This window comes from Battus philenor, unplaced genomic scaffold (genome assembly GCF_028537555.1).
Source record: "Battus philenor isolate CCGP_79_NKW_IND1 unplaced genomic scaffold, ilBatPhil1.0.hap1 SCAF_14, whole genome shotgun sequence".
NCBI lineage: Eukaryota > Metazoa > Arthropoda > Insecta > Lepidoptera > Papilionidae > Battus > Battus philenor.
In genome coordinates, this window is record NW_027181676.1 from 4,891,470 (window position 1) to 4,963,558 (window position 72,089).

Sequence of the window (72,089 nt, forward strand, 5' to 3'; positions counted from 1 at the left end):
GTAAAAACCGAAGTTTTGGAACGGGTATGTTACTTATCATTGGGATTGATTCCTACTCGAGTCATAACTTTCTTGTATATAATAAATGGAGTTAAATTTTGTAACCTCATCTACAAATCTTTATATTCTCTATTTCAATATGTGCGAACAAAATTTCTTTTCAAATCCATTAAATAATATCAGAGCACGTGTTTACATCTGTTAAAGATCACCGCAATATGCCCGCAAAATATAATCTGCAGTCAAAACACGTGCTGCTACAAACAATTCTCAAAAGATTTCTGATAGGTAACTTAACAAAAACATTTTCTACTTTAGAAGTAACTTTATCGGCTTTCGATCTGGAATCTGTTCGGTACACATTTGTTCGTCTTTGTGCCGCTTATCGTTAGGATTAATCAATGTAAGAAAAGCTTTGGGACCCGACCGCGACTTTTTTTGACTACACTCCTAAATAAACTTTTTTATACTCTTATAGGACAAACTATTTTTTTTAATTTCATATATAAATATTGTCATATCATATACCTTGATATATATTTTTTTAATGTTTTTTGATCTTAACGTGTATTAAAAATAATTTTGAAAATATTCTAATCGGCATCGTCATTCTCGACGTATCTACAGCTTTTTTTATCTAAAGCTCTTTCCTAGATATCCAATAGAACTGACAGAAAATGGCCAGCGTCTAACGTCTTTCTTCCTTTACGAGGTCATCTGTCCTTGATTTCTACTTCAAAACCTAGAGTCTCTAACTAAAGTCAATCACTTTTGAGCGTTTACGCGTCTTCTCATTCCGGATTCAATCTAATATTCTAATTAATTTTTGTAACATGACGTAGTGTCACGCACTATAAAATAAAGTTTACAGAATTTTTATTCTAATTTTTTTATTAACATTAGTCATCAGGTAATACGAATATCTTATTAAAGCATTGGATTTATATACTTCTTTTTGTATAACATTACATTTGTCAGGTAACCCAAAATGTTTGTCGTTTTTATTATTGTAGATTTCAACGGTCCACGATAAATGACTACAACAGATTATAACAATGGAATTTTAAAGCAGGCGAATTTTATTTATGGCCTGTTGTGATTATTGGACAATTGAAAGAGTACAGGATGATTTAAGAACATGATTAATTTTGGACTTACCTGAATCATAATATTAACATACAATTATGTTAATAAGAATAGCCTCGAGTTATAAAATTAAATTTCTTTTTAATTATAATTACCTCATCATCGTTCCGAAATAAAAAATGAAAAATATAATACTTACATTATTAAAAGCATACATATTTAATGTCATATGAATATAAAACTTGAATATCAAAATGATGAAAACAAAATGTCCGTGTGATTTCCTGATTGTCCTTGATCATTGTTTTTTCTTAGCTTCCTTTAGCGTCTTTTATTTTTTTAAATCACTTTTCGACGTATTCACTGTGATTTACAAAGACCTTTAAAAGCATTTTCAATTTATTTATCGCTACTTTAAATTAACTTATTACTACTTGTCTGTCGGACCGTTGCAGCTCTCCTGGTGTACATTCTAGCAAATAAGTAATACTGTGACGTTGACTTCTATTTTGCTCATGTGATCACCTGTGGTTTGGAGATCGTCTACTGGTTGCCATTCCATTACTTTTCTGTTTCACTTGCTAATTTTAATCTGCTCTTTCTCTGCGTGTTTCTAGTAACGATGTTAGGTCAATGTTTTTAATCTCATTTCTCGGTTATAACCCGTCATACTCCACTCAGTTACAATGACATGTGAAGAACATTTTAACTGTTTTGCGACACGACACCTGGGGTCTTAAATCCAGGATTTATACATAAGCCAGAAAGTAGGCAGGTACTTGTTCTTCTCCATTCTGTTGATATATCAATCATTTTATTCCTGATAAGGTCCAAAAATTTGATTAACTGAATAATTTCCGAAGGTGCAAAGTCAATTTCATAGGTATTCATTCAAAATAAACGAGTTTAGTTTTTTTGTCACTCGCTCAGAATTTTTAAATTTTCAGAATTAACTTTATAATGAATAACATAATATCTATGCACAAAATAATATTATTGCAGAAAAATTACTTATTGCAAAGTTTAACATCAATAATCGCCTGCCTCTGCTCTGCCCTATCGTATTAATAGAAATAGCTCGCGGCAACGGTAATAATGGCTATTTGCCATGCTTTTGTCAATGTGGGCCTGAATGGCGGGCTGAGGTGGGCACGTCATTATTCTGTCTGTTGAATCGATGCGTTAAGTTTGGGACGGATCGTAGTGATGTGCATCGACATAAGATGAAAAATATCGGCCAATAATAAAGCTATGTAAACAAGTAAAAAAAAACAAACAAGTTTTTAATATAGCTGATAATTTCGAATTCTGTGGTGTTATTGGATTTACATAAAGGTTTAATTTGTTAGGTATGCATGTGAATACTTCTACTTTTTGCGTATAATAAGTTTTTTTACTGTCTTGATGTATAAATAAGATTTAAATAAATAATATTTCTGGGAAAACTCGTCCTATTTGGTACCAAACAATATTGAGTAGCCAACATACAAAATTAGTAAAATTGTATTAGTGTTGTTTGTAGATTGTTGTCACCAATTATATTTGTAATTATATCTAATATATAAAATTCTCGTGTCATGGTGTTCGTACTTGAACTCCTCCGAAACGGCTTGACCGATTTTTACCAAATTTCATTCGCGTATTCAGTAGGTCTGAGAATCGGCCACTATCTATTTTCCATACTCCTAAGTGATAAGAGTTGTTCACCCTTAAAATTTTTTTTTTAATTTTTTGACGAAATTTTTTTATGACACAGCATACAAAAATACATACAACCCTAAATTTTCGCCCCTCTACGATCAACCCTTATTTTTTATTTGTTAATTAAAAACATTATTTTTTTATGCAAAACAACGTTTGCTGGATCAGCTAATTGCTTATAAAACCAGCGTTTATGACCACTGCGAGAATTATTGTACATCTTCGCACCCACTCAAAGGGAAGAGGCTATACTATATTAAATTAAATTACTAGCATTAAAAAATCTAGTTAGTATTCTACATATCATAATCAAAGTTAGCAATATGTGAAATTTGTACATGAATATCTTAAATAACTTTGTTTAAAATTTTCCGTCAAAAATAAAGTATATAAATTTTATATTAAAATTTAAATGTATTACACTGATTTAAGAATAATTATTTGTATGTAGATAAAAATAATAACGATACATTTTAAAGCAGAAGTAAATACCGGTTCAGTTATCGAGTATCGTTACCTTATTTTATGTTCAAGCACATCACTATTCCCCTGCACTATAGTTCCCACATTTTTTTCCCGTCGCAACCGACATGGATTACCAAACAATGACGTAGACGCAGGCCACACATCATCTTGCAACGAGCAAAAATCATTTTTTGTCGACATGTTTAATGCGATTCCGCAATTTATTACCAAACGCTTTCAGAAATAAAACGATTTCGTTTTAACACACAAACAGACGACTGGCTAGAGTGGATATTGAAAGATATGATACTAAGAATAGATTTCATGATCTCTAGGTTACTATATACAAACATACACATAGCACAGATTATTTTTATCTACATATATACTGGATAGTTCGTTATAGATGTACAAGTTTCAAAAGCATGAATGTAAAAATGTAAAATGTTTTCTTTTATCAGCAAAAAAGTTTAGAGCTTTTTGATCTTTTTATAATCGCCCTATGACTCTCTAATTTTTTATAGGAATCCGATAGGCCAATTACTTCTGGAAAAACAAATTCTGCAAGAACAAATAGTAAAAAATAATTTCTTTTAATGTGTAGTAATCCAAAATTTTGAATGCTTTTAAATCCGTTTCGTATTATTTCTGAAACAATCGATTTTCGATAGGATGTAATATAATTTAATTGACAGCTAATGCGCTTTGCAATTTACTCCTTTAACACTTTGGGGCAAAGTGGTAATAATAACGTCCCACCTTTTTGACGCGTTATAACACATGGCAGGACATTTTTTGACCCATCTCAAAATAATGGAATAACCGCGCGCTTGTACATTTTTTTCTGATCTTTTTTATTTAAAGTAGTTGGGAACACAATTACCATTTGTTATAAATATGTTCGATTTCGTTGGCAAGGCTTCATTTTACAGATTCATCAAGTGTTGAAACAGAAAAATTTTAAGGGTGCAGCTCTTTTTTCTTGGTTTTATGTTTAAAATATTATTACTTTATTTTTTATTTTAAATTAGTTCTATGTAAGTAAGTAGTGTGGTGGGAAAGTAATAACGCTTTTTCTTATTATTTTTTATGTTTTATTATGGACTGTGATAATAATTTTAATATTATATGTAATTTTATATCCTTCTGATTTAAGATGAACAAAAATATCTTTGAAGAAATTGTACAATATTGAATTAAATAATATTTATGTGCAACGTAGGTATTTTTATTTTCTAAAATTCTGTGCGTCAAAGGGTAAAAGCTTTCACATCTATAACCAATGACCTCATATACGTATATGAGTGATCTCCTGCTACGCACTACTGACTTATCAAAAGGAGGCGAGACTTTTGTTTTGGTAGTAATATTCCTTTTGCTAAGTAGAGGTCAGCTAAGTACGAAATTTACAACCCTGGGTAAGTTTAAGTTTAATTTCAAGGCGATTTAAGGTGTACTCTTAAGTTAGTGAAGAGGGCGGGGGACTACTGGCAACTTACATAAAAACAATGTTGTTGATAGTCTGTTTTGTATAAAGCCGTCCCAGCAAATTTCACCGTCTTTTTCTTAGTGAACGGCTATATGCCATCAAAAGAAAATTCTGTGCTAATACATCATATTGTCGAGGTTTTCAAAAAATTCCTAGAGCTAAGTTACGTAAACAAGGTTTATAGTAAGCCCTTTGCGCACTCTACCCCCTCTACCACCGAAATCTTTAAATGTTAATAAAGCAACAGTTTAGTTCCAAACCGAAAAAATCTCTAATATTATGAGACACAAAAAATTTATATCATCATTTTAAATAATTACTAGAACAGTAGGAAAAATCCTATTAACAGAATATACCCCGCTATAGCCTTGCATTTATCATTGCGTTCAGACAAAAAATAATTAAAACACTGTAATGAAATAAAAGAATATTTTTTAAAAACTTGATTAAATCAAGTGTGTTTATAAGTATGTTGAAACTAATTGAATCCATAAAAATATGCTATACCAACAAAAAGTATTGATTCACGTAAAACCGCACACGTATCCTGACAACTGAGAAGGTTGTATTAACTTAGTAGTTCCACCGCTTGCTCACAGATGGCGTTAAACACAAATAATACATTTTATTTCCGTGTTAACAAAATCAAATCATTTGCTTTTTGTAAAAAAAATAACGAAAAAATCGTAAATTTATTCAGATTACACAGGTGATTATTTTAGTAACTGTATTTTTGTTAAATAATGTATTCTTGAACGCAGGTTTTAATTATTAATAAAAAAATAGGTATAAAAAATATTTACATAATTATTATTTATTATGATTTTTACATTCCTTTGTATGAATTATACTGAAAAAGAATTTCAGATTGTATTAATTTGCAAAATTAATTCCATCAAACGCAGACAAAGGATTAATTAAAAACCTGTTCGGAGTATTTTTATTACGCCTTTAAGAAATTTTTTCACTGTAAGATGTTCGTTCCAGCTTTGTATTAAAACTTAATCAAATAATGCACTTATCTTGAATACATTACGTATTATTGTTCTTTTTGTTATTTAAACTAGATACTATAGCAAAAATTATATTAAAATCATCGGACATTTAAAATAAAAAATTAACATTAAACTTGCCATCAATATCTATTTATTTATTCATTCAATATCTATTTAAACATTTAACAATAGCAATAGATCATCTAAGTAAAAAAAGTTAAGCTAAGTAAAAAAAGATTTCCAAGGGGACACCCGGGTTTGAACCGGGGACCTCTCGATCTGCAGTCGAATGCTCTACCACTGAGCTATATCCCCTTGGACCGATAAGTTTAATATCAACTATATATTTGATAAACGTGCATAATAGATATTTATTTTTTATTTTACAAAATTATTTAAACCACAATAATAGTAGCGTCATTAACAATTTCCTCTATAGTTTAGTACAATTGAGTAATATCTTGTTATTGTACTTGAATAAACTGCTATAATAAAACCTTTTAAAACACTAATCTACTCATATTTCAAATATGTACATATTTCAAATTAAAATACTAAAATCATACAATTAATAGCTTGTATCTAGGTAAACATTTTCGTTATCGGTTTACGAGTCAAATATATGTATATTGCTAACTACAATTTTAGCATCTGGATCTTATTTATCAGAACACCATGTTTTATAGAGGCAAAAGATGTGTGTGGACAAATTTAAATTATTTAAACTAAAAGTTTGTAAATGATTAGATATCAAAGCTGCTATCGGCTCATTGTATCAAAAATATAATGCCAATAGATCCTTTTTAACATACACCGCAACACAAAATCCAAACACAAAATTCGACCTTAAATTGGGATGGAAACCTCATCTGTTCACAAATTTGTAGTTAGTAGATAAATAACGAGTTTAAGACAAAGACAATCTCAAGGAAGTTTCTAGTCACGGTAATTTTTTTTTTAAATCCAAGTAAAATCTTATTTAACCTTAGCATATATTTGACGTTGCTGAACAGCAACTACCGCCTACAGTCAGAGGAGAAACTGGCAATATACGATTTGTTTCCACCGTTTTTCTTTTTAATGATTAAAAAAAATTTTTGCTTCTATTTTCGAATGTCTTGCATCTCATGTAGTTAGACAGAAAGCATCTATAACAATTTCTCTTTTGAATCTGTGGCGATAGATTGTCTTGGGACTGATGTTTGTTTTTCAATCTATGCCGAACTTTGTTTTTTTTTTATTTATCCTAAATGTAAAACAATAAAGAAACTGATATGACATGGATTAAAAAGCAAGGAATGACAATAAAAATAGGTTAAATAATTTACATAATAAAAATATACATGTGTAAATAAACAAGTGTACAAATGAAATAATTAAATATACACATCATGGTCGTACCTGACAAAATAAGAGAAATCAGGTCAAAGGTCAAGTCATTCCATTTGGGTTAAAAAATGCTCCTTTTAGAATCCGTGGTCGCTAGTTCGAGTAAGAATTATATTAATAATTATTTTTTTACAAACCTGGTTAATTTTTTTTATTTACTTGGTTTCCACAAATGATGTATAAGAAATGAAACGCCAGTTATTAAAAACGATGGAAAAAGGGTAAATTCACTAAGATCAAGAAGTTATTTATGTAAACAACATACAGATCCATAAAACAAATGATTTTCGGAACATATAATGCGAACTTCTAAGTTTTTTATACCATTTTTAAAAGATATTATAACGAGGAATAATTTGTGTTGTTTTTACACTTCTTACTACTATTTTTTTTATTATAACCAACTTAATAATTGAATAAAATGTTTATATGTTTTTTCATTTCTTTTAAAATCACGTAAGTATAAGTTATATTAAATTTAAGAGGTTTTAAATAATATACATATTATAGATTTGGCAATTATAGCAAAATAAGGCGAATATTCCTAAGAAAGTATTTTTTCCCCATTAAAAAGGTTTTTTACAAAAAATAACTACCTAACTAGCGTTTAAACTTTTACACGTATTTCAATCACCGTGTATAGATATGGAACAAATAAAACTAATATTTTATTACTAAAACCATAATTGAGTAAGCCACATGTAATGCAGAAAGTTTAAAACAATTAATAATAAAAACTTAATATTTAAAAGAAATGATTTCAATTAGATAACTTTAGTAAAATAACATTAATTTTCTTATAAGTTTTTTTCCAGTATATACATAAAATATCGTACCAATACGAATGAAACGTATTTGTAAAAGAAAACGTGTTACGCTCTTATCAAGCGGCTTCAGTGACTGTTGAAAGATTGAATATAAATAGAATTTGGCGAAGTTTTCAGTCAACGATAAACGTATACAAATTTAGGCTCTGCGTCCGAACCCCGCGCGGTGGCGAGATAAAAGGAAAGTTTGTGCAAAATGGATCGGGACAGGGTTTTATCAGATTTTAGCAGAATTTGTTCGCGGGTATACACATTTAGAAGTCTTATCTGAAAAACTTTATATTTTACGCACCGTTTTTAATTAAACCTTCTTGTTTATAACATCATCCGTACTCTAACATAATTGAAAATGTTCACTGAAATGTTTTTGAAGATATTATCTTGGTGTTTTGTCAACATTTATTAATAGGATCTTAAAAAAGTTAAAACTTTTAGACGTTCAAGGAATATTCATTAATACAGAAGATTTTATATAATACTGAGATTTTTCTTAATCGTTTACAGTTGGTCTTAATGAATGCGTAAATTTTTTTTTCCGTGTATAGTGACCGTTAGTAGTGACTTTCATCGATTTAATTATTATTTAATGTAAAATAAAAATTTAATATTGATTTAAAATATAATTTGTCATCGAAAACACAACGTTTCCATTTTATGGAAGTAAAGCAAAATTGTTTGTTGATCGTTACAATATTTTAACTATTTAGTAATTAATTTTAAATTAATTTTCTTTTATATTCTGACTGTATTAATTCAGTATCTTAGACAATCAAAATATGAAAGAATAAAAAGTATTTTTTATAATATTTATTATAAATAAACCGGAAGTAAAATATATTTTTTCAATGTGTGGAATTAATAAAGCGAAACAATTGCCATTGCGAATACTGTTAAGCGGTCGCTGTCAAAGCTCACATCTAAGGAGTATTAGTGGCAAATCTTAGGTCTTTTTAGGGTCTTCAATACAAAATTCCAATTACGCTCGTGACCTTCAGGTACTTTATGGCTTGACCCTCATTACTTCCATTACAACTCTAGCTACGGCGTCTTGACACTGGAATAGTACCCGGAATTTGATTTAACACATCAGGTAGAAAAGTAGGACTTACGGCACAAGTGGGAAGAGTTCATTTTGTAGAGCGTTGTCTCTATCGCACATACTCCGACAAATTAGTATGTATATTATCATCATTGTAATAATTTCAGCTGTAGCATATGCACTACGGGACGTAGGCCTTGCCATAGATTTCCTATGTAATCAGTTGTAAGCATCTTGCTTCTAGCGTTTTACGAAAAACTAGGCCACCTTTCTATCTTTTGCGTGAACGTCCAACAGTACGATTACCAGTATGTATATAGAATAGTTAAAACAGATTGTGTTCATAAAAGATTCATATTTCTGATGAAAGATATTTCCAACCTATCAAACCAAATGACCGGCAATGCAATTATTCGTGGTTGAATTTGCTGACAAAACTGTGCTCCGATGTGATATCCACATTACAATTTCAAAATGACCAGTTACCGATTTAACCAGAGAATCGAAAATTTTTATTGGAGCTACATAAGTGTTCTGTAATAAACGCAATATTTCAAAACTAGAACATATAAATTTTACCTTAAGGATAACCGCGATAAAATTAGTAAGACTATAGACTTTAGTTGATAGTAAATCAAACAAAACAAATATCAACAAGAGTGAAAAAAATGTGTTTATTTACAATTTTATTTTTATTTTTTGAGGTAAATTAATAAAACCTGGAAATGATTAATTATCGCTGAACTAAAAATTTAACGATATTCCTACTACTATTTAAAGCAATCAACATGGGTAATTTTTTAGTTATATCTATGAGACATAAATTAATTATATTTTTAAAACATTACCAAACATGATGTTGGTTATTAAAAATCTCATGATTCTGCACTACTATGAAGTATTTGTTTACTTATTTATTATCCTCTTGAAATCAATGAGTTTTTTTATAATCACTAGTAAATGCATTTGTGTATATTATAAATTAAAACTTAGGAAATGGTTATATAATAATTGTCCATTTTAACAATTAAAATTACTTTAGTTTTTCCCTGAAAAATTCTCATAAAAAGCACAGATTGTTTTTAATATTAAAATTATAATGAATTGTGCAGATGTCTAACTTACCATGCCATTCTAACTTATATTTTAATATACGATGGCAGCAAAAAACGGATCACAGAACAATAGATTTCATTTTGAAGTAAATGGATTTTCATCATTTTAGTCATATATAGATTACATCATTTCAACCGCAGGACGTCTATAGCCGGATATAAGTCTCTCCCATAGATTTCCTATAGGACCGTTTGGAAGAGACGAGCATCCAGTGTCATCCACAACCTTAACAAGGTCTGTCCAACTTATGGGTGTACGTAATACTCTGGGTTTACCGATTGGTGGTCTCCATTTCAGACACTTAAAGCCCCCGTAGTTGATTTTGTTTTAAACGTGGCCCGTCATTGTTTTTGTCAAATATATTATATTATTATAAAGTAGCGAAGTTAGAACTTTAAACTTTAATTAGATTATACAATGTTTACCAATTTTTACACATATTTTTATCTTGACTTACATAAACGTTTTATTAAATAATTATAATTAATTAACCGCGCACATTTTCATACTTAAACAAAATTAAATATTATTGTAAACTGTACTGTAGGCTAACATTTATTATATTCTTATATGTTTTATCACTAATGTTTTATTTGTGAAAACGAACCGTTGGCTGTTGCATAGTACAACACGTCCTGATATATGACATATCCAAAAGAGAGATATTCAGATATATTGTAATAGTAATTAGAAAAAACCAGGGTATAATTCCATTGTTACATATCACTTACATCGTTGAAGCGTGATCACTCACTCTGGGCTTCATTGGGAAGTTCACATTCATTCAGCCATGGGGAGATAGCTCAGTATTCTTCAACAAGATCAAATCAGGAATGTGGAGAATTGAAGATGAATGAAAGTAATCGGTGAATTAACAAGTTGAAATGGCAGTAGGCGACATATAGCAGACACGAACCGGCAAGCGTAGCAGAGAGCGTCCGCCTATAAGGAGAACAGACGACTGTATTAACGTCGTCAAAAGACGCTAGATGCTAGCTTCTGCTAACTATATAGGATTCCTATTGGAAACCTTTGAATGGGACCTATCTGTAGCGGTAGACACCTTGCTGCTGTTATGATGATTTCCTTTTTGATAAATGATGACTAAAATTATGATAATGAGGAATTGCTCATGCTCCAAAAGTACTAGTATTTTATGTTAATAACTAACGCTTAAAGATAATTTGAGGTTAAGTTATAAACTTTGTGTTTTACCAGAACTTAAATTCAAACTAAATGATCCGCCAAATCGCGTTAACAAAATAAAACCGATCAAAATAAACGATTGATCAGATTGAAGTTTATATATAAAGCATTTAAACTTTTCTATATTTGTTTCTTGTAAGACGAGGCAGGTAAAAGACATGTGTAAAATGTTTAGTTTAAATTTAACATTATTATTTATGTTATTTGCTGTGTTTCAAGGTTTACCTAATCCAGGTGAGTGTTTTATTAAAATGGAGAAATTGTCTGATTATATAAATGTAATAATTTGTCAGTATATTTATTTATTTACATACATTTAAAAATAAAGTAAACAATATTAATATCTGTAATTGAATTAATTTTTATTTTGATCATACCATAAAGTTTGTGGTCTTATTTAAATTAAAAATCAAATACTTATTGAATCTGCTTTATCAATAATATAAAGTGGCCTTCGGAGGAATCTTTATTCAAACGGTGGCGGCTTTGAACATTATGTGCTTAACCGTCCACAAAGTAGCCTGAAAATCCGGAAGCGGTGTCGATACTTACAGAGGGGAAAGGTTAAACATTCCGCTACTTTTATTATCACATACAAAAATTAAATAAAGTCTAATTAAAGTCGTACAATTTTTGTTATCGTCTGAAGATTTTTGAATTACTTGGGCTCTATTTTCAGCAACACGGGATTTATTTCAAAAGAAATAAAAAAATATGTTTTTGGAAAAATATCATAAGTAATACTAAAAATAAACTGGACAATCCCTCAATCTATTTAGCTTCGGATCAGGAACGTGGACCTGAGGAAGACCGATAGAAATCGTATAAATGCTTTGACATTACATAGTGTAAGCATTGAGTGTGAAAATAAATAAATTTAAACATAAATAACAATTGAACATTACTTCTTGGCAGCTAATATTGGCGCATGAGATAAATACCATAATGGCCTCTTCCAAACCAGATATATTACCTGTTAATTCTAGCATTAAATAGAATAAAAGATAATTTCATTTTTTGAAATTACTTACTATTTCCGAAAAGGACCTTGCGATACATAAATGAATAAAGGTTATTCTCGAATTTAAAATAACAACTTTTTAAATTATTTATACATTGTATGCATATGAGTGTGTGCATGCACATGCAGATAAGTATATATGTATGTGTATATGTTTACATTAATCTGGTAAGACTTTGTTGCATGTCCTGTATGTGCTATAGAGTTTATTGAGTAACTTTCTTCTGAAAAGGATTATGTTCTTTTTGCACGTCCTCACAATGTTAATAATGTTAAAGACGGAAACTTGTAATGACCCTTTGATGTATAAGTCGCCTGTTAAAGTGTAACTACAAACACATTATTTTAACGGGCTAATTATTTAATCATATGGGCTATAAAGAAACAAACAGTTAAATAAAATTTTGTTAGTAGCTCAATCAAATATCTTAAAATAATTGTATTTTAATAACGAAATGAGCTTAATAAAAAAAATTGAGTAAAAAATACGAGAAGAAAGTAAAGACTTGGCAACGAATTTTAATTTATGTAAAGTATGTAAATTATCTTACTAAAAAAAAAGTTCATTATTATATCCTGTTCTCTCTACATAATAACCCAATTAATACAATAACCTAATCCTTGAAAAAACTCGGAGAATTATTATAAAGACTTCTCTATTCCTTTGATCAATTTACATATTTCGTCACGAAATGAGTTTATATTTAATTAGCTATGTTTACTGACAAAGTAATTGCTATGTTGCAGAATTACTACATCGTATTGTCATTTTAATTACGAAGAAGTAGCGGAACTAATGTCAACACCTGTCTTTAACGACAATATAAAGAAGATTATGTATAACGTGAACAAACATTTAAAAACAATACCTTTAGACAAGTTATTTCTCGTGTAAAATACTATTAAATAATTTCAGTATGTGATAGGCCTACGCCGCTTTACTAATAAATAAATACTTAATAATTTTATTATCTTTTTGTATTATCGACCTTTAAAAGGGCTTTAATATAAGGAAATAGTGAATTTCCTAAAGCTTACCTTACTTGCTGACTGTATTACGTATCTTTAATGAACATGTGCAGCGGTAAATTGCAGTAAATTAAAATATACATATATACGAGTATAATACATCTATTCATTCGTCCGCTATGACAAACGGATTATAAGATAAAGTCAGAATCGTAATTATAAATACTACTTTCAGTCCATAGACGCCCACTGCAAAGAATAAGGTTTCTCCAAATATATCTAAGGAGGAAAACTATCACCTCCTGGCAGAAGTTAGCGATCGCAGTGTGGTATTATGGTACATACAGCTGCTGTCCATACTCTGGATGGATATCTGTTTGTGAAGAGTGGCAACCCTATATAATTAATGCACAAAGTGTGAATTATTTAAGATTGTGTTGAATCGAACCCGCGATATATGATCGCAAGTCCAAGACCTCTACCACTGCACTACCATTTCTCGTTTACGATATTAAAGGCTCAATATTTTATTAATTTACGTAAGGATAAGAAAATGATATATATGACTCTAAATTTATTTTAATTTTGTTAAATTATTGAGGATCACGAACCAAATTATTCAGACAATACGTCAGTGAAACCGTACAAATTTTGACATTACAACACTCAAAGCACCAGGAATTCCAACTTACACTGCACCAAACACGCTAAAATGTAGTGATGTTACGAATTTATTAAATTTGTTTAGTCGCCATTGTCCAACAGAAGGCATTGCTATTTAATTTTTGCAGTAAAATTTTTCAAATAACTTTTCAACGTTTTTTTAACACGTTAGCTGCCACTCCGGTCACCGGTGACCGGACCCCTACCTACATCTACGCGCCATTACGGTCACCGGTGACCTCAAGGCAAACCTGTTTTTGGAACGAATTTGTACGCCGGAGGATGCGTTTTTGATACATTTTCTGTACTGAAGTGACCGGAGTGGCGTTGTAGAATACTTCTTTGGCGTGGTTCCTGCCTACCTACGTTTTTCGATTTTTTTTCTTCATTTATAAAACATGACAGTTTGTCATAAGTGAAGAGCAAGTTGTTTGTGCTCTTTGTTTGTATTTTTAATCAAACTTAGCATAGGAATAGCCTTAGATCCTTCGATTAAGAATAACATAATAGAAATATGCTATTTCAATCTCAAATGTTCTACACCTACATATATGAGAATCATAAGGGTTCAAAAAGTTTGTTGAAGGAAAAATAAAACAACTTTAGTATAAAAATCACAGCGCAATAATTATTCAAAAGTATCAATCAAAAATAACATTAACATGTCTAATTAAATACTTAAAAATAACGATGAGATTGATTGAAACACGCCAAACAAAAATATGGTTCGTTTGGGCATTCTTTGCAGTATGTTTGTAGCATACTGAACAGAAACGTCTTGTGTTTCTAACATTGCCCTCTCGCTTTTTCAACTGGTGCTTCAGTCGTTTTGGTCTTTCAGTATTTTCGGGTTTTTCACTATCCATTCCTGAATCTACCAGGTACTCTATTAACTGCATTCTATACTCTACTATACTTTCTCTAACTTTTTTATTTTCAGTGTACATAATCCATCCACTTACAACAGCTGTATTTAAAATAACTTCGATTCCTAATTTTTTATAATTTAACAGTTTTTCTTAATGGCGACGAATATGCAGCCAGGAGAGGGTGACCGGAGTTGCGGTCACTCCGGCGCCTTCGTAACGTTTTTACATATTTTCGCTTCACAGCGCCACGTAGGTCACCGGTGACCTCGTCAGGTTTTTTGAAAATATTTTGAAAACTATCGAACCGATTTCACTTTAAGTTAGATATATTTTCATATCTTAACATTCCACACCAAATGTCATTAAAAAGTTTTTCTAAAAAAAAATATATTTCTTCTATGGCAGCTAACGTGTTAACTGGAATATAGTTTAAACAAAATAAAACAATTTTTAGGGTGGTTTATGCAAAAGTGACAGAATCATTTTATTCACTGAGTAGAAACTTTTTACTACAGAGCATCGTTTTTTGTAATTTATAGAGGCGTGTTAGCTATTATATTAGTCCTGATCTCTATCCTGGGATTATGATTTTAAAAAGTAAAAAAATTTTAGAAAGTATTGCATGCACAAAGTATACTCATACCTGAAACCATCTATAATATTGATAATGAATAATTTTCCCAGAAAGAGAATGGGTGATTCTATCGATGGCTGACCTCAACATTTATTGCATTATACATGTTTTAATATTAAATTATAACTAACACACGTAGTAAAATTGTTTTATATTATTGAAAAAAATAAAGGATTTTTCCATGCAGCAATATTTATAACATACAATTTATATTCTAATAGCACGAAAATATGCACATGTTTTATAAATGTTGTTAACAAATATTAATTCTATATATGCGTTGATTAGTTTTATGTGGACTATATGTATTATAATGTTTCTGCGTCTTTTGAGCGTTAATCACAAAGCTTAAGTTATACTGTTTGTTACTTTTAAGGTAAAATCGCGTCACTTTAACCTCGACTAAAAAAGCAAGCTTTTAACTCTTGTATTTTTCTAACTTAAATATATATAAATAATCCCTATTTATGTATGAAAGTAGCTTGTGCTTTTTGCTATTTTAATACAATTTTTACAACCCAAATAGGTATACGTAAGGTTAAACTGGAATAATTATTTTACACGATTACTAGTTCAGTTTATTTACATCACATACCACACAGTTACAGATTAGCAAAGATCACTCAGGGTTTATTGCTAATATGGTATTTACGAGTAGAATGATTATAATAGTTGTTAGATTGCAGAATACAAAACCGCAGGTTCTTCGTATAATTTTCTTACTTGTAAGATATTCTTTCGTTTCTTCTTTTCTTTTCAAAAGGTATCGAACGTTTTGGTAAAGAAGTTAAAAAATGAAACTAAAATGGTTTGATCGAAGTACATATTACTGATAAAATTTTAACAGAAGAAAAACTCAAGAGTCTTATGTTTTTGGTCAGACTTGTATTATCATTGGTAAAATGAACACAAAATTAACATGATTATTACGCAATTCATTATATATGTATATGTGTATATATATATATATATATATATATATATATATATATATATATACATATATATGTATATATTAACACAAATGTTATATCTTCTTTAAAGGCATGATGAAAATTCTTACAGATAAAAATATAATAAATAAATGGCACTGATCGAAGTCAAAAACTTTACTTTTTCCTTTTTCAAACCGCAGAGTAAAATAAAACACTTGTCTCCGCTGTAATGCAGTCAAACAATTGACCGTAAATGAAAACCTGCGGTCTTGTCTTAGCTCCAGGTCATTCCAAAGCGCGTCTCAGTGATAAACATAATGCATAGTGGACCGAGTCGTGGTTTCCGGAGTAATCCACGAGATTTACTACCATAAAAGAAAGGGAAGCTAAACACCTTCTGTGCTCTGCTACGGGCTTGACAAGACTCGCTGATCTGCAATTGAGAATAAGCGAACAGTTTTCTTCCATGAAACACAAAATTAACAGTAAGGCAGGAATACTGGGAGGTAATAAAATAATATAAATGTCATGTACCATAAAACACTTACATATTCATATTATTAGTAAAATCTCGCCGAATACGAAGTAAAAAATTGTTATTAGAAATAATTGCTCTTCAATAAAATATTAAATTAATAAATAGATTTGAAAACACATTTTTTTATTTTTGTAAAAAACTATTTCATGTTAGTATGTCGTTATCATCACAAAGATGTCATCGCATTATAACTAAAACCATTACAGTGTAACAAAAACCGTAAATACCGAATAATCACGGTGAAATTAATAGTAAAAGCAGTAAATTTTACGTGAATAAAAAATTAGCTGAGGTATCCCATTCGTAGAGGACTGAGACTTGCGATCGTAGGTCACAAGTTCGATTCCAGGAATACAGTATCATTATATAGGATTGCCACTGTTCACAACCAAGTTTACAGAGGATAAGCGGCAGCGTCGTCTGCGTACCATAATACCACACTGCGATCGCCAGCTAATCGCCCGCCTGCCAAGCATGGCAATTATTATGTATCCCATAAATCCTAATATATCCTTAAGGAGAGATCTCGTCGATCGTCGTCTATTGGCGGGAACGAAGAAATAAAAAAATAATTATTTTTGCATATACGTTAATGCATAGACACAGATAAACCTTTGGTTTAACTTAGCACAGCGATGTCCTGGAGGAGAAATCTCTCACATAATGGATATTTAGTACATGAATCACTCTCTTTTACTTAGCAAGTCAATACAATAAATTAATAGCAAATGGTATCAATGTTAAGTTAAAAGGTTTGCATACTTTATACTTAATAAAAAATTACATGTACTGTTTGCCAGATGATATTTATTTACCTTCACCGAGCTTCAGTTGGAGAGTATGCCCAAAGGGATGTTCCGTCGGCTTGTACCGTTACATTACATATTCCATAGAGTTGAGAGACACAGGCTCTTAGGTCGTCTAGGTGGACGCTTATAAAGTGACTGGGCAACAAGGGTATGCGACATTATGAAGTTAGATTTACCTTTGTTTATAGCACATAGTACTCTAGCTGTCTTATGCTCGCTTGGAGTTGTTCGCACTGCCTTTTGTAGGTGAAATAATATATAATATATATTTGGTCATTTTAACCACAGCAAAAAAATGTTTCGCCAAGATTTCTAGCTATAAAAGAAAAGAAAGACAATCTCTCCGACCCCCTTAAAGGTGGTATTTCGAGAAGCCCTTTTTGGCCGAACTCAATGAATGAAATATTCCTTACGGTTTCGGGAGATAAAGAAATATCGTGATAAGTCGTATAGAAAGAAATCTCTTTATGTATATCTTTCTTTTTGCTGTTTTCTTTTCATTTTTCTGATTAGCTATCCTCTTTTATTTTGTAACTGACACTTGTTGTCTGTAATTATTTATACTTGGTATAATTAATATTGTTTTATTAAATAATATAAGTAATAATACTTGTACCTTATTAACAATACGTGTTGCAGTATTTGTTACAAATTTTTTTATCAACTAGTAGTAATAAAGGAATAGCTAAGACAGTGACAATGAGACTTACTCCTATGCACTCCTAATCTTCGCAGCATTGCCGTGTCTTTGGTTTAGGATTAAAAAAGGAAGAAAGAAAGTAATTATTTATTGATATACGTTTCACAGGCATTTTGGAACAGCCGATTTAATGTATTGTAGAGATTTTTTTTTTTGAAAGTACTGCTATCTCGAGACAAAGGTGATGAAAATGACTGATGTGTGTTGCCAAGATACGGATCCGAGAGCTACCTAGCTAGGCTTATGCTGAGAGTTTTGCTACGGGACCGAATCAGAAACGAGGAGATCCGCAGAAGAATCAAGATCACCGAAGCAGCTCAAAGAATTACTCGTCTGAAGTGCGAATTAGACGAGGACATAGTTTTTGCATCCGACGGCAGTTAGGGCCGCTGGTTTTCGAAAGGCAACCACGAGCCGGTAGACCGCGGCATAGGTAGGCCTTAGGCCTCTGGGTAGACCGACTACATAGTAATTGTCGCGGGAAATAGCTGGAGCGGTCATCGTGGCGATATTTGAGAGAGGCCTATGCTTTGCAGAGGGCGATTATCGGCAGAAATGAAAACAAAGACATACTTTATCTGTGCACTTATAGTAAGACAAATATATAGTAAAAAGTTGTGTAGATATCAAAACGGGCGAGATAAGCGTAAAGTATCTGTACTATACGTATTATCTAATTATTTATTAACACATCCTTAAATGAGAGGACATAAAAAATGAAAGTTTGATAGGTATGTATTTATCAATTGCCACAAAAATTTATTTAAACTTTTTGTACCTTCTTTTTGAATTTGCTTTGTGTGATATTTAAAAACACAACTACGAATAATTTATTGACGTTATTAATAGAATTAATCATTGATTTTATCAAGATTATAAGTATAAACATATATTTTAGAGATATTTATAAACAAAGCACAAGTTGAATTTTTTATTCATTATTAACTATGGAAAGAAGCGCCGGGGACATTATTTTTTACTGTATAAGACATATCGATTGATTCCTTCACAGTTTAAATAATCTTCACTATTTGTGACCACCGACGATTACAAGGCCGACTATCCACTAGATGTACGCCTTTCAATTGAGATCTAGACCTTAACTTGAGATTCCACCAATAGGCTACCCGTAATTCCGTAAAATTTACGTGTAAATATTTTTTTTCATTTTTAGTAGTGTCAAAGTTTTAGATACTGCTTTGTGAAATTGAGAAATCATTATGTTTCAAGTACTATTTAAAACTTACGGGGTCGGGGCAGGGTGTCAACGTCTAACCTAAACAAGGTTTTGGGTAGCGAAAGTTGTGGGATCCTTTAGGACCTTCGGCTCCGGCAACTACATACGCTCCATGATGTAACTTAGCAGAAGGAACCCTCACTCAGAACGCGTTTAGCATTCTGACTCAAAGGCAGTTCTAAGTTAGATAATATATATGAGTATCAGAAAAACTCCAATTCACAGTATAGTAAATAGCATAGTTTCCACTGGACAACTTATCACTTCGTTAGTTATCGCACGAGTGACTGAGCTCTCGACTTAATAATCAAAACGCTGTTTCAACCCCACTACTCTCAATCCTTTTACCGGAAGCTGTCACATAAGAGTGACGGGGTCGAGTAGTTTTGCCATTTAAGAAAAATAAAACTACCTTTTATAAAATTATTACATAAGTATATTTATGTTTTCTTACGGAACGCTGTACGATTTTATATTTTTCTTTAAATTTTTAATTTATGTTTAGTTTATGTTAGATTTTGTTTTTTTATGGTTGAAAATAAATTACTTCGAACATTCCATAAAATGGAATATTCATAGATACATCTCGTAGATATTAACATCTCTGTTCTTAATCGCTAGTATGTCGTTCACATCTCAATATTATTATTAATTTTCTTTGCAATATTCACTTTTTTTTCAAATTCTGGACAAGTATTTATCAAAATACATTATATTTCTAATTTGCTTTCGAAACGCTATAATAAAGTTTTGTAAATTTAATTTAGATAAAACACTCGTTTATAGTTAAACTTTTAATGAGGTTATTATGTAGTAAAACATTTTCAATATTTAGTGCGATAACCTCATATACGTTCTAGATTTATTTGGTCATTAATATCTTTGACTGTAAATGGCATATTATAAAAAGTAGAATTGTCATCAAATTTTTTTTTATAACCCGTGCTAAGAAAGTTAAGACAATAAAAAACAGACATATATTGTTAAACGCAAAAGTTGTCAAAGAGCGCAAATTTAACGGTATTTGTATCGAATGAATAACAAAATGGCGGACAGGCTTATTGATTAACATTTAGAGAAATGTAGTGCTAGCAAAACTAAGCAATAACTATAAAAAGCTGAAGAAAAGGTTTTTTATTGTAGAATAATGGGTTAAATTTGAAATTACAGCTTATAAATTTCGTTTTTCGAAGAAATAACGACTGTGTGTGTATGACACACTTGGCGAATGTCGTAAAGTCGTTTTCTTTGGGCGAGTATACCAGCACTGAACAATAAACCAGTGAAGTTAAAGAATCATGGTTACACAAATAACGTCATACCTGGCTATCAAAATGCAGGATCTAAGTTGAAATAAGCTTATCAATAGCTATTAAAACAAAAGTCAAAGCTAATAATCACATAAGCCGTATTAATCAATTATCTTTATTAAATTAAATTTGAAACTTAAATTTAATTTGTATTATAGTTAAGACCTAACCGTCTCTTTTCTTTACGAAAGCGATTACTCATGAAATTAACTAATACCTCTTGCAAACATTAGTTTACCAAACTATCTTTTGTGAACGACCATGAGAAATAAGAATCCAAGTTTTTTACGAGTTTTTTTTTAAGAAAGATGCTTTAGCAGTTCCGCTTTCGTTAGTCGTGTTAAAATTTGTGCAGACTGACACGTCTTCTTTTTTCTGTTTTATAGGAGAACACCGATCTAAAATTCTATTGTAAAAAACAACGACGGTATATTTCGTATCATCGACATTGAAATTAGGTTCAAATCTTGCGAATTTTTAGAAGATAACAAAAAGTACAGGACCCGGCGATAAATATTGCACATCGACCTTTGAAAAGAGACAATCGAAAACGTTATCTCTGTCGCACACAATGCTACGATTAACAAAACGTCACATAGGTAGTGTGGGATAGAGGTAGTGCTCTACGAAGCCAAAATTACCCGATTGTCTCTTTCCAAAGATCGATGTGCAATATTTATCGCCGCGTACTGTACCCAAAAACTTGTTAATCTTAAGTATTCGGACTTTAAAATTGTTAATGTTAATATAATGAAATAGCCAACATGTAATTGTGGCTATTATATGAAATATAATAATGTAATGATAGTAGTGTTTGTTAAAAAAAAACGATAATCTAAAAGAATCGTGTTTAACTCTAAGCGCTAGATTGCAAAAAGTTCACCTTGTACATCTTGTTAACTTACACAAAAACAAATAGACAAAATAATAACTTTTTTAATGTGTGTTTAAAGGGTACATGGTTAACGTTCTGAGACATAAACATAATTCAGATTAATCTGGATGCTATATAAAATCGCAAAGTTAAATGAAGCTTTTTAAAACCTTTACAACCATATTATTAAGTTAAAAAGCCGAAGCTCCGGTCTTTTGGGCTTCACGACTTATAAAAGAGGTTTAGGCTAACAGCTTACATTTTTTTTTATTATTATACAACAGTTATAACATAAAGATAAAAAGAGTAATCTAACTACTTAGAACAACTTTATAATCGTATGAGTTAGTAACCGGTCTTACAGGGTGACCGATCGCAACTAAGCAATACGTTGTTATATCAGGCGTTGTTATTTTATTTTTTTATTAACTTTTATAAACATTTATTCATTTTTTTAATTCGCATTGATATCCAATTACGATACTTTACAGTAAACACTTTTAAAAACCACGAGAAGAACGCGAAAAAAGCCTCATTTGATGGCCTCTGAGATCACATTGAGCTCCCCTACAAAGGCATTCTAGAACTTATAGCTGGGAGGGTCCCAAACCCGGGAGGGGCCCTAATGAGAAAAGAACCGGCAATAAACTCGACTCTTTATTCTTGTAATCACTTTAATACAGTAGTAGGGCAATACTTTTCCAAGCTATATTATTATTAAAAATGTGTACAATTTATATGTGCATATTTTGTATTGTATCATACCACTTGCCCACAAAAAAGTTACTAATTTTATGAATTCCAGACAAAGATATGACAAGAACAATTTACACCTCTTGTGCGTCTTATCGAATTAATTATTTTAAGTTTTTAATTATAAAATACTCGTGATTTATTCAAAATATCATAAAAATACTTTCCATGTATTCTAATATAGGTATAATATTTCATACGTGATCATTTTTCTGGCTATATGATAGAATTGATGCGTTAAATATACTTCTGCTTAAAATTTTATTATATCGAGGATTTTGAAATACAAAATTTGATCTCATAAGCGTCTTAGTAATTTTAATGCGACGTCATACTAAAGAATGCACTTTTACCTTTCTCAATGCAAACATTTAACATTAGATATTAAACCATAGAAATTATTAAATAGCATAGAACTTGTAGCAGTAGGCATATGATTTTTTACATAGATTTTTATATGATTTTTTTCTACGATCAAGTATTTTACCAGCGAGTAAATTAATATTGAAAAAAGTCAAAATGACAACGGCAAAAATCTTACGGAGGCAAGATTGATCTTTGTTTATTATTTGGCGTCCCAGTCTTTATATCTATAGATAGGACTGTTGAGACTTTTGTAAAATAGACAACACTTCATTCTACAACAGTCCTATAGATATACATCCAAGAGTAATCACTATCTGTTGATTTAATACCATAATAATTCATTTATTCATAAGGCAATATATGCCCACTACGAGGCAAAGGCCTGACCCATTGCGACGACGCGAACTTGATTATGTCCACGGTTTTATTTACAGAAATATTAAAGTAATAAAAATTCAACAATAACTAATAATAAACCGAAACTGACATGAATACACAGGAACTTGTTTAAAAAGTGACAGCAAAAAAAAACTCATTTCCATACAATAATAATTCATGGATAATTACAAACAATCATACACAATTATTTCAGACTAGTCCTTACTAACTGTTTGATCAATTACCTTTAATTGTTACTTTTAATAGTGAACAATATTTTAATTATGATTGGTATTATGTGTTACATAACTGATTAATTGAAGCACCAAGAACCTGCTTTATATATATTCTATTTTTCAAGGAAAATATTTATAGAAGTCGTTATTAATAATGAACGTCTTATATAAACATATGGTTAGGACGAATCTTACATCCTAAACCTAGTTTTCTGGAGTAGCGATCACGAGTCGATTCATAGAATTAGTTACTCTTTTACGGAAAATAATGTTTTTAATCTCTTTTATATTTTCACATATGTATAACGCAATAAAAATAAAAGTTTATTGAACAAAAACTATTAATTTTTACACTGTAAAAAATTTGAAGAGTTAATACTGCTTGGCAATTAATTGTTATTTTTATTCTATTGGGTAAATTGATGTGTGATCACTCAAAAATAAACTAAGTATGTTGCGGGTTTCCTTCAGACCAGTTTGATTTTAGCTTTCATAATATTGGTCTCTTGCGACCTTCTTCTCTTGACATCCTCAGGCTATAACTATGAATTAGATTTTTTTTATATAAACAAATTATTAATGTCATATAAATATTGCTTATGTCTCTTTGTCTTGCAAAATACTGAATAATATACAGATTGATAAACTTTAAAAACCTTTCAGAACATTAGTTCAAAGACACAGCAAATTAGTCACAATTCCCTGCACTATGTCGCTCTATAGAACTGTTAATTTTTGAATCATACAAAGTATTCGCCGACTTTAATCAACCTTACGACCTACGATTATAAAATATGTAGTTACCACAGCTAATGTATAATATTGCACATAAAATAATTAGAACGGAAAGTGGACTTCTAAATAGCAGTTTTTATTTGAACAGTGGCAACGTTATAAGTAATATTTTATTTTTTTAATAACATTTTTTGTCTACGAATCGACCTGTTAGAAATCAATTTGTCTGGAATCTCCACAACAAAATTGAAAGAAAGTAATCACGCTAACAATATTTTACACTCATTAGAAATGACAGTGACAAACTCTTGATTCCAATGTGAGGATTGTCGATAACAAAGGCATGGACAGCCGACGTCAATTTCTATACCCGGTGATAAAAGGGAACACTGAAACAGTGAAAAAAATGCATCCAATAAACATTGTGAGACTGGTCTATTTAGAATCAACTATATTTAACAACGAAGCAATATATAATAACACCAGCGTAATTTATTTGTTATTACAGACTCAATACATACATGTTAACCAATTATTATTTAATTCATAAAGCAATTATAGAGCCATTATATAAATATATATAAATAGATTTTACATTAATTTAATATAACAATGATGTTGTTGCAGTTATATAAGTATGGTAACTATTTATTGAAAATTAATAGAAAATGTGAAAACGGCATAAGTGTTGTAAGATTTTTAATAAACATTGACCAAACCAGATAAGGCAAATTATTTTGATAATGTGTAAATTGAAATGTTTATTACATTTTATTTACACTACAATATAAAATACAATAAAAAGAACACAAAGGTGCTCAACAGGACGATATAATATTACTTTAAAAAGTGTTAATTAAATATATTAGTACAATATTAATTAACACAAAATAGTACAAAATAATAAGTAACTTCTATGAAAAGAAAATATTAAAAAATAAAACCTTATACATTTATAGCAACATATGTAGTGAAACCAAGTAATAACAATCAATAATTTAATTACAAATATAGCCAATGGTTTCAATACGCTTATTTGAAATCGACACTTTTGCATAAGTTCGATAATAAATTAAGCTTATACATAATTTAGTAACTCTTAACTAAATTAAACTTTTCAATATCATTTATTACTCAGGGATACGAAATAATCCGTTTCAACCAAATTTGTACAAATAATTAATTTCTCCACATAAAACAATAAGTAGGTTTATTCTGGTTTTGGTACGTTAAACATTAGACATTGTCCTGGAGTCAAAAGTTCTCTTGTCTTGCTTTCGCAACATTTTATGTTTTCCTCACCAGACAAGTGTGTGAGACATTTTCAAACTAATGAAGTATTTGTTGCTTGTAGAGTATAATATCTGCTTTCATATTTGTTTTACAGAATTAATAAAAAGTTATATTTATAATAATAAAAATATTCTTAACAGAAAACAATTGCACCGACCGCAGCACTAACGCCGGCTTCCCTCCGCGGTGGTGACAACAAAACAATGTCCGTATTGTTTCTAATGATGTTAATACTGTTAGCTTTAAGGCTTTTTCAGCTTCGTCGATATTGAGTTCACGGAGCGGAAGAGTCCGTGAACTAGATTTAAAAATTACAAACTAGAGCTGGTAGGGCGCCTACAAGTTGCCCGGGGACGCTCACACGTTGCTAAGGCTCTTCGCGTTAGAGCTTTGACAGGGTGTGTTCCTGGAGCATGCTTGCGGCTTGGGACGGCAGCGTAGAACACAGGCGAGCCGAAGAAGGATCCAGATCCAACCACGGTCCGCCCACGCTGTTCGCGGTTAGGGAGCAGGTGGCCGCTTACTAGAAACGGGTGTTGTGGCGTGGTGGGTCGTGTTTTGTTCTGCTGTGTAGAACGCGACGACCTGTGTAAAGTGTTGCAGGTGCAGTGGTAAAACAATGTCCCGAAGCGGAACCTACGCTGCTAAGAACTCTGGGGCGTTTCCATGGTGACCGTTATTTATTAAATGAATTTATAACATAAAGCATAATTGTGGTAACTCTTACAACTCCAAACCGCTTCAACATATACATGGTTAAAATGTTCATTTTTAAATAAATATAACTATTTAAAAGTATTTTTATTAACAAAATTCCTGCGGTGGATATTGCCATACGTTACATCATTTACCATTCGTAATATACATCATCTGGTACAGTTGTTTAGTCAAAAATTTAGCTACTTATTCTATTAATGTTTTAAGATAAACAGTCCAAAATTTGTATAAATGAAGAAAAACTTACTATAGCGTGTACTCAGTGAGCATCATAACCAGTTTATATAAAAAAACTTGCTCTATATATATTATGGGTAATAAGTAATATGTAAGTAAAGTCATGTTAACTAAACCAAAATCTCTAATTGTCTTTTAGAACGTACAACAATTTACTGAATCTCTTATTTTGAGCGAGAATCTATTTCAAAGTAGGACGCATTGGACAAGGAAAGTAAAGTGAAATCGGACATGTAATAACGACTAATTAGTAAAAGGTCATTTGACGATCGTATATTCTATTTCAAATAAAAATATATAAAATTTTATTACAATATTTAATAATATTTATTTACTTTTAGCAAGGCTGAAGCTATGCTTTTAATTTGTTTAAATATTTTACTAATTATTTCCAAAATTATCAAACCATATATATTACTTTGTTTACTATTGAAATGCTCCGATCAAAATAACCGTGTTTGTAAGTAATGTTGGCATATCAACAAGGCGGAAAACAAATATTGAATAAACATTAGGGTTTTGTAAAATTACTCACCGAATTCACAATTGCTGTGCAAATATCTTATGATTTAAGAGTAGTGAAGAAAAACACTATGCAGCATACGCACTTGTTATTAAATGCTATATTATGAAATGTTTTGGAATTGTTATCATACCTCTGTATGTACAAGTGTTTAAATAACAGAACAAATTTATATTACTTAGTCTTTACAAACTACATAAAATCTAGATAGGTCAATATTAAAAGCCACTTGAAAACACTGTACAGGAAATATGTTATTTGTCAATTTATTATGTTTTGAGTTATTTTTAGTCTTAGATGTCTGACTAAACTATTATTTTTGCATGTTGCATATTAATATTATCAATTATGTTTGGGAAGTTAGGACTTTATGTTTAAGATAACAAGCTTTGTTGTATATTCTATGTTGGTTGCTTAATAATTGAATAGGAAATTAATTGAATAGGAATGATTTTTAAAATTTAAATATCTACACTTTTCCCTTTTTCTATATTTAAAGTGTTTAAAAATATTATGGAATATTTTTTTTTCTTTCAGAAATTTGTTTTTTGATTAAATTCTTTTAACCTGTGTAAAATAATATATTATGACGACAATTTTTATTGGTAACATTTTGTATTTCAACTGTAATGTGTTTTAATTTTTAATTTTAACACTACGAAGCTAAATGGTAATGTAATAATGTAATTTTAATGTTATATAAACATTCTTAAATAAAAGAGTCAATGAGAATAAAAATAAATCTTAAGGAATCAATTCTTAAATTGTCCAAAATTGAGGTGCTTTTAAGAAGAAGTGCTTTTTAAGTCACTTCGGGCTTCATCGGTATATTCACCGTCGCTCAACAAACCACGGAGAGAGCTATGCTCAGAATTTCTCTACGAGTACAGAAATGGAGATCCATGTCAGAGTAGAAACCACGGGTCGGCAACCATGATAAAAGCGCTGGATGCAAACCGCTTTCATCTGCTCTTGCTGGAAATCTATGAGGGAGGTTAATACCCAGCAGTGGACATCCTAACGCTGAAACGATGAAGATAATGACGCTATAGAAATAAATGATAATATTATTCACTTTGATAATTTAATAACAACTTATAATATATTTATGATGCTATCAAGATCGAATAATAATCATATATTAATAATCACTTCTTGCGTGAAGACATGAACAGTAATAGACTTTAATAACCGAGTAGCAAAACTTGTCTATACTTCTAGAAAGAATTTAATATTTTTCCTCTATATTATTATTGTGAACGGTTGCGGCTGAACAAAAATGTATATAATATTTGTGTCTTAGGTCCATCTATTTTGTGATTAATATGATATGTTCTTATGAATTAATATCGTATAATTTCTGCATACATTATGTGTTATTACGGAATCCAGACTACAATAATCGAAGCACAGTTTGTGTCTTTAAGTACGTATTTAACAAGAAGTGTATTTAAATAATTGTAAGTGATAAATCTCTTAGTTAACAGGCCGGAGATATCTAGGAACATTAATTCCGGAACAGCACTAAGTTCATTCTAGTCAATTGTAAAAAAAAACAATACATCTCATATTTGATTAACTAGTCGTCAATAAATATGACACAAAGCCGGAACAAAGTTACATAATAATGTAGCTTAGGATTGAGTTTTATTTTTTAAATGTATTTTCCAATAATGATTCATTACTAGATTAAAACAAGAAAATATGGCGAATAAAGAAACATGCAAAAATAATTGTAAAAATTTTCGTTTAAATTTTTTGACTCGCCAATCATCATCGTCATATCAAAGATCGCCACGATGACAGCTCTCACGCTGCCCGCGTACAGCGACCATAACTAGTGTCATCTGACCACCAAGTGAGGAGCCTACTCTCGCCGCATCTTCCAGATTGTGGTCATCGCTCAAGAAGATTTCGGCCCCTACGGCCATCAGTTTACTGAGCAATGTGCCCGCCCACTGCGACTTACGCCAATAGTTTTGTGAAATTGTTATCTATTTTACAAAATTATCTACACAATAAAAATATTACAAAACTCATTGAGACACACACACTTGAATTGATAGAGAAGATTTTAAAGAAGGATCCTTTTTCTTGTTTAAGTTCAATATCACTTTAGGTGTAAAAGTAATAATCTTCGATAGTTATTAATACTAATACGTAGTAATACACAGATCGAATTTTATAATCTGACCTCAGGTGACCAATAACTGGATATTAAAATCACTTATTTTAAAATCAAGGTGTAGTTTTTTTAACATATATAATGCATTGTAAAATTTACTTCGGAAAACATATACATTTCAGAAAAAAATTAGCATTGCTTTATTATTTCTGATAATATATAAATATTAATGTAAATACATTAAACATGTACTTATTATTTCCTTTTAACCTTTTTAAAATTATTATATTTTATCGTAAAAATATTATTTATAGGTTGCATAAATATGTTTAGTCATTTAAGCAAAATATTTAATAACTACACACAAATTTCCTTCCAAAATGAATACAAGGGCTGTACTACAAGTTTCAATCAGGGGTTGGTGGATTTGTGATCAGGTTTGTAACATTTGGAATGATATCTTAACTAAATTTTCTGCAATAGTTCCAATGGTTAACATTAGTCCGGTGTATTAAGGAATAGAATATACTAAACTTCTATCTTACTCGAGTCATAACTGTATGGTTGTGAAGACTTGTACAAGTAATTTTTCCAAATGAGATGGCATAATAAAATAACCTCCATTCACCACGAAACAAAAATCCCATAGAAGTTTATTTCACATAATCCCTGTCGCAAATAAGATCTTGTCAAAACGTATTAGAAAATTTAAATCAAACCTATAAAATCGTTAGTCATTTAACATATTAAAACTTTTGCAAGAATCTTATTAACTTAATGTAAAGATCTAGAATGTACTTAATAAGTTTTGCCTCAAGAGATTAAAATTTTTTGTGTCATCGACATAGATGTACTGTTTCTATATAAGTACGCCAATATTTCACGTATGGCCCACAATAAATATTAATTTTTTTACTTTGCAACCTGTATCTATCGGAAAAAAACAAACGCTTGTTTTTTACGAGCATCATAAAAGATGTCATGTAGTTTGACGTAAAAAACCCTTGCAAAAAGTGTACGTTAAGACCAGTCCATTACAAACAGGTTGTACATAAAAACCGAACAAGTTCACCAATTATTTCTAAAATTAATCGAAACAATAATTCCACTACAAAAAGTAAAACAAGTTTCTATCTATACAGAATGATTAGTAACCGATATAAAATCTTTAAAAAGGTGAATGTATAGCTCGTTCACTGTTAATGCATAGTACAGCGTATCCAAAAAATATTTCCAAAAATTGATCGAAATGATAAATAACATAGTAAAAAAGCGTTTTCCAAATTCGGATTACTTTATATTATAGCTAGTTATTGTTTGCTATTTGTCCCTGCAGACTTAATAAACCCTGTCATATTCCAAAAAAAATGTTAAGTATTTCAGAAGGATAATATTTTACAGGATGATTAAAACATGTGTAAAAGCTTTAATGATTTTCGTTGACATTAGTGCTACACATTCAAATTCATAAAATCCGTTACACCTATACCTAATCACCCTATATACATTAATTATCTGTTGCATCGCTTCATTATCCAAAAACACATTAGCATCTTTTTAAGATATGACATTTATATTTGTTTTTTTTTTAACATTTTTGGTGAGCTTACGTCTAAATTTATTAAATAACTTTTCACTGGTAGAGACCCTTCGGTATTATTCGTCTTTGTAGGTACTACAAGAAGTGTAAATAAATATAAACTAATTACTTGTACTGTTACATTATAATAAAAATGATTATTATATGAAAAAAATATTTAAACATTCAATGAATGAAACATGAGGCAGTATTGTTATATCGTTTTTAAAAGTTAAAATTTATATGACGGTATTAGATGACCGTCGCGAAATGACTTAATTAACCTAATCTAACCTTGAAAAACTACTTCATGTTATAAATAAATTTTACTAATATTGTCAGAAACGTTTAGTTGATTTCTTAATTTTACTGTGACTCATATCACGACCTTGAACTTCATATTGACGAACACAACATCACAACCGCTCCAGGGGTCACCATGTTGCAAATGTACTAGCCAGTAGAGGTTCTAAAATAGTCGGACCATCGGCATTTACGGACCGGCTAAATTGCAAAAAGCCAAAACTTTAATTACATTTAGTCTAATTCTATGTTAGTAATTTAACTTAATTTTAAATTTTTATTAGTGTTGGTTTCGATTTTACACGTAACGTAATTTTTTAGTAACGTTCAATTTAGTTATCTGCAAGATCTCTTCTACAGGTGAAGGCCTCAACCTAAGATAGCCAGTTCTCTCCAGATTGGGCTATTTGGATCCAATTAGAGTCTGTTTCAGTTCATCTTGCCGGCAGAATTCAGGTCTACCTCTCCCCTTCTTTTACCTCGTGACCACGCCCATGTGATTAGTCTTTTGGTCCATCGCTGATCTGGAAGGTTGACCACGTGTCTGGCTTAATTTTATTTTAGTGTTTTACCTTAGTTCATCCTGTGCCTTGGTGAAATTTTTTGGTGTCTTATATATGTATGTTATTTAATGTTTATCACACTGGGCTCCATTCCTCGTTGGCATTATTTGGTCCCATATTTTCTACAATAATTCTACGTTTGAGTACCGTATGTTAGACAAATATTAAATATAAACAACATAACAATAAAAAGCGTTCAAAAATAATTTCATATCTGCTTTGGCCTGATAAATCTGCAAAGGTTGTTGTTAATTTAAAGTAACATGTATATACATTTTAGAACTATAAATATTCCATACCATTAGCATCAGCGATGAACCATTTAGAAATTACCTGCCGACGGTATAGGAACGGTCAAGGAAAGCGGAGTGTTTGTCGTCTCAAGTCTCGTCGGCGATACGAAGCGATAACAAAGCGATACGCTATGTTAGCTAGGGAATTTTGCGAATAGTGAAAATCAGTCCATTGCTATGTTTAAGTTTGTCACTTTTTAATAACATATCTTTTAAGGAAAAGTGGCATTTTAATTCCAGTCCTGCCGTGAGACGCTACCATATTACCAATTAGCAAATTTTATATTATTTTTATACTACTGCTAATCAAATTAGATGTGACAAGGGTTATTATTTTTTATTTATCAAATTTATGGTTGTGCAAATATTTTTCGCAATGGTACATTGACCGTGATCAAGCTTTTTTTTATAATAAAACTGGTATCGTGGAAACATACTATAGAGTATAAAAAGCAAATTGTTGGTCGGTACCTGACATCATCATGTTTAATGAGAACAAAACAAATATACGAAACTAGTAACTGCGAAATTGTTTTCATACAATATTAAAGTTATTTAGATCAAATTACACTTATAAAATAGCATTGGGTGTGACTATTTGTTATTTTTAACCCTTAAATGCATAATGATCAAAATCTGCAACGTACCACTTAAATCCATAGCGTTGTATATCTGCAACAGAAGGTTTATAATTTTTAAGTATGAAAATATTATACGTATATAAATATATTTTTCTGTGTTTCTCTACATTGTAGTGTACTTCCCTGCAAGATATATATTTTTTAAAAGTATAAATAAAAGTCATGCATTTAAGCGTTAAATATATAATAATTATTAATATTGTATGATGTTAAAAAGGGCGTATTGCCTTGATGTTTATAATACAGAGTAATAATATTTTTTTAAAAAATCAGATACTCATAGACTTTTATAGGTATAGGACATTTTCATAGTATTTGTTTTCGATTAATTGAGACTAAATATAAGGAATAAAATAGTAAAAGCACTGATTTCCAACACCCATTGAACCTCTTTAATAATAATTTACACCAAGCCGCTTTGTTTATTTAATATTGGGAATAAAAACTTATGGAGCCGAATCGATACAAGATACCCAGCACTCTAGACCGAGGAATAGTATGTGAGATTTCTTATTGTCCTTTAAAGATTCACTAAAATAGTTCCGTAGTTATCTTCCGAGTTAGTGAAGGACTTCAAAAATTCGGTTCAGAACGCGTCGTAGTCCCATTAGTGCTGTGAAATCCACTGTTTGAGATAAGCAATTCCAATACGATTTAAAAATTGTGATTAATTGTACAATGATTCTTTTTCTTTAAACATAAATTACTTCGCCAGATATTAATCTTGAACAAATAATAAAATAAAAACATGTATTTTAAAAACCACGTTTTTACCTTAAAATGCTTGTAATAATACCTTATCTATTCCAAAGCGGGCGATTTAAGGCGAATCAAATACCACCACAAATCAGAATTAAATTCTAAGTATTACACTCATGATAATAATATCACTGTTAGTTGTCCTAATGTGCTATTAAAACTTACCATTTAATTTCATTGGTAGATTTTACGAGACGTTTATCTTTTATCTTGTATCGAACAACCGCCAAAGTGAATCTGCATTTTACATTTAAAAATCTGGTTTATACGAGATGAACTTGAACTTAAACGTCTTACATAGTTCGTCAGCAAGATTACTGTACCTGCTGATTATACGATACGATACTGATTATTTTTTAAATTCTTATTATACGAATATATACTGTAATTAAAATCGTTATATCATCCGACATACGCCCACTGCAAGACGTAGGCTTTCCCCAAATAATCGCCACGATAACGGGTCTCGCTCTGCTCGTATCCAGAGAATTTCCGCGATTTTCATGTCGTCGGTCAACCTAGTCGTGGCCGACCCACATCAAGTCTACCGGCACATAGTCGCCCCTCGAGAACTTTAATAATTGTGTTATGTAAAGTTATTTATTATAAAATATCATTGGTGAAAATTTCACTAGTACATTCCTTATTATCTTACAAACAATACGTATTACTTCTGGTTTCATATCAGACATCTCTTATTAATTATCAATGTTTTACTAACAAATCAAAACTTGTCAGCACGAAATCTCAGTTTGCAATAAAATAGCCAAACAAACTCCTGTGATGTTATTATGCTGGTTATATTTCATGCGGTCCATTTACCATAGATGTACAAAAATGTGTTAACAAATTAATAATAAATTAAACTCCTATGATCGAAAAGGTCAGCATAAAAAAATTATATATGTGTAGTAGGAATGGTTCCGCTATTTTGATAACTAAACAAATAGTTAATGTTTACTTATAGTCCTCGATACAATGACGTCGAAACTGTTTTGGCAAATTTGAATAAGAAGCTAGAACTAGTGTTTTTGATTTAGAATTTTCGAGAATATTAACATTGTTTACAACATGCTTCTCTTGACATTTTATTATTTTTAGCCATAAGACTTCCACAGTTGGGCATGTGACTCATTCAGAGACTTCCAGCATCTTAACCTTTATTAATGTTTAACTTACAAATATATTATAATAAAACATATATTAAATCAATAGTTTTTGCGATGTGACTAAAATAATATGATTAACCCTATTCTTATATGTTTTTTATGGCCTCATTGTTGAGGACCACTTGTTCTTGCTTCCCTATCTGATTTTGGGACAAGACATTTACTTTTTTAATAATTCTTTTTACGTACCTATTCATTTCTTTATTTATTTTTTATTTTTTTCACTCTTACATATTATAGCCTTTGCGAAACGGTTGAATTTCTAAATGACGAGAAAAGTAAATAAATTAAGCATTTAAAAACAAAATAGACTGCTAAAACGAAACACCTTTTTTATTTATACAAATGTTTTGGTGTTAAATGTAAGTCAGGCGAAAATCCATTTATGTAATGGACAGTGTATTGAACTCACACAATTTCTTATTGTAACTTACATTATAACCTATTTAACTTATTTGCTTCACCCTTAGTTCATTGATCTTAATTCTGTATCGTAACTTTCTCCCCCAAGGTTCCGCCATATGATCTTCTGGCGTTGTTCTCCATTGTTGGCTACTTGTACGACGTCGTAAATCGTGCTCTTTTGGCCTCAACTTTGCCGACAATATTCTGCTTCTCCGGGTTGTCGCCCATATGGAAATACTTCCTTTGTAGTGACTAAGACCTCTGTAGTGATTTTCAGGTTACCATTTTCAGATCGACCTTGTAGATAAATGACCTACGCTGCGGTCTCTGGTCTTCACTCTAAAATCCTAAGTCTCAACGGCTATCACTTCTGGTATGACCGGATCTCTACAATAGATAGACAGAAATCATGTCAAATAGCTAGATTATATCTTAACTAACAAAACACTTTATGTATATGGAAGCAGAACAAACAAATCTTTATACATATTAATACTACCTGAACTTTATGGAATGAACTTGTATGTAATGACTGGATTTATGAATAAATAAATTCGCATGTACTTGTCAAGCAGGTTGTTCATTTATCGAAGAGCATTTCAATATATAAGCAACGGGTGTTTTAATCTGCTCACAGACAATTAACGGAACTAAACCAAAGCGGTCTTTATTTTTTTTTTCAAATCATCATTGTGTTTTAATTAGAAACATGAGAGACGGAGTTGTCTTTATTACGTTGCTAATTGCAACTGTCTGCATATCTCGGATTGAATCAGGTAAAAATTTACAATTATTAAAAAAACACAAGTAAACACTATTTTTTATTTATTTATACGAAAGTTGCTTAAAGTATACAATAATCAATTTATTTCACAATACTCATAAATCCGTTCCATAAACATTCCGCTTTATAAGGTTTTCTTAATTTTTTTCTGTGCACTTTCTCCTATAACTTCAGTAACTGATAGTTATTAATAATTTCTTAAACATGAAAATTATTATTGTGTGTAGTATTGTGTAACAAAATTGAATCTTTCACTTTATTCGAAGAAAATAAATGTTAACATGTGTAGTAAGATTTTCTTCGTTTTTCTTTTCAACTACCACTGCATTAAATTTAGAATCGATACTAGTTATTTTTGACCCTTGTAGTGAAGCATCCGTGTGTCATCACTAGCCCCTCAGGCTTTAACATATGTGAAAAATAAATGTATTCATTACACGCTTAAAATCATTTTGGTCGACTTAATATTTTTTTTTTACGTAATTTTTCGAAAATTTTAAAACGCATATGCTGGAGACCTTGACCTTTACACCTATATGTATTTTAATATTCTCAATCAATATTATATTATGTATTTGTACTGTCATGAATATGTAGTTATTTTCATAGCAAGTTTTTAAGGCATATAACTTAGGATGTCGCTGTAGATATTAAGTCAATATTTGTTATTAAAAATAAAGCAGTACGGATGCGACAGCGTATATCTATTATAGTGATTTGTTTGTTCGCTGAAATATTCAATAAAAATGTCTATACAAGAAAAAAATAAGCTGATTACTCCTTATTTTCTTCTTTAAAAATTAAATAAACCATTTACGCCCCTAGGTGTACGTATTTATAAAGATATTCAAAAAGTGGATTATTCTATATATCCAAAAATAACTCACTGTAAAACTATGTTTGAAAAGAGCAACTGTGGAGTTTCTCAAAGGCTCTTCTCAGCAAAACTGCCTTCTAAGCCGGTGGTACCTTCCTATAGGGCTGACAATATTGACATTTTGTGTTTATTGACAATTCGAAAGTGCTTGTTATAGCCTATTTTAAAGAATGTAGTGATTTAGTTTAAAATATTGTATCAAAAGTTGTTTGTTAAGACAAATTCATTGGAGAAATCTTGGTAACGACAGAAAAATGGTCTCTGATGCTACTTCAAACATCCATCGACTGTCTTGTTATTTTTAAAGAGGGCTTTGTTTGAATGGAATTATGATTTTGTATTTATTTATGATGAATTATTTAAAAAAAAACTAAAACTATTTTCAACAGTTTCGTTCATCAATAAATGTAAGTCAGATGATTCAAAGTGCATTAAAGAATCCGCACAAGCAGCTCTACCTGTCTTTGCCGCCGGGCTGCAAGAATACGGCACCGAAAAATTAGATCCTGTAACAATTCATAAAATTGACGCCAGCACTCCAGGCCTGAAGTTTGTGTTAACTGATATTGTCGTCAAGGGCTTAAAAGATTGCGTTATCAAAAAAATTAAGTAAGTACATGTCAATCGTTTTCTATTGCAGTAAAAAACATTAATGAAGATATTGCTTTAGAACTCAAGTATAGCCTTAGAAAAATTAGCCTTAGAAACATTCTCTATTAGTCAACTCAAAATATTTACAAAAGATCGAGTGCGTCACACGAACCGTAATTTCACAACAATGTCAATAATATAAAAAAGTTTTAATTGATACCATTGGATAATTTTCTTTTTCAAAAAAGTTTGTATAAATATTTGCCTATATAGAGTCACAGCGACCAAAGGATAAGTGTGACTTTTTATTGACCTTGGAACAGAATATTCGGCAGTATAGTTAAGTTATTGACATTGTAGTGACCCTGTTCCGTATTTTTGTTTATTCATAACCTTAACACGATGCATACATTTAAAAATAATATTAATATTTCGCAAATTACTTCATTTTAATAAGACAAAATTAATGCAAGGTTAAAGATCTTAATACCAAATTTTTGCCGATAATATCAATGCAGCTTTGTTATTTATACGTAAATGTGAAAACCCAAAACAAAGTTGTTCTCTACGGTCTTCATCGTGGCACTATTTTGTCACTTGAAAGAAAAGTTATTCCACTTGAAATAATATCTTTATGATCGTTTTTTTTTTTGCTAAAATACCACTACCCACTACCTACTCTTTACAGCCAAAATGTTTCTGCATTGTTGTTTGTGATTAAAAGCCTAACGATTTTAACTTCAACAGTGAACTGTCTATGTCCTTTTGTAGAAATTCGTAAAAATTTGTACTTTGTACTTTTAAAGTTGAATTATTTAGAATTATAAACCAACCGATTAATTATTAAAAAACACAATTTAAGTTAAACGAGACAACTAAAGTGTTAATTTTTTCGCGTAAATCAACATTTGCATATTTCCTTCCACGTTACATTCGCCGTCATTTTAAACAAGGCCATAAAATGTTTTTTATAAAAGATTTTTTAATAATATTCATATAAACGCGAAGCTTTAAATAGTAATTAAATGAAGATTTTAATCATTTTAAAATAAATATATATTTTTTTTAAATAAATATACATTTCATTATCTTGCTTATTCTTACAGGCGGGATAAAGGTAAATCAAAACTGTTTTTCAAGATTATGTGTAACGTAGAAATGGACGGTACATATGAAATGAAGGGACAGCTGCTGATTTTACCAATAGAGGGCAATGGACCGGTACATACAAAACTGAGTACGTATATGACATATCATAAAAATGTTACACCTGCTACAAATTAGTTGCAATGCAAATAACACATCGAATCTTCCCCAAAGCTTGATAGACTGTAATAAATATTGATATAATCTCTCCAATGTAGAGTATAACGTACGATTGACGGTAAAAAAAAATTAAATTTATTTGTATTTTCATTAATTTTAATTTATGACTACTTATTTACTGTATTAGTTGTTCAATCATAAATAAACATTGAATTTTTTTTTCTACATTTATAAATTACCTTAAAAATTACTGATTATACCCGATTATTTTATAATTTTGACATTACCTTTATGATAGTTAAAAAATGTTACAAAATAAAACTACCAATAAGATTGAAATTAAATTTTTAAGTTTATTGAAAAACTATTCATTTCTATGTTATCGCTTAAAATTATATAATTGATAGATCATCTTCCTCGCAGTTGTAGTAAAAGGAAATATTTTTTTTTTCAGGGAAATTGGAAGTAAGCGTAGAAATCGATCTTAACCAAGGTGACAATTGGGATATCCTGTCATATAAACATTCTTTCGAGCTTAAAGATAAAGCAGACGTTGTTTTTGAAAACTTATTCAACGGAAATGAAGCCTTAGGTGAGTACTTTTATAAGTCGATATATTAATAATCAATATGGGAGATTATATTGTCACTAATATTAATTTATTATAAAAGGTGACAATAAAAAATACACAAGACATCACGTCTAGAACTATCAATACGATTGCCGATATAGGCTAACATGTATTTTATTTTTATTTGAATTTATTTAAATCATCAAAAACCATGATCAAACTTTGATTTTAGATAAAATTGTTTAATGTTTACAGCGGCTGCAGCTCGAGACGTCATTGCCAACAGTGGAAATGAAATCGTGTTGGAAATCGGCCCCCCAGTTGTGAAATCTATAACAGACCTTGTACTTAAACAAATCAACAAATTTTTCCACGCTGTACCTGCACAAGAACTATCACTAGATTAAAAACATGTTGTTTGGGTTAACATAAGATTTTGGGTATTATTAAATGTATTTAAGAGTATCGCAATATAATTCTGTTCGTTATTTTAGTTTGGATTTTTTTTTGATTTCACTTTTCGTCTAAAACAGTTCATATTTTAATAACCTAGCTAGGGAAATTTGATACACAAATTTAGGAGAAAATCTGTGTCAACTTCGGCTCCTGATGGCATTCCTTACATATTGTGTCCTATATAAAAAGTGCCCGTGTGATCCTAAACATCGTAATGAAATTTACCGAAAATTATGGGCATGAAAGCAAATCAAGTATCCGTAAAAATATATTGTACTAATTCCAAAAAATCAATTTATCAAACCTTCAGTTGCTATGCACAATCGGTCAATAAAAACAGTAGCTAAAATCTTAGTCTCCCATAAACAAACGAAGTCAGAATGACACAATTGATGAATTAAAATTACTACTTCATGCCAGAAATGATTTTTCCCCGGGATTTTTGAATGTTGGCAACTCCTTACTTTACGAAGATGCTACAACAAGCAAAAGAAAACAAATATCTTTATTGAATTGAACTGCAAAATAAATTTGGTACATTAAAACATACCTTGATAATTTTTCGAGGAGTAGTAGCCTAGCGGTAGAGAATTGAGACTTGCGATCGTAAGTGCGCGGCTTCGATTCCCGGAATACAATTTTATATTATTCAAACTATACTTTATTTACATAGGATTCCCACGGCATTTAAACAATTTTCCAGAGAATGTGCAGCAGCGTCCTCTGCGTACCATAATACCAAAATACGATCGCGAACATGCTTGCCACGCGTGGCTGTTATGGTATATGCCCTATACATATCTTCGGGGGAAGCTTATGCCTTGCAGTGAGCGTCTCTGAACTGAAAAGACGACGATGATGTTTGCGCTAAAATAGTTTAACATCCTATCGTAGACAGTGACATAATATGGCTTAGCTATTACTTACAATTAAAACTTAAGGTATCCCATTAAGCCCTTCAAGCTTTATGCACCTCCAATATTGTAATAAAGGTTTTAGTCATAATAAATAAGTGTAAAAAAATATTTTATAAGATGATTACTAATTTTTTATCTACTATATAAAACAAATGATTGCAAGTTATTTTTATAAATGAGTAAAAATATTTTTTTTACAATTTTATAAGTAAATAAACAAATAACAACCTTTACCACAAATGAGTTGTAGAGTACAAGGAGGATATTATACAAAAGACGTTTTAACATGATGTTTACAAAAACTTATAGACGAGTCGTAATAGAATATACAAAATTATAATATTTAAGTAATTAAGTGTATAGCGAAAGGGTGCAATTAAACATTATCAGTCTGCCGATTAAACTTATGAACTGATAGAAATGTATATTTATATTTATATATATATATATATATATATATATATATATATATATATATATATATATATATTATATACATATGATTCAAGTCAGCGTACGAGAGTAAACAAATCAGCATCGGCCATGAAGTAAAAGTAAAAAAAATACGCGTTCTCACCTCTAACGAGTGGACTGTTCTGGATGCCCAAGAAATATTGCTGTCTCTACCAAATTCTAATGCTTTTTTGGAACGCCTATGGATTTGGTAGCTGTTCATTAACTCTTTATTTATTTACTTTAATTCAATATTAGCAAGTACTTGATGGCGTTTATAAATGCATATGGATTTAAATTTACGTTGCACCTCTTCGATTGCTCTTCATATTTAATGTATAATGAGTTCCAAAAGCGTCAAATTGCTCTATTAAAAGTATATGATGGACGGCCTGTACCCAACTGCGGACCTCCTTTGGCTCAAATGTTGAATATGTGTTCCACAGCGGGCGTATTCTTATTGAAAACTTATCAGTGTCTTGTATATCATTGGATTTGTAAACTAAAAAAAAAAATTTTTTTTTAGTTTATTAGCTCGCGGATTTCGGATCCGCGAGCCCTGAGTCCGATGAAGCTGTAAAAGCCAAAACGGCTAACAGCACCCATCCACTTTCGAATATAGCCATTGGATTTGTGGCCGACCTTTTAAAGTCTTTGCTGACTCTCATGTCAAAACCATTTATTTATTTAAACACTTATTCTATATACATTATTAATCTCTGTTATTACTAGCGATAGAACTAAAATACTCGTAACAGAAAAGACATTTCACCCAAGTTGACCACTAAAACTGAGACCATTTTTTGGTAAACGTAATAATACGATGTAACACTATTAGTTTAAAAAAACAAGATTTGTCATTATGTTCATAAACGGAATGTTCGTAATCGGAAAAATGCGTTGTCGGTAACTAAAAATAACACATCTTGCTGCAGTAAAATTATGTTTATAATAAATTCGTAATAAGTTTTATTCTTTAGATAACATAGGAGTATTATGTGAACTTTTAAAACTAAACACAAAATAAATAATAGTAACATCGAGAGCTGTGCGGTCTGCAATTTTACGTCTTGAGAAAAACTGGCGTCTAATTGGCAGTGCTAATTATAGAAAAATCTATTCATATATTGTCATAAAGTAAATTTGCCTGTCCACAATGGACCTTATAACGTGGCTCAAGGTCACTCTGAGAGCTATGCTTCAATTCACTGCGAAATTGAATCAGACATGAGATCTACAAAAGAACCAAGGTCTGAAGTTGCATGTAGGTAGGGGATATCTGTTATGCCTCCAACTGCCATTGCGGCCAAAAGGTCATGGGGGCTGAAGATATAGTCAAAGTCGCGGTAAGTCGGCAGACCCGATATTGTGGCGATCTTTGAGGGAGGCCTAAGCCTTGCAGTGAGCATCTATCGGTTGACATAATTATGATGAAAGTAAAATAAAACATGGTCGATCGTTTCACTTTTCGTAAATAACAAAACCATTAGTTATTATTTAATGGAATCAGGCGTTATTTTGCGGAAGTCCATCCTAAGTGCACCGATTAATGAGAGGACTCTGTGTTTGGCACTAATCGGTGTAACATAACTACTGAAGATGCCTCGTGGTTAAACACGTGTTGAGTGATTTAACGGTGGCAGTTGTGTGATTCGCATTGTTTGCCGCATGCGCATTTATCAGCGAGCTGGCGGGTGGTGCACTTTGTTGCACGACTACTACTGCATGTGCGGAAGTGGCTAAATGTTGGTCCTTTTCTTACCATTAGTTAATCTTATTTTTATGGTTTCGACGACAATATTGCCATTGTATTGGTACTAAAATTTTCATTGAGAAACAAAGTAAAGCAACAACTTACAGATCTATGAGAAAGCGTCCCCGTAAACATAAACGTGCTAAAACTAAATAGTATAGTATCGGGTCGGGTAAGCAAAACACATTAAAAGTTACGCACTAAAATAGAATACCAAAAAACCTTGTAATTAATAAAGATAAATAATGTGATATGTAAAACTGTAGCAATTGTAAAAATTAAGCAGTTATATAGTAAATAAATAAGGCAAAAGACTGTGATTAGGCCTCCGCCTGTGATATTTACGAAGCAAAGGTAAGGATGCGAGATGATGTAAAGTGGAAAAATCAATATGGATGAGATTGAAAGCTCGTGTGAAGTTTGTAAGAAGAAGGTTTGAGAGATCTTGAGAATATTGAAAGAAGAGTGCAAAAATAAAAAAATAGAAAATAAAAAAAGTTATTAAAGATTGTAATTTCGTGTCCCTCCCAGGAAACGGGTGAACGAGAGGCCCACGAAAAGAGACAACATAAAAAACCCATAAGCGCGCTGTCATTTTCATGCCTAACGATTAACCAAAATATTTGCCGGAGAAAAAAAAAACATACATTGTCTAAAAATGTTAAGATTTATAGTAATATATGCTCTTTATTCATATATATATTTTCAATAAATTAATATCTCGATAGCACTTTGAAATGAATTCTTTATTTTAAGCATGATTAGAAAAACATGTTTGCTATTTATAGATTATAAATGAGTTTAAATAAGGGTTTATATATCGATATATACAGAAATATACATATTGTCATGTATGTGTGTGGTTAAGTAATTTTATAACAAAACTTCTTTGTCTATTTTTGTGTGTATATACACAACACATATAATTCATCTTCTAACCAAGACAAAAAAAATTATGTCAACACACATAATTTTTTTAATCACATATAATTTAAATCAATTATGGTTCCCTTTTTTCTTAGTCTTTTGCGGAGATTCTTGTGTTACAAAATCGTTAATAAAATATATATTTTGTAATTATTCCATAATAGAATTTAATTACCGGATAAAGTCGGCGAACAACTAGTAATAAAAATGTAGGTTTTTTTGTCCGCCAGCAGGTATCCTCTAAATTTTTCTTTCATTTTTTGTTATATTTTTTATTTCGTCATAACGAGAATTCATTACACTAAAACAAGTTTTCAACCGTGTCATATATAAATAAAGTATACATATCAATAGTCCGAAAGCTATAAAAGCTTATAATTTGGTGTATCTGTTTTATTCCCCGCGAGTTTTAGTCACTGTTAAATTTGTTAAATATAAAATGGAAGGAAATATTGTATTGTTATTTGCAGTTATATTGTGTGTAGCAAATTCAAGTACAGGTAAATTATTTTAGTTTTTATTTATTATACATTTAATTCTTTAAAACTTAAAACTTTCTTTTTTAACTGCCGACATTTAGCTGCCGAGCCTTGACCACATCGGCTATACATCACGGTTATTAAACCCGCTAGGTCTACCGAGGAACATCAAGAAAATATCTATTCAGTTTATTTAAAACTACAATCATTTAATTTCAGTTAGGATAGAGTAAAATCTAGGCCTTTATCACTAAGTCCAGAGTGAATAGTTTTCTTCTAGACAAGCATGTAGCATCGCAGACCTCGTCATCGCTAAGAATCAGGCGAGACAGAGGTCAATGCTCTGTTTATAACAATAAAAAAACTGTTGCAAATTGTCTATACAATATCGCTGTTCCGTGCCTGCATAAACCATATTTATCAATTTTCTTTCTTTTCCCCCTCACCATTCTATTTATGTCGGACATAAATAGAATGGTGAGGAGAAAAGAAAAAACTCTAGTATCTACATACTAGAGTTCAAGTAAAAACTAAAAGACACTGCTCCTAAAGAAATCTTGTAGTTAAATTTTCCACAGTTCTGACTTTCACTTTGTGTGACAGTCTGTATTCCGGTTGTTGTACATGTTGTTAGCCTTGTGAGGCTCTTACAACTTCGTGGAACTAGTAAAAAATGTTTCCGCCTACTGCTTCATACTATTCGCCGTCTCACGGCGCTTCGGTGCGCTGCGAGAGACTTGCTGAGTTGCTGCGTCGATGTTCTTCTTGATATCTTCGTTCTTCTTGCAACTACCTCCTGGTAGTTGCTATTCGGTGCGCCCTCTTCTTCGGGCGTGTCTTGTCACCTTGTGCGTGACTTTATTGGTGGTGGCTTGCTTTTTTTGGGGGGCGTCTTTTGATGCCTTTCGGGGTTGGTGCATCCTCGTTCGGCTCTGCGTGGCGTGGCCTACGTTTTGTTGTTGAAGAGGCCTTGTCTGGCTCGTAGTCGGCCGCTAGGGCCACCAGACGGTTCGGGTGATGTACGGCATCTTGGAAGTAATTCCTTCACGCCTCACCGAAAAATTCTTGCATGGTTGGGAGGTTCAAGTCGCTATGGATATCGACGTCCCTCTGGTAGGGCCTTGCTCCGGTTGCTTTCCGGGCAAAGCGATTCTGTATTGTTTGCAGGCATTTCAATTTCGACTCACTGACGTGAGCGAAGGCTACGCTCGCGTAGGACATTATTGGTCGTACGCAAGCCTTCTAGAGATGGATTTTGTGCCTTTGCGCTAGCTTGCTGGAGGCACAGAGTAGAGGGTGGAGTTTACCCAATACGAATGCGGCCTTGTTCCTTACGTTTTTGATGTGAGGTGTGAAGTGTAGATGGGAGTCCAGGGTGACTCCAAAGTATTTGACCGAATTTTTCCATGGGATTGGACGGTCGAAAAGGGTGACATTCCCGAGCTTCCTGTTCTTGGGTATCGGTTTGAGGCGGGGCTTCTGTTTTCTTTCGAAGCTCCGGCCGAAGAGAATGGCTTCGCTCTTGTCCGGGTTGATGTCTATCCTCCATTTCCGGAACCATTCACCTAGGCGGTTGGCCGCGGTTTGGAGTCTGATCGTAATTCGGCCCTGTTCGTAATTCGGCCCTGATTTGTGTGACAATAGATTCCTTTTCGAAACACACCTTCTTCCATTCCACAATTCGCTACACATCCAAAGCGATAGTTTAAATGCTGTTGTTAACAAATTATCGGAGTCATTATAATAATTTGATATGGTATATGTATATATTCTAGTATTCAAGAAGGTGTTTCAATGCCTTATATCATTTTATTATTTGTTAATTTTATATTTAAATGTAGATATTATTTGGATTATTTTATTTTACTTTATCATAATTATTATCTGTTATTTATTCTACCCAATTTTTCTAATCTATCTGTCTATATCCAAAAACGTTCTAATTAAATTACCCTTCATATTTAAAATATTAAGCGTAAACTAAAAAATAATAAAACAACAATATTGTATAAATTAAAATATATTTATAAGTGCGCCTTTACCCTCTTAAATATTGGAATATTAACATATTACCATTTTTAAATTCATTTTACAGTTTACAATATATTAAAAAGCTTGTATTCTTTTTAAGGCTTAATTTTAAATGTACAATCTAAAAAATAAACCTTCATTAACCCTACCAATTAAAACTACATTTATATTTATGTGTCTCTGTTTCAGTGCCGTTTATAAATAAATGTAAAGTAGACGACTCTACATGTCTAGTGAAATCAACCCAGCTAGCGATTCCACCATTTGCTGCTGGTATTTCTGAACTGGGCTTAAATTCGCTCGATCCCTTGGTGATAAAGAGAATCGATGCTAGTAGTGGTAGTTTAAAGTTAATCTTAAACGATGTTGTCATTAAAGGATTGAAGGATTGTGTCCCTAAAAAAATAGAGTAAGTCTCATTTGAATAAACTGTTTTAATTTATTTATAATAATATTACATATTATAATATTAATGGAATTAAGATTCTGAACACGCAAACAAATCACGTTTTCTATAAAGGACCGAAATCTATGAACATTATTTCTATACAAATATTTTTTTTAATAAAAATTCATACTATTCTTAAAGGAATATTTCAAATGATTAAATATTTCATGCATTAAATGTAGGTTCCGGGACATCAAGAGTCCGATTCCGGGAAAGATGTATATAAAACTCGCCTGTAGGACTACACTTGACGGTCAATATGACATGAAAGGCCAGTTGATCGTGCCAATAGAAGGAAAGGGCAAAGTTAGTGTTTCTATATGTAAGTATTAATAGATAATAAATATTTTTTATGTCGGTAAATATTTGTTGGAATTTATTGGTTTGATTTATTTAATCTACAAACTCAATCATTAAAATTTACGCACTTAATATTGTTATTAATTATAACGAGGCCGTTGAATTCGCTGCCGAAAACGTGTGCATCATATCATTCGACTCATTAGTAACGAGCGCACATAATCTTTAAATTTAATTTAACAAAACGTTAAATCCGTTATAGTAGTAGATGTATTAATTTCCATATATTAGTGCGAAAATAAATTCCAATTACTAGTTTCAATTTTCTTGTATTTTTGTTTCAGCCGAAGTGGTTGCAAAAGTTGAATGCGAATTGTCTGAAAAAACTGGTAAAGATGATAAGTTATATCTTAATATAAAATCATGCAGCAGTAAATACGATTTCAAGCCAAACTCTAGAGTTCACTTCGATAATTTGTTCCCTGACAACAAAGCTTTGGGTATGTAGACTTCGAGGTGTAAAGCCAAGACTAAATTTACGTAATGGATATCTAAAATAATATATTATTTTAGCGGTTTTAACACAATAATTTAAAAGTAACTTTTTTCCCAAAATACAGCGTCGACCAAGTAATATAATGCAATCCATCTTATCATTAAAGGAGAGATAACATATATAGGATAATATAAATAATAACAAAAACAATAATTACCACATAGCATCATATTTTTACTAACAAATAGCAATATTTATCGCAAAGGTAAGCATCTGTTATCTTACACCTTACTCTTAAATTTTCAGCGCAAACTACTAGCGAAGTGATTGAAACTAATTCGGATGCTATAGTACTGGAGCTCGGTCCGCCAATATTGGAGACTACCCTGAACTTAATGATTAAAAATGTTAAGAAATTCTTCGACAAAGTTCCCGTTGAAGATTTAATACTTTAATGACATCAAGATAAATACAAAGGACTATATATAGGAAATAACAATGCTTAAGGATTTAAGTTTCGGAATTTTTTTGGGTGAATAATTTTCGCTTGTATAACAATATGTTAATATATTTATAAGGGTGTGTTTTTTTAAATAAATAATGTCATTAATGTCACTTTCATAAAGTTTTTAAATACCATAATATATGCATAGTATGACTGACAATTTACACTGGATAAATGTAAAGTAAATCAAAATCAATGAAACCTAACTCTTCGTGGTTTACTGACTGGTTAGAGGTATTTTAAACATAGCTAAACGTGACCTGAGGGTTAGCCTTATCTATGAATACAGAGTCTTTTAGCCTTTAAATTTTTGTCGATTGGGAAAAATATTTATGGCACATACCAAAGTAAACTAATAATTATATTATATTATATAACAATTATATTATATAATATTTGAATATATTTTTTTGTTAAAATATTATTTGTAATCAAAGAAGATAAATTAACAGACCAATTAATGCAATGACAACCTTTCTGCCAGCGTCCGAATTTTAACGTATTTAGTTATATTTCATTTAACGCAGTACTTATATTTAATTCGAAATAAACGTAATACAACAGAGCACTGAGACTATAGAATATGAAATTAAAAAATATACAACGTAAAGGGCGAGGCTGCTCAATTTGTCACCGCGGCTGCAGATCGGCGGTAATTTATACCGGGTGGGTACGGCGTGCCGCGTTATGCGAAACGGTCACCCTCCATCCCTTAGTGGTAAGAGTAAAAGAGAATGTTATGAAAGCGTAAGAGAACAGTAAGAATGTTAGTTTATACTGGGTGAAAGCAGATGCGGGGACGGAGTGGAACCAGAGGGCGGATCAACTGGCCAAGGCCGCGGCCCTGTAGAGTAAAAGACGTCCGGAATACGAGGAATGCCCCATCTCATTCGTCAAGCGACAGCTTATGCTGGGAACGCTTGACGAATGGAATAGGAGGTATAAGGAAGGCACGACGGTGTTGACAACGCAGAAGTTTTTCCCGGACGCCATCTCTGCCTACCACGTGCTCCGCAGTGTCGAGGTGGACGCGGTCCTGGTCCAGCTCTTCAGGGGGATGGGGGTTTTCTGAGTACCTTCACAGGTTCAAGCTCAAGGAGGACCCCTCGTGCTTCTGTGAACTGGGCGTGGACCAGACCGTGGACCACCTCGTAGCCTACTGTCCCGCTTTCGGAGGACTCCGTGTGGACTCTGAATGCCGGTTAGGCACAATAATTAATGAGACCACGTCCATCTCCATTTTGAAGATAAGGAAGTATCCCGCTCGAATTCGAGTGCCGGTCTGGCGTAAAAATCAGGAAGGAAACCATAGCCTCCCTGATATGCTACGAAAAAAACTAAAAAAGAGTTCATTCACCTCTGTAAAAAACTATAGGGAAAGCAATAGATAAAAATAAAGACTAAAAAAGTAAAAAATTGTAAACAAATACCACAAAGATAAAATAAAAGCAAAATAAAGTAATGTGATATAGAATAATAATAGAATATAAGTAAAAAATGTGATATAGAATATAAGAAAATGTAAAAGTAATGAGGAATAAATAAAAGGCGATACAGAGAGAAAGAGAAAGATAGTGGAATTGTGGAAAGAAAGAAATGAACGACAGATAATATGAAGTATGAAAGAAGAGAAAGAAAATAAAAAAACGTATGTGAAAAAATAAAATAAATGTAAACAAAAAGTCCCTATCCCACACCAGATATGGGATACGAGAGGCTCCCAATAATGGGAGCCATTAAAAAAAAAAGGTTAGGAAGGAAGAGAGCCCTTCCTCAGCTTCTGTCGGGTTGTAGTTAATAGTGCAATAAATAGAAACAAAAATTAACAGGTAAGCACATAATGTGAAACGTAAATTTAAATAGAAATGAAAAAAAATAAAAACTATAGTAGGAATAAATTAAATGTAAATAAACGAATTGTTATGTTAAAGCTGTGATAAATACGACTATAAGAAAGTAAATATACAAAATCTGTGAAAAATTGTAAATAGTAGTAGACTGCAAACCGCAGTGATTGAGGACGGATGAGTGGAAAGGGATGGAAGAGAAAGACAGATGGAACTGTAGAGTGAAAGAACGGAGAGAGAGATAATAAGAAGTATGGAGGAAGAGAATAAAAATAAAAACACATGTGAAAAAATTAATAAACTTATAAGTCCCTGGCCCATAAATTAGTTAGGGGTACGAGAGACCCCCAATAGCGGGGCCCCTATAAAGAAATTCCCACTAGGCCCACTTTCATACTTCTTAAGCAGTGCCGTGAGGCTATCCAAACAAACATAGATAAATACTTTAAAGCACTTTTGTTTTTCTATGCAAGCCTTAAGATTTTGATTATCACTAAAATTATAATCTTTTTTTCGCGGTGTCATTGTTCCTTATACAAAAGTGATATAATGCTTCTTTTTCTCTTTGGCACTAATAACTAAAACAACCGAAAATACTAACAGAATCAGAAAGGTCGAAGACATCCTGTGTCATATGTCAAATCAGTCACCTTGGAGGAGGTACATCCTTGACGATGGATTGGCTCAATCTTTACTGTTCGAGTAATCAGTACAGAGCTTAAGGCTTTTTTTTTTGTTTTAACCTAGTATCTTAGGTAAGTGAGTTTGGTTTCCCGGAACCACATTGTCCTCCAATCTGTCACATCCATATTGAAAAAAAAACCTTGATAGAACAATGCATTCTAATTTCTTTCACTTTCTTTAATTTCTTACTTTTTATTTTTTTGACTATTTTATTGAAGTTGTTTATCCAATACTTGTTTTAAGTAAATTTCTTAGTAAAAATACAATATCACTAATTGCAACTGTTAATTACTTTTTGATATATTAAGAGAACAGATATACATTATGAAAGTCGTTGACTTAAAGTTTGTAGAGAACGTTTATTTCTAATTTTGTAGTACCTTCGCAAATGCGATCTCAACAGAGCCGAATTACAAGGTTCACGATTCTGCCTCCCTTTGAGCAATGTGCGCCGCCCGTCACATCTCAGTAAAGTGGGTCAAATTTCACAAAGTCACGGTGATTAACGTAAGCTATAGTGGAAAACCCGTATCTTAATTAGCGATCAAATTAGGAGGAATCGTTTCCTTGATTTTTGAACTAACACCTTCTCAGCTGTGTTTGTTCGGAAACGTGGTCATTATGACAGCTTTATTGCACACACAGTCGGGCTAATCTCGCTTTACCCACAGATTGCTTGATCACTCGCTCGTTTTAGCACAAATTAACTGTCTGATGAGATCAAATCCTTTTTAAGTTTTATTTTTAGATATCTTAAGAAATCTTAAGGTTTTCTTTGGTTTATTAAATCTTCACGAGGCGTATTTTTCACGATTAATCGATTCTTTTTGGATTACAGTGGTTAAATAATTTCGCACTGTAAAAAGGTACCATTTTAATTTTTGGGCTTCTTTATGAACACATCACGTCGGGATTATCAATTGTCGTCAACAGGAGTTGAGGATATTGTCACCAACGCTAGTCCTAGTCCTTGACAGTTCTGTCGGACCTTCAAATCAGATATAACACGCAGCAATTAAGTCGAAACAACAAACAAGTTACTAAAATTGATCTTGTGTAATGCATTAATTTAGGTTTACTTAATAATAGTTCTTTTATGAAAATACAAATGAACTTTTTGTCTTAATGACAATATATAACACTTTTTTGTTAACACTAATATTGGTTTTTCTTTGATAGTAACCAAAAATTAAAAAAGTTAAAAAGTATAATTTTTAGATAAATTTGTTTTGAAACGTATGTATGTACCCACAAATGCCAGTGTATATATAAATATATGTATATGTATGTATGTAGGTATGTATAGGTGCTCGAAACGCTACTTTTATTTCTCATAAATGCAGTTCTCTGACCATTAGTGAATATTTAAACCTCTTTCGTGACATTTTGCGAAGTATTTAATTAAAAAAACATGTCATTAAAATAACAGTTTAAAATATAATTATATCAACTGTTAACTTTCGGACAAAGTTAGGAACAGAAGCAAGAGATGAAATTATACTTTTTAGCTCTATTATTAACGTTTGTTTTGTTAGAAGGTCAGCTAATCGTATCTACTTACTGGCTTTTATTTTGTCATTATAAATAATGGATTATACTGAAACAAGTTTATAGCCTTGTTTATAAAACAATCTGTGTATAAAAGCTTGAAATCTGATGAAAAATATTTATTCGGCGCTAGTTTTAGTTACTGTGCAATAAAAATGAAAGAATATTTAGTTTTGTTCTTTGCAGTTATATTGTGTGTGACAGATGCAAGTAAAGGTTAAGTATTTTAGTATTATATCAACCATACTACGATTACTAATTTTGTTATCAAATTTTTGTTTTCAATAATTTTGTAATTATGATTTAGTGTGAAGACATTAAGTACATATAAATACAATTTACAATAACGTGCAATTTTTTCCACTTACGTACCGTATACTTATATGTATATATTTACTTACATATATACTTACATATAGATACATCTCTATTAATTATTATTAATTAACATTTCATTAATGTACATGTGTCGATTTCAGTGCCATTTATAAATAAGTGTAAAGTGGAAGATTCTCAATGTCTAGTGAAATCAACTCAGTCAGCGATTCCTACATTTTCTGCTGGTATTCCTGAACTGGGCATAAGTCCACTCGAACCCTTGCTCGTAAAGAGCATCGACGCCAGTACTGGTAATCTGAAGTTCATCTTAAACGATGTCGTCATCAAAGGTTTAAAGGAATGTGTCGCTATGAAAGTAGAGTAAGTTGCTTTAAAATATTTTTTTAAAACATTTTAATCATATATAAATTTATTTTAATACTAACATTTAAGAGTTCTTAACATTTTTATTAAAAGAATTAAATATAGTAGCAGCCAATGCCTTTTTAAAAATACAACAATTCCATATATTTTGTTTATATTCAATTGAGGACTGAAAATCGTTTACATGAAAAAGGTTTATTTCCTTTAAAAAAAAATTGTACATTTGACTGTAATATGTAGTTTTCAATATGTTTATCATACATACGATACCGTTACTTTAGAATTTTTTAAATTAAAATCAGAATGTAATGTGTGTTTAAATTAAATAAAATGAGAATTATTTTCCTTGGCAATCATCTTTTGATGTTGACCTGACACTGCCTATAGAATTATGTAGAGACCAGAACAGTTGAAAATCTGAAGGTGCAAAGTCAGGGTTAAATGACGGATACATTATCACCTCCTAGCCAAACTCACTTAATTTTACTTTGGCTGAGGTTGTGTGTGCAGTTTAGCGTTATCACGATGAATGACCATACCCCTTTTATTGATTAATTCTGGTCGTTTTCTCAAAACATATTGCTTTAATCTCACTAGTTATTGTCAGATATTTAAATGAATAATCTGCTGTGCGGTAAAAATTTACAATAAATAATGCCCTTCCAATCCTATCATTCACATACCATCACCTTTATGTGAGTTAATCTGGATTTTGCCACAGTCTATGAAGCCTGGTCTATTTTTCGACCACGACCATTTTTACACATTCATATTGATACGTAATTCACTTTTCATCGCCAGTTATCTATCTCTTCATAAACAGTTTAGGATCAATACGTCTTCTTTGATTACGATGTAAGGATTGAAAAGTTGGACTTGATCTACTTTTTCATAATTAGCGTCCATATTGCCAGTTATTCAGCGACCAGAGTGATGCGCATATTTGACATAATAATAAAACGCTTAAATCAACTTTGTGCTACTTTTACTGTAACTGTTCTATAAACTGCGTTCGCTAATTTTGTCCATTTTTTTAACTTTAAAAAATCTGCGAAGAACTTAATATTACCACATTTTGACAGAAAGAAAAGTAAATAAAAGATAACTCTAAACAAATTTTTACTAACTTGTTACTTGTTTTAACGTTATTAAAGACATTTTGTTACGTTTATACATACTACATCCTTAGAGATTTTTCTCTAACATTCATTTTAAATTACAACTCGTTCCGAGCTCATGTTGTGGTTTTATAATAGAATGCTGTGAGCTATCTAATAAAAGTAAAAAAAAAATCATTTGAAATTATATTAAAAATTCGTATATTAATTACAGGTTCCAGGATATTAAGAGTACTCCGGGAAAGATATATATAAAACTCGCCTGTAATACTACACTCGACGCCCAGTATGACATGAAAGGCCAGTTGATCGTACCTATCGAAGGAAAAGGCAAAACGAGCGCTTCTTTATGTTTGTATTAAAGTATACTAAATATTTCTTAAAAGCAGTAAACAGTCATAGAAGATATTTAAATATTTATACGTTCGATTCATTATGTCAAAAACTCAATCATAAATTACGCACACAATTTTAAATGCGCATGTATCATATTCACGACTGTTGCATATTGTTTACATCACTTATTATTACTACATTATTCGAGTTAATTAAATCACATTAAGAGCGCGTTAAATCGTTTGATTTTTATTTGTCGAAGTGACCTTAAATGGTCTGTGCTAAACGATATTTATATTTGATCTTGTTATAAATGAACTAAGTTCTGAATGCAAATGTGTGTATACATGTTATCAATATAAAAATTTCTATAGTCTTGTATTTTGGTTACAGCTGAAATTACTTCAAAAGTTGAATGCGAATTGTCCGATAAAACTGGCAAAGATGGGAAGTTGCATATAAAAGTTAAATCCTGCACAAGTAAATACGATTTCAAGCCAAACTCTAAAGTTCACTTTGATAATTTATTCCCTGATAACGAGGTTTTAGGTATGTATATATTGACACAAAGAGCAATTGTTAAATTTACGTTAAGCTTAAAGCACCTTAAATTGTTTACACTATGGATTGGCGTTCGCTAAGAAGTGTAATATGGGGTTATTATTTTGTCACTTACATTTCTGTAACAAATTATGTCACTGAACTAAATTATTTCATTTTATCTCAGATTGAGGTTCGCTGGTAAGTTGTGCGACAATTGAAAGCTACACGCAGCATCTTATTTATAGTCATCTCTTTAACTATTTGAATATAAACTAAAATGTTATTTTACACTTTACTCTTTAATTTCCAGCGCAAAGTACTAAGGCAGTGATCGAAACTAATTCAGACGTTATAGTGTCGGAGTTAGGTCCGCCTATATTAAAAAGTATCTTGGACAATATAGTTAAAAACATCAAGATATTTCTGGAGAAAGTACCCTATGAAGATTTATTTCTATGAATAAGAACAACCATATTTCAAGAAGCTTTGAAAACATGGAGAGAAAATAACATTGGTTACAAACATAAATAATTTGTTAAACATATTATTTGATTAATAAACAATGATATTAAAGTTTCTTTAAATTTCCTATTCCTTATATGTAAATAGGGATGTGACATTTTTAAATTTAAGTTAACTTATACTAAGGTAAAATCTTTTAATACATTTTTAATTGTTTTTTACTGGGTTATTTTTTAAATACAGGTTTATTTTTTTATAAGAGAATCAAAAAGCCAATATAACATATATTTTTAAAGAAAGACTGGAAAATTCTGTATCACGTCAATCTGATATTCAAAAAATGTACACGACGATAATATAATAAATTAATTTACACGAAAAACTTTGTGTACTGCTTTGCGGGATAACCACTCTTTCCTTAAATAAGTTTAAAAATAAAAACCAAGCTTTTGATATTGTCCTATTTTGTTCTTTCTATTATTTTATATCGATGTTTACAGGGTACAGGGAAGGATTAGTCTATACTGCACACCAATGTTAACTGGTTAAATAAATCCGCGGTGTGCGATCGTTTAAAATAGGATCCTAAAATTTAAATAAATAAAGAATAAAGACAATCCAACTGCATCAATATGTCTATCATCATCTTTAAGGTTAAAGAATGTTTCGTGTGTCTGGGTGTACACATTACAGTGTAATATAGTCTCACAACACATCTAAGACCCTCCATTTTTAAGACTTAAATTTAAAATTAAAAGTATATTATTAAATGAATCTTAGGATAGCATTCAAGAATTTGACTTGACCGAAATGTGTGGAAATTAGTTGACTAGTTTAAATGGTTGATATTATAATGTAAATGTGAAAATTTTTAAAATTTTATTTAAAGTAATCAATAATTGAGTTTTCGGCTCTTCTCAGCAGATCATTCCAAGCTGGTGGTAGTGTACTACTCATAATTTTAAAATAATTGATGGTTCAAAATCGCGTGTGAATGCCCACTTGAATAAAGAAATTTTTGATTTGAATATGAATTTATTATGTAAAATTATATATTTTACAATTTTCACTTCTAACAATTTTCACCATAAAACTGTAAAAGAAACGTAAAATCCAAAATACAGGGAACGACATACACATTTCTATATCTGATATTCATAACATGTCCTATAAATTGTTATCGCCACATCAAACTGTCGTCAAGAGCTAAACGCTCGGCGTTGGTATTAAACCGTAAAGGAACAATTATTTTGAATCTTCACACAGCGAAGTAGGAGAATAAAAATGTCAACACTGTTCTGAATATTTATAACATATGGTCGGCATAAACGTTTTCTATTCGAAAACTTTAAAAAAAACTATGAGGGCTCACGTGATTTTATTAATGTCGCAAGATATGAACGCAAACGAAGAAAGACTTAAAAATATTAGCCGCCTTGTCAGACTGTGCTGTTTAAAGTAATTGGCGTTTTACATTTCAATGAAAAAAAAAACAAATAAAACGTATTTCAGATAGATCATCCTATTTAATGTCTGAATGAAAAAATAACGACAACTCTAAAAAGTAAGTTCTCTTTCGTATACTTCAAGGTTGTTGTGATAATGTGATTTTTAGTTTCATTGTAATGCATTATGATATTTTTTGTTTGATTCTACAAAACGCTCGTTTCTATTGTTTAAACTGAGGTTAAATACGATATTGAGAACCAGTGACATGTGTTTTAATTTGTACTGTTGTTTGTAATGAAAAAAGTAGATATTGCTTTTATTCTTTTCAATTATAATTCTTTTTGGAAATATTAAAACTATGGGACCGTTTCGAGTTTGCTTAGCAACACATTTCTCGATTAGTTTACGTTAATATTATACTAAGGAATATAAGACTTAAAGAGCCCAAAATGGCACAAATTATTAAAAAAATATACCACTGGAAAACCATAAGTAGAACTTAGGTTACGCCATTGTTACATCAGCCTAGTACACTGGGTTGGTGTGATCTATCTATCTCTTTCTTCAGTCGCCTATTCATTTCTGAATATATCAAACTGGTCAAAATTCTATTTTCAAATAAAACAATTGTTTTCACCTGTATCTTTGTGGTCTATTTTACCATATCACATAACCTATAAGTATATAATTTGATTGTATCGTTATTTATAGGTTATATCTTTATAATACGACGATATGTCTGTTTAGCAAGCAGAACAGCGGATAGCAACCACAATTTACATTTTTATTTATAGATAACCGTTAAATCACTGTACTGTATATAAATATATACATGGTCCAAATTTAATTTTTAGTGAATTTATTTATTTTCTTTAAAATCGTTGTTATTTTTTTAAAAAACAATTTCAGTTAATTTTGCCTCTTTTACGATTTAAACCTGTAATTATTTTTACTGGTTTAAATCGTAAAAGAAATATGAGAAAATTTCTCTTTAATTATGTTCATTCTTCAACGTTTATTATTAATTTAAATAACAACGTTTATTAGGTTTAACATCTACTATACAAAAACATGACATTAATTATAAAAGCGCTTGATTTTATTCCGAGGAACTTCTATCAACTTTCATTTAATCAGACGAGTATATTACGGTCTATAATAAGACCATTCAAGTAGCGATTCACTAGAAATCTTTTTGTACTCTAAACTAAAATACTTAGACTAAATACAAAAGACTACGAAATTTTAGAAAGTTGATACTATTTTAATAACAGGACAAAATGCTAAAAATATTTAACAAGCGATTTATACGTTACGAAAATAAGATGTGTTTGAATTAACTATTATAAACAATGTAAAGGATTATTCATCTGAAAATTAAATTTAATAATAATTGGTAAGATCACTACTGTGCCAGTATTGTTGAAAACTAGCCTTATAAGTACATATATCTGATATGAAAGATATGCGAAATAAATATTCAAGACAATTGAGATATATTCAAGTATATTTTTAATAAAAATTATTGTTACAAAATTGTACAAACTTAATTTTCAATATAAAATGCAATACAAATACATACAGACTTACCAAACGTACCAAAAGCAGGATTTATAAAAGATAAAGTATTACTCGGGGCGTTACTAACTGCCAATCAATAACCGAACAATTTATCTGTCAGGGGCAACGCTAACAATGTAATGACGGTCAAGTACAATAACTTTTTTTGTTAACAGTTCCGTATAATCACAGGAAATATGTGTATTTTATATAATCAGAAGTTAGAAATGTAATCAAGGTGATATGATTAATCCTCGTAATACTGTTGTCCAGGTAAGGTTAGATTGTTTTTGTTTAAGCACCGTAAGAAATTACCTGAATGTAAATAATAAATTACAAACATAATCGTAGCGTGGTACATTATACATAAAATTTAAATAACTTAATTATAACAGTTAAATTGCATGCAAAAAAAAATCATGCATTAGTAATTTTACTTAATTTGAAAAGCAATTCTAATTTTTAATGTTTAAATTTAAGAGTTTTAATATACATATGTAGTTTGTGTTATGACAGGGTTATTTTTTTTTATTTTATATATTTTGGAAAACTAACTTATAATTTTCTGAATCTCTTCAATGGCCTGATCTCGAGGATAACTAATTGCATTAAATTTTGCATTCTCGAGTAAAACATTTTGTGATTGAAAATACATATAAAGGAATCTATAATATTTAGATGAAATGTTAAAATCTTCGAAACTTTTTAAAATTTTATTTTTTTAACGGAACCCTAAAAGCTCTCGGGCATAAACTGAGCCTATATGTTTGTAAATCGTATAGCAAATGTTTATCAGCTATCGCGGAGGGTATCGGCACGTGCTTAAGCCATTTGCGTGACGTTAGGCAGGATTTTCTCTTGTTAAGCAACTATGAATTGTATCAAAATGGGCTGCGGTTTCCACCAAGGGATTTTTGAGGGCGAAATATAAAAAAACCCTACTTACGGTAATGGACCCAATAATGGCGCAAACACATTTCGATAAATCAAAATTTTCTGCTAGTTGAAATAATACGAGCAACTTAATAATAATAGTGCGTTTTTTTCTAACTATTATTTTTTTACGCCGCTAGAAAGTTTGCCTCTAACTTCTAGTATCTTTTAATTAAATATAATCAACAGACAGCAGGACTATTTTCGTTATTTCTTAATCTTGTGAGTATCGTATACGAACAATTATTCACCCCCGTGTAATACGTCGGTGACTTTTAAAGTTTTCATAACTTACTAGTTTGAGAATAATATTAAAATTTAAAAAAAGAATCTAACACATTTTGTGGAACATCGAAATTATTTAGCAAGTGACCAACAAGTTTTAACTAACTTGGGCATTGGTAATAGTTAAATTCAAAATAATTTTGCGCGACCATTAAGGCCTTGGCAAGCTTTGTGCTAGATGGACACCGCATATTTTTAACGAATCTTAAAAAATGTCATCGCAAAGTTTGATGTCGTGAAATAATATTGAAATTCTAAGATGGTGTTATACTTGACATTGACACTACGAAAAATAGTAGATCTATAGAGAATAGTGTCAATTATTACAAAAATTGTAAACAATAATCGTCAAAATGGGTATATCCCTTAAAAGATTTGACACCGAATATAAGATAAGAAGATGCTTAAGAAAAAAAAATTGATCGCCTCGTTCTTTGTTTATATAGACTACTAGCTGATCCCGCAAACGTTGTTTTGCAAAAAAATATTTTTTAATTTTCAATTTAAAAATAAGGGTTGATCGTAGAAGGGTGAAAATTTAGGGTTGTATGTATTTTTGTATGTGTATGTATCATAAAAAAATAAAAACAAAAAATTTCGTCAAAAAAATAAAAAAAAAATTTAAGGGTGAACAACCCTTATCACTTAGGGGTATGAAAAATAGATAGTAGCCGATTCTCAGACCTACTAAATACGCATATAAAATTTGGTGAAAATCGGTCAAGCCGTTTCAGAGGAGTTCAAGTTCGAACACCGCGACACGAGAATTTTATATATTAGATAAATCTAGTCTCTATCGTTGCTCCTGCAATCGACGGACAATAGAGTCGGTTCTCGAGTGCGCGTGATCAGCGTGATCGGTCATGGTGGCAATTTTTGGGGAGGCCTATACCTTACGTCTGTCGGCTGATATGGTGATGATGATGAAGTATCTCCCTTTATAGGCCTTCTAGATCTGCCTACCATCTGCCTTCAAACAACAATATTCAATTGATGTGCTCCGACTTGAGGACACCGTAGCTACTAGTATGTTCATCATTTTTATGAGACCTACCACCCTAAATAAACCCTAAATCTTAAAGTGATGTGAATGTATAGCTTTAAAAATATCAGATTCTGCGTTCTGTATGTGGCCCCTTCATTTAAAATTAAATGTACACATAGCCCATCTCATTACTTTCACACGAATGCGCGCACAAACCTATGCGCACTCAAAAACAGAATGTGTTTTTTTAAAAAAAAAAACTATAGTTAAAAATGTTTTCCTGTCCAAGCGGAATTGATTTTATTACAATGGCAGGGCGGTTTTGCATCAAGATTACAGTAATTAAAACATACACAGTCCCATGTCGAGTTGTCACGAAACCACTTATTAAATTCGCGTTAGCGGGCGTGACTCTTTCGGTATTATTCTCCAAATATGCAACAACGGGAGGGACTACAGCCTTCGCGTGCTCACCCGCCCGGGTATTACAATTAAACGAACAAATGACCGGCAAGTGAACAATTCGCTCCGTGATACGTCGCGATTATTGCAATTTCACGTACTTTTTCTAACCTACGAATGCGCCATCACGCTACGTGACTCTTGCATCGCGTTTATGCGTGGCATTAATTAATAAATTGTTGCAATTAAAACATGGTAATATGAACATTGTTAACTTGTAAATGAATGCTTTCCTATTGTTCCATAAAGAATACAGTTCAATAGCATATATAGTCATTGGATTTTCATCAAACAAAAATATGGGAAGAAATATTTTATAACGATTTTTTAACAGCCCAGTTGTTATTAAAAACCGGTAAAACAGCCGACAGTAGATAAAAGGTTGAGGATCTATGATTTAAACCGACTTTAAAAGTAAATTATTAATTTATTAGTGTAATAACAAGAAATATATTAAAAAGTTTAATTTATTATCAAGCACGCAGATTCTTCTCGTCTAGGTTCATTCGGTATTTCAGCAGTTTGACAACCACTACTGGACATAGGCTTCACCTATATATTCTCATTAAAGCTGGTGGGATCCTGACTCCAGCGACTTTCGACGACCCTAACAAAGTCGTTTGTCCAACTTGTGGGCGTAAACATAATTTTACATGCATCGAAAACCACAAAAGCCTTAGTTATTGACACTTTTTACATGTGAAATACGTAAAAATAAAATATGCAAACAAAGATCTTAAGTGAAACTACCGTACATGAATTTATATTAAGTATCTATATCAATGCACTGCGTTTGAAACCCGACTTCAAAAGGAAAAATCTTTTTTAGTATTTAGCATCATAATGAGTACAACGCGGCGTGTTCTTATATGGAATTAAAAAAGTCATTCCGCAAACGGCAAACGTAACGAGGAGTAATCGAATGTATAAAGAAATCTATCCGATGATAAGATAGTAGCGATTTTTAATAAAAGAAATTAATAACAAAACTAAGTGTTTTAATTTCTAATTCGATACACAACAATAATGTTTATTATAATTCTTCTTAAAGAAATATATGAAATGACTACACGATCGATGTACTAATCAGCACCGATTACAAAATGTTTAGTACTCTTGTACTAAGTTATTTTTATCCTTAAAGAAGTTAAAACACACCATATTTGGATATGTCTATGTTGTGGTCACAAAACGAATGATTTCCCAAAACACTATAAAGGAGTTATTGAAGTGAAAGACTATGTTTTTATTATCTTGTAAGGACTTAACATACGTGTAGTACATCAACCGTATCTGCTGCCAAGACCATGTTATGACTGCTGGAAGAGAGCTTGGTATATCCTATTTTAGTACGCGGGTAAAGTATTATAGATAAGTGTATCTTAAACTCATTATTTCCTTGTTGTTTTCAACTAACTATCACTTACGTGTCTTCAACTTAAGAGTAAATATGTTTCTTCAAGTCAAGCATGTACCATCTTAGACCTCTTCATCGCTTTATATCAGACGAGACTGGGGTCAAATTCTTTACCTATAAACGGTAAAAAGTGTAAAGTCTGCAAAACGATTGATTCAGACCCTTGGTCACATATCTGCATTTCCGCTGTCTGCCTTTAATTTGGGCATAGGTAAAGAGAGAATGTAATGAAAACATAGGTGCCTTTAGGTCTGTTTCAGTAAACAAACTAAAGTAAATAGTTGAGTAATTTCTTTCACAGAGAGCAACTAATTTATTTAGTGTTATGTTATTACACTCTATGTTATTAATGTACACGGACAGTTTTATGAATGTAATTCACTTTCGGTCCAAAAAAAAAATATTGAATTTATCCATCATTAAACATTAAAGGTATCAATTATGATTTTAGTTAAATTTATTTCTTAGAAGATTTTTCATCTGAACATAAATTTACTTGTTTTTGTTGCAGAAAGTGAATGGTAAAATATAAGTGAAAAGGAAAACATTTAATTTTTATTTTTGTTGCTGTTACATTTAATACAATATGATTATATTAAGTGTGCAATTTTTTTCACAGAAAAAGATATTCACATTTAATAATAAATAAAATAGATCAAATGATATAATAACGCAAACTTATTATATTAATCAATTTATAAATAAACATATAATTAGTATATGCAGGTACACGTTTTACAAGGCAGTACCAATGTTATACGTGACATTGATGAATTACGAAGCGTTTGAGGAAAGGGTGTATTCATACAGAGCGTATTTTAATATTTAATATTTTAAAATAAATAATAGCACTTCTGAACCAATTAAATTACGTATAGTCGGTAAATTATTCCAAAACTTCAAATTATCTATTATTCATTTATTTACAGAGATATTTATCTATATTACTATCGTTGAAAAACTCCCAATTTATTTTCAAATTGGACAAAGGGTATCTCCTTAACATTTCGCTTTTTTACGAAGCTTCAGAATATTTTTTTAAATACCGTAGCTAAAAAAATATGCGTTGAATTGATTCTAATACAATATATCGCTGAAAATTCATTGAAAATTGAGAAATCGAAGTTTTTTTTCTGATGTTCATTCAGTTTACTAGCTTCATTCGTTATTATCATGTTTGCATTTCTAATAAAAACGGGGAAGTAACAGATCACCGTTTTCTTTCGTTTTATGACGACCTTGACAAGGTGGTCTGTAAATATAGCGCCGAACCGGTCCGCGGTATGCATTCTGAAACCTTAAGGTACCAGCGGCTATCTGTATTTCACGTTATGTGGCCACTGCCACAACAACTTGGCATTCTGCTGTGCTATCTCATTTCTTCTTATTCTTATTCTTTCAGCCGATGGACCCCCTCTTTGAGGCACAGGCCTCCCCCAAAGAGAGTCATGATGACCAGTCCCGCGCTGCCTGCCTCCAGCGACTTCCTGCGATATTAACTATATCGATTACTTTAATTTTAATCGCTTTATTGAAGAAGATCATCAGAATTAGAGTACATTTTTTATTCATAGTACTTCGAAGTGTATGATTAAATATAAAACTAATGATATGTTATTAAAAAGTTTCATAGTTATTATGACCATATAGTAAATATTTCTTTTTTATTCGTTTGGCGCATAAAAATTACTCTATATATGATTAAATGAGAATGATGTAAATTTACTGCTAACAAATCATATTCTGATATGATATTATCCGCCCTTTCAGCCCATAGGCTCCCACTGTAAGGCGTAAGACTCTCTCAAAGATATGTTTGGGGAGATATACTATAATCACCACGCTTGGCAAGCGGGATTGGCGATCGCGCTGAGGTATTATAGTATGAAAAGGACGCTGCTGCCCATTCTCTGAAAACTTTTTAATAAACAGTGGCAATCTTGTATAATTATAGCACAAAGTGTGAATTATATAAGATTGTAGTATCTCAGGAGTAGAACCCGCGACCTACGATCGCAAGGCACCGTGCTCTACCGCTGAACTACCATTGCTCATCACAATATTAGTCTTCATACATTCCGATTTATGATAGTATCTACTTAATATTATTACACGTATGCTATTAAAACAGAGAAACATTAGAATTAATTAATTTTAATATTTTGAGTACCGTACATAAAGTGTGTAATTAAAACTGAAGACGTTGCGTTAAAATATAGATAATTCGCAAACCACCCACCCCCCCGTGGATAGCGTGACAATGGGGTGAAAGTACTGGCTGGCGTCTTTAATATTTCATTGCCTTTGCAAATCGCGATAAGCGAGCAGTGACAGGTCGCGTGCTGGGGCGAGTGATGACTCACCGTGAAGATGGGACTTACGAAATCTAAACACGTAGTAAACACCCGTAGACTTAGACCTAAATTTTAAATATCTCTAGGGCTTGACAGGGCCATAAAAATACCCCGTAAGTGTATAAATATACATAAATATTTGTATATATGTATACATTCATATATATTATATATTTATATATGTATATATATGTATATATAAATATATATATATACATATATATATATATATATATATATATATATATATATATATATATATATATATAATTAATTCTGAATTTTGATCTGAACAATAAGACAAAACTTTTATTCGCAATAATTTTAATTTCAATAGAAATCTCAATGTCAATTTATTGTGCTAATTTATGGCAACAAAGAATACTTAACGAAATAAATTTTATTTTAATAACATTTATATTTGTTTAAGTAGATATGGGAACATTTCTCTTTCGAATTTTTCATCTTGTCAAAAAAACTTGTCCTATTAATGTAATTACTAGGTTTTGTATGCGATCTTGCCCATAAATTCAATAATTAAAATATTTTTATTAAAGTAGGCATATACATGCGCTTTTGAATCGTCGATTAATTTAATATTATATGTTATAAGCTACCAACGGCTCGGAACGCTGATCTGTTAAAGAGTGTAGATATTGACTCAACAGTTGCTCTTTTAAATGAATTTTAACAATTTTTGATATGTACATTATAATATCAATCATATGAGTCAACAAATCAAGTTCCACACATTTCGGTCAAATAAAAAACTCTTGAATGCTATGATCAGATTTATTTAATAAAATAGACCTTCTTAGACCTTCCTTTTCTTAGATTTAAAACTAAGAAAAGGAAGGTCTAAGATATCTAGCTGAACTTTATTATATAATACATGCGTACACCCAAGCTCATGAAGAATTTATAAAGATGTAACTTAAGCGTTACGAGATTACTTTTATCTTTTATTTATCTTTTGTTACAATTTTTCATATAAGATTTAAAATTATGGCACATAAATAATTTTATTAAAAATATGAAAATAATAGCGATTTATTGAATATACTAAAGGTTTTCAAAAAACCTTGAATGGGTCTGCTGTGCGGTCATAAATAAAAAAAAACTTTTTTTATGTAGGTGTTGTGTGAGTTCTTTGCAGTATATTAACTACACGTATGTCAATACCACCGATACATCGATCACTAATCTAATATTTTAGTAATCGAACAAAGTTATGTTAAATGCGATCGTAAATTTAATAATGATTTAATCAGAAAAAGGAAAAACAAAAAACCTTTACTTTGTTTTAAGTTTTTGACGATAGAAACTATTTATTCTTTATAAGATTTATAAATTTATTTACCCTTTTTACAATTTTTATTATGACAGAGATATTGCCTCGTAGACATTTTTTACCATAACTCCGATTTAAAATGTTACAGTTTATATTAAAGAATATTTTCAGTTTTTGAAAACATAACTGTAAAGAACACATTACCTACATTATGTTTTATGTAAGTACATAATCTTTCATGAGGGAGGTAATAACATTATGAGGCAAGGGCTATCATGGTTGATATATTAGTTTTGACAGGTCTCATTAACGACGCTTAACGATCTGGAACAACCCATTACTACTAGTCCTTGATAAATCGAGTGCGCGTAGCCGTCTTCCTTACACGATATTCAGAGGACGTTTCTCGTTGGCCGTGTGTGTTGCTTCTGCTAGGATGTAAGCCTCCTGTAAAAATAAGACAGGCTTGTTATTGACTACGCAGGTCCACTGCGCATAAAAGGGTGTTATATATCTTTCGGATTTCTTACCCAGGACATGTATATATGTAAGATTAAAAATGTGTTCATTTCCTTCGTGCAAAATAGAACTCACGACTAATTTACCACTACTCTGTCATAGTTCTTCAATAGAACGTATTTTAAATATCAAGCATTTTCAACTTATCGAGAAACTGATACCAAATTTTACCAAAACTAGATCTGAATGCTGAACGCTTAATCTTACTAAGTTTCTTGAGGCTTTCTGTCTACTTAAAGTAGTCTTTGTAGTAGTGTATAATCCAATTTTAGATAGACAACTAAAGATTGTGTTATCTTTTAAGTCTGGAAAAATTGTCTGCTTTTAATTCGATGTTTTTTTTTATATTAAAATAATATTTAGACAAAACTATAGGTAAGGAGATTTAAAACAAGGTGATTTAGTTTTATTTTACAGAACATTTTAAAACCAACGAAGCTGTTAACTTACTCTTGACAGTGTATCGCTTGCTACATAATATATTGAAATACAAAACCGCTCGAGACTTAAGATGTTGCGTCTTAATAATTTATCCAGTAATTTCATTTAATGAAAATGGTAACCTTTATTTCTCAAAATTGTAAAAATAAAAAATCAATTATTTAACAATTTTAACAAGCGTAAATTTTATAGATAGACTATATATCTTAACTTTATTTATGGCATCAATATTTTAAAATAATACGTGATCATGATATCCTAAGCGAGAGAACCGAAATGTCGAATTAGATCAAATTAGCTAATAAGCACATGTAATGGTAGCAGTCTCGTGATACGGGAAGCAATTACTGCTAAATACGTTCGGATAAATATTAGACACTACGATATTACAATTATACGTCATTTTACGGTGAAGCTTTTCATGTAACAAAATATAACAGTTTTTTTCTTAAAATTGAGATAAATCATCTACTTGAACTTAAACATTTTCTTCTCTAAGACTCTTATACAGTATCTTAGTCCCTATTATATGATGCCATTTACAGTAAGTCTTTTAACATTGCTTGGTTCAGGTCAGCCAAATTACAATTCTTCTTCTAATAATACCGTTTTCTGATATAAGTTGGCTATCATTAGATCTATTTTAATTCTTGTCACTTCAGTTCTGAACTACTATCATCTTAAAACACGTCCTGGAGTTTCTTAGACATGATAATCTTTATTAAGTTGTCGATCTCTTTGACATTCAGTCTACTTTATTAACATATTGTTAGGACTGTTTTAATACAAATTAAAAAAAAATCAATTTACTACATGAGAAGCATCTTGCTTCTCTCACTTTTACTTGCTGTCTCTCTCTTCTTCGTTAATTCAGGTAATGAGCAAGGTCCAATCACTGCTTCATTGCTTTTATGTGTTGTCTCTGTTATATTTTAGTAAAAATATATGTACAAAGCAGCATCAAGTTGTTGTGCCCATCGCTTGGGTTTGTATCGCTGTGGTCTTTGTCCTTTTATTTTTTCGCACAGAATAATCTTTCGATGATTTCGGAAATTATGCAAAGTTTTTGTATGTTGTATCCAAAGTAGTCTAAAAACCTTTTAGTAACGACTTTTACGTATTATTTATACGATACTTTTACTATTTACCTCAACCACTTGCTTTAACCCCAGTTGCCTATTATAGAAAACTTACTCCACTTTCATAACTTTAGTTGTTATGTAAAATAAAATTTTCAAAGGCTCATTTCCCAATGGAAACAACAATCAGCTATCAGTGAAATATGGCGGATAAAAGATCCTATACACTATTGTTATATAAAAGATATAGGAACAACAATGAACATAAAATATCTTAACGAATACATGCATATATTATATACTGTTTTAAAAATAGCAATATACAGCAGTAAGAAGTGCTTCATGGTTCTCGAAATAGTTTAGAGATAGTATGTTTTTCTTTATCTCTAATTTGTATCGCTGGTGTTTTTCTTTTTCGCTTTTACTAAACGCAGACAGTTAGGAGAGTGTTGCCGCTATTTGATACGGATCTTTCTTCTCCCAGCTGCGAGTCAAGGCAGCGCTCTATCATTATTTGCAATTTCTCATATAGGTAAATACACCTAAAATTTATACATATAAACAATACAATTTGGAAGTTTTACTCCATTACACAATAATTGGTACATTATTTTATTTCAAGTATCAGCCCCAGTGCTACACACCGTTAATGCGTTGAGGTTTAGGACAATGTGCCAGGCCAGCTCATCAAAAAATTCTGATGCAGATTTTTTCTTGAGGCGGTACGGTAAGTTAAACGAGGGTATATAAAGGTTTTCACATAAGGACACGTTTTTTGGATTCCAATCGGGAGCGCTGTCTGAGTAAAATCATAATTAACTTGTTAGATTTTAATGAGCATAATTTGCAACCATAGCTTGGTTGCCAATTTCAAATACAAATTTAAACAGCAATAACGAAATCAGCGGGAATATTTGTGTCTATATCTGTCGGAGCTTATCGACATTTAATCATTAACGGAAAGTACAAATGATTGTGAACTTTATGATTTTGTATCTAAGAAGTAAACTTACGTGCATGGAATAATTTATACCATCTATACACCAGAACGCGTAAATCAAAAATGTATTTTTCGGAAAATTATAATAAATGAGAAAACTAGTTACCCATACATGCACGGAATGAACCCAAGATCTACAGTAGCCTTGTTATATCTGCTATCTTGTTATATATAAATATCAAGGTACTGATATATCGTATGTTTATTACATAATAATTTTTTTTTTAATAAATAACTTAACTCACACTGAAAAGAGACACAAATATACTCAATGGTAAAATTAAAAATAGATGAGATTTTTTTTTAATTACTGAAATTATGTACAACGTAGTTAAAAAATTGTTTAAGATTAGTGAAAGCGCCTGTTGAAATATTTATTGTTTCCGCGGAACTATGAATGTACCCACGCTTAATTGATGATAAATTAAAACTAAATAAATAACGTTAAATATTTTATTAATACTTGGGTCTTTATGAATGGCCATTTAAGTAAATTACAGCGGTACCTTAAATCTCGGGGCAGAAAGCGCAACTGTGGTATTTTTTTTAACAATAGTATTCTGTTTAGCGCCTCAATTACACGCATATATGTCACGTTAAAAATAGGTATAAAGACTTCAAAAGTTTGAATTTATAGCTTATTTGACAGAAAAATGCTTCAAATTTTTGACATATAATTACTACAATCCTGTATGAGGTAGTCACTGAAATATGTTTTAATTGGAATGCAATAGGCCAATATGTTTTTGGCAGTTCAATGTTTGCAGTATCAGATAGTAAACAACTATTAATTTTATTGTGTAGTAATCTGACTATGGGAAATATTTTAATTTTAATTATGATGTTTATTATTTTAGGAATCATAGATTTTTGAATGTAGCGTACGATATATAAATTGTTATCGAATGAGACTTTTAAAGTTTTTTACTTTTAAAACTATATACACACAGATAATGTATTATTAACAGTACGATAAAAATAATATACTTTTTATTAGACTTTTAGTAGTTCAACTGTAAGAGAATTGCTTATTATTAAACAAGTCGTAAACCGTAGCAATAGTACTCGACGAGAATTGTTTCCGCGCGACTACTATAAAACTAAAGACAAGTTTAAATACATGTACATTTTCGCTAATAAGATAGACGTTGAATTATTATTATGTAATTATATTATCTCTCTAAATTATAAAATAAATTTAATAGTCGTTTTTGATATTTTTAACCCTTTTCTTGATAATGTTTCTGTAAAGATACATCGGAATTAAAAACTATTTTTTTTTAAATAGTGGTATCAATTTTGAACGCAAAGAAATCATTTGTATGTAAATCATTAGGTAATTTCTTAATTTTCGAACGCTTGTTCATTTTTTCTTTTAGCATCCTTGGGTCTTAAAAGTCAAGTGGTATGAATATTAATGTAATATTAAAAAAAGAATCTGCCAAGTTAAGGGTTAAACATGACTGAAAAAAATGACAACCATACGAGTATAATATTTTAAAGTTTATTGTGATAGGAGGCACCATTAAATTAATACATATGTTGTAATTGAGACAGTCGATGCGTAGACAGATCAATCTAATTACGTTGAATTTTATCAAGTATCGAAGTAAAAAGTTGATAATGAAAGTTATCCGCTTAAAAGCAAAGTGGGAATTGTACGTTACCACCTACGGGCTATACAACAAATGAACGGTCATTAGAAGTGTGTACCGTGCCGCATGCAATCAGTTTAAGCGACGTAAGTGATTGCCGCAAACTTGCAAACTGCCATGCTTTGCACATACATGCATATGCCACGCCGCCAACACGCGTCATTATACAATAACTCATTATTTTTCAATTTGCATTACGAGGGGTCGTTGCTCCAGCCTGTTTGTTACTAACACAAATTTCATTTAATGAAAGTAACGACTCCATGTTTATTTTAATTATATTAAATATACGTCACGATCGTTTAAATATATAATTTACTTAAAATACCGTGACTATATACTGCAACCACTAAAACATTTGGATTGATGATGATTCACTAGTTGGATTAAAGCAAATTGATTTTTTTTTTCTTTTAATCTGTTTTAACCTTATGCATGATAGAGAAAAGGGTTATCTTGTATTTTAATAATAAATACAATGTTAATGTTATTTCTAGTATTCTTTTATTTCTCACCCTTCTTAACCTCTCTAAGCAAAGCAACAATCATTTATTTATTTAAGACCAGCATGATGAATGATGACTCGTATAAATATAAAAGGGACAAATTTAGAAATCATTACTTAAGACAAATGTTTCGCGATACCTTCATAGTAACAGCAGCTAACATAAGATTATTTATTCGCCCAATGCATCATCTCGGCGGAGAGAACATGCAAAATATTTGTCTGAAACATATTTCATACTCGTGCGAATTCTAAGAAAAGATGCGTCTGGAAATGTAATTATATTAATTCCGTATGAAATCAATTTCGTTTATGTGGGCGTTGGGCTGATTAATTTATATGGAGTTTTGAACATTTCGCGTAGGCCAATATTAAATGTATAAATGTACTTGGAGAGTTTTGACAATATTAGAGCGGCCCTTTTATCAAAGCTATAGTGATATTTATTAGACTTTTTTATCTCAGCGACAAGTAAAACTAACTAGACGTTGCATTTTATTATATTATTATAATTAAATATGAACTAAATTTATTTATAATGATTGATTTATTTTAATTATTACACTAGAAAAAAATAAAATACGAAACATACATGTATATGTTGTCTATGAGTGAAAAAGATTTCCATTTCAGTATTTATTTGAACTATCAAACTGCAATTTAAAAAAGTACAAGACACGGTATGTAATATAATAATTGTCTGCCTCAGGGTGACGACTTCAACACAATCATCGTTAGTATTTTAAGACTAAGATGTACGCTTCCTTTTAAAAAGAGTGTTGTTTTGACTGTCATAAGAGTACGTGCTCGTTTCGGCGCTGTAGTTCAAATGTAGTTTTCCTTTAAAACATTACCTGCGAAATATTTGAGTCAAAATTACAAGGTGCACTTAACTTCGTAGTACCCATTTCGTTACGACTTCCAGTTTCTCATAACATGTAAAGACATAGCTATAAACATCGCAGTAGGAAAATTTGTAAAAATTTTGTGTTAAAATAGATAAAAAGTCACGCAAGAAGGGTGTAGATGAAGTTTATAGCTTTCTATTTCTCATGAACATTCCCCTCCGTTTCGTTCTATAAATAGCTAGGGTCGTCAATGAAGATACTTCTG

At 31.0% G+C, this 72,089-nt stretch overlaps 3 protein-coding genes and 1 non-coding gene across 4 annotated transcripts; 3 read left to right on the forward strand and 1 right to left on the reverse strand.

Moving 5' to 3' along the window:
* Positions 1 to 5,979: 5,979 nt before the first annotated feature.
* Positions 5,980 to 6,051, reverse strand: TRNAC-GCA (transfer RNA cysteine (anticodon GCA)). The gene has a single exon. It is a non-coding gene; the product is annotated as a tRNA-Cys (tRNA).
* Positions 6,052 to 35,565: 29,514 nt separating this feature from the next.
* Positions 35,566 to 39,529, forward strand: LOC137918463 (protein takeout-like). The gene is made up of 5 exons (XM_068761276.1): positions 35,566 to 35,723; positions 36,998 to 37,217; positions 38,306 to 38,436; positions 38,920 to 39,057; positions 39,292 to 39,529. Exons 1-5 carry the CDS (start codon positions 35,657 to 35,659, stop codon positions 39,441 to 39,443), a joined length of 708 nt encoding a protein of 235 aa, XP_068617377.1. The 5' UTR covers positions 35,566 to 35,656; the 3' UTR covers positions 39,444 to 39,529.
* Positions 39,530 to 43,921: 4,392 nt separating this feature from the next.
* LOC137918458 (protein takeout-like) lies at positions 43,922 to 48,068 on the forward strand. The gene is made up of 5 exons (XM_068761271.1): positions 43,922 to 44,042; positions 46,242 to 46,461; positions 46,683 to 46,822; positions 47,145 to 47,300; positions 47,603 to 48,068. Exons 1-5 carry the CDS (start codon positions 43,982 to 43,984, stop codon positions 47,749 to 47,751), a joined length of 726 nt encoding a protein of 241 aa, XP_068617372.1. The 5' UTR covers positions 43,922 to 43,981; the 3' UTR covers positions 47,752 to 48,068.
* A 3,946-nt stretch (positions 48,069 to 52,014) lies between these two features.
* LOC137918461 (circadian clock-controlled protein daywake-like) lies at positions 52,015 to 55,090 on the forward strand. Its single transcript, XM_068761274.1, has 5 exons — positions 52,015 to 52,096; positions 52,360 to 52,579; positions 53,915 to 54,051; positions 54,430 to 54,585; positions 54,890 to 55,090. The coding sequence occupies exons 1-5, from the start codon at positions 52,036 to 52,038 to the stop codon at positions 55,036 to 55,038; spliced, it is 723 nt and encodes a 240-aa protein (XP_068617375.1). The 5' UTR covers positions 52,015 to 52,035; the 3' UTR covers positions 55,039 to 55,090.
* The last annotated feature ends 16,999 nt before the right edge of the window (positions 55,091 to 72,089 follow it).

What these genes read in the sequence shown, in the direction of transcription:
- LOC137918463 (XM_068761276.1), top strand. Translation starts at nt 35,657, where the DNA reads ATGAGAGACGGAGTTGTCTTTATTACGTTGCTAATTGCAACTGTCTGC. An exon ending in TGCGTTATCAAAAAAATTAA is followed by an intron (nt 37,218 to 38,305) that starts GTAAGTACATGT and finishes TTATTCTTACAG; the next exon opens with GCGGGATAAAGGTAAATCAA. An exon ending in CAACGGAAATGAAGCCTTAG is followed by an intron (nt 39,058 to 39,291) that starts GTGAGTACTTTT and finishes TAATGTTTACAG; the next exon opens with CGGCTGCAGCTCGAGACGTC.
- LOC137918458 (XM_068761271.1), top strand. Translation starts at nt 43,982, where the DNA reads ATGGAAGGAAATATTGTATTGTTATTTGCAGTTATATTGTGTGTAGCA. An exon ending in TGTAGCAAATTCAAGTACAG is followed by an intron (nt 44,043 to 46,241) that starts GTAAATTATTTT and finishes TCTCTGTTTCAG; the next exon opens with TGCCGTTTATAAATAAATGT. An exon ending in CCCTGACAACAAAGCTTTGG is followed by an intron (nt 47,301 to 47,602) that starts GTATGTAGACTT and finishes TTAAATTTTCAG; the next exon opens with CGCAAACTACTAGCGAAGTG.
- LOC137918461 (XM_068761274.1), top strand. Translation starts at nt 52,036, where the DNA reads ATGAAAGAATATTTAGTTTTGTTCTTTGCAGTTATATTGTGTGTGACA. An exon ending in CAAAACGAGCGCTTCTTTAT is followed by an intron (nt 54,052 to 54,429) that starts GTTTGTATTAAA and finishes TTTTGGTTACAG; the next exon opens with CTGAAATTACTTCAAAAGTT. An exon ending in CCCTGATAACGAGGTTTTAG is followed by an intron (nt 54,586 to 54,889) that starts GTATGTATATAT and finishes TTTAATTTCCAG; the next exon opens with CGCAAAGTACTAAGGCAGTG.